The 72,089-nt window shown below is 36.9% G+C and overlaps 1 protein-coding gene across 2 annotated transcripts; it reads left to right on the top strand.

Annotated features, from left to right (window-relative positions):
- Positions 1 to 31,755: 31,755 nt before the first annotated feature.
- Positions 31,756 to 71,067, top strand: SLC35F5 (solute carrier family 35 member F5). 2 transcript variants are annotated; one of them, XM_033112596.1, is made up of 16 exons: positions 31,756 to 32,145; positions 32,960 to 33,050; positions 33,189 to 33,330; positions 36,935 to 37,078; positions 39,485 to 39,547; positions 41,513 to 41,594; positions 42,384 to 42,574; positions 47,920 to 48,001; positions 48,696 to 48,783; positions 50,700 to 50,764; positions 52,659 to 52,763; positions 55,947 to 56,106; positions 59,807 to 59,897; positions 63,904 to 64,058; positions 64,584 to 64,677; positions 69,830 to 71,067. In XM_033112596.1, the coding sequence occupies exons 1-15, from the start codon at positions 32,106 to 32,108 to the stop codon at positions 64,657 to 64,659; spliced, it is 1,575 nt and encodes a 524-aa protein (XP_032968487.1). In that variant the 5' UTR covers positions 31,756 to 32,105; the 3' UTR covers positions 64,660 to 64,677; positions 69,830 to 71,067. The 2 variants fall into 2 exon arrangements, with proteins under 2 accessions (XP_032968487.1, XP_032968488.1); XM_033112597.1 differs by lacking the exon at positions 39,485 to 39,547 and having other exon boundaries at positions 31,849 to 32,145.
- The last annotated feature ends 1,022 nt before the right edge of the window (positions 71,068 to 72,089 follow it).

Below are 72,089 nucleotides of genomic sequence, written 5' to 3'. Positions count from 1 at the left end.
AGTGACAGCAGAGGCTCAAACGTACACTGGCAAAGGCAGCTGAGAAGGTGGTAGCTACTTTTATGTGTCCTTACATGTTCTAGGATATTATTTCCCATGTCGGTACTGGTGAAGGTATTTAAGTTGAGTTGTCTGGACTCCCTAGTGCTGATGACTGACTTGCATTTGGGAAGAGGAGCTCAACGGCTGTTAACTCACGCCTGACAAGAACTTTCAGAGATGTTGGTGGAAAACAGCTGGCTGGATTATCTTATTTGGCATATGAACAAGTGTACTCCTTGTTGCAGGTCGCGTTCTCAGAGAAAACATTGGGAATCTGAGGTTGGCAAATAGGAAGTTTATGGCGGGGGTGGGGGGATGGAGTGGGGGGGGTGGGGAAGATGATGGGGGCTGGGGGGCAGGAGGGCGAGTACTCTTAATACCTTTGGGTGAGTGAGGGAAACAGGGATAAGCAGAGGTAAAAGGTGAATTGCTATCCAGTCACAACAAAGAACTCCACTGATTGCTTAAGGAGCTTTGGACCCATAGGTTGTTCTGATGGAGGCCAGAGTGCCTTCATTCCCATCATCCTCCCACTCCATCTTTAGATGAGGGCGGCCTCCAGGGCAGTGATCTTGGGTGAGGCAGCTCTCTAGTGATTCAGCTGAGGGCTTTCACTCCTCCCGGTAAGTAGTAACTGGAGGAACGAGTGCCTTATTCCTGAGAAGATAGTGTGTGTGTGTGTGTGTGTGTGTGTGTGTGTGTGTGTGTGTGTGGCGGGGGGTGCAGTGGGGGGGTGGAGCTAGAGATAGAACTTGTAGCACACAACCACAACTACCACAATCTTTTTTATGTTGGAAGGAACAGATAAGAGATGTTTATTTTAAATTTACAAAATTAGGCAACCCACGAATACTGGACGGATAAAGGGGTTCTATGGACAGTAACCTCACAGGGTGATCTGATCATAAATTCCTAACTGGGCAGGTTAGGAATGATAGTGATGCCCGAGGCACATAACTTTTTAGTAGTAAAAGGTTTATCTTTGCCTTAGGCAAGCCCTGTCCAATGTTTCTGTGCTTGTAGGTTACCCACCTTCGAAATAAACCACCCTCAAGAGAGCCCACAATCTGGTTAACTATCCTGTAATCCAATCCCCACTTTGCTTTCTCCCACCTCCATGTAACCCTCCATAAGTTCCCTCCTTAATTTCAAACGCATAAAAGAAACTGCAAAACTGTTATTCTCCGGGGCGTTTGAGATATTGCTCCCCAGCCTATATCAAAAATTTGGGTCAAATAAACTCATAACAATCCTCCACCTGTTTGGCCGTTTCTCAATTTGACAAGAAAAAGGAGACCTCCAGGCAGTCGATGTACTGACCACATGCAAAACTAATGTAAGTGTGAAATTCGGAAAATTAATAACTTATGTAGACTTACTTCAGTCACCTCAGAGCTTGCTATTCAGCTGTCTTCTCTTTGTTTTTCCCTTTCACTGCTTGATTTAGTAACTTTGCAGTGGTTTCTTTTCTTAAGACTATACAGATTTTATTGATCTAATTAATCAGCAGAGCACTAATCTGGAAAGAACAATTTCTCAATTCTCAGGCACCCAGGACACAGAGATCCATGGTTGCAACTCCTCTGCAGCTTTTGCTGATGATGCATGACCCACTCCAGCCACAGCTGCTGAGTTCGAGATAACCTTATGAAGCAGACGGGGGGCCACAGGAAGGCGATTTCTCAGACCAGGCCCTGGGACACAATTTCTTAACTGTCATCCGGAAACTTACATGACCAACCCCCACTTTTCTTTGTTGTACGCCCCTACCCACCTGACTATAAAGCTTCTTTTATTATTATTATTAGTTCTTTTTTTTTAATTCAGATATAATTGACATATAACATTGTATTATTTTCCGGTGTACAACATAATGATTGGATATAAGTGTGTATTTCAAGATGATCACAAGTCTAGTTAACATCCATCACCACGCATGGTTACAATTTTTTTCTTGTGATGAGAACTTTGAAGACATACTCTCATCAACTTTCAAATATACAATAAAGTATTATTAACTATAGTCACCATGCTGTACATCCGCAGGATTTATTTGTTTTATATTGAGTGTTTGTACCTTTTGACCACCTTCACCCATTTCTCTTACCCCCTGCCTCTGGTAGCCACCAATCTATTATCTGTATTTTTGTTGTTGTTTTTAATTCCACATATAGATGAGATCATTTGGTATTAGTCTTTGTCTGTCTGACTTGTCTTAGCATACTGCCTTCAAGGTTCAGCCGCATTTTTTTCCCTTTTTTTTAAAATTAGTTTCAGGTGTATGAAACAATGTAATAGTTAGACATTTACACCCCTCACAAAGTGATAACCCCACTCCCCCAAACTATTATCCCTCTGACATCGTGTATAGCTGTTACAATTCTGTTGACTCTAGTCCCTATGTTGTACTCCACATCCTGTGACCATATATATATATATATATATATATATATATATATATATATATATATACATATATATATATATGTATATATATATATATAAAGTTATAGTTGACATCCATTATTATTCAGCTTCGGCTTCAGGTGTACAGCACAGTGGTCAGGCATCTACACCGTCTATGAAGTGGTCTCCCTAATGAGACAAGTGCCCATTGGATACCCTACAAAATCTTTATAACATTATTGATTATATTCCCCAAACTGTCTTTCATATCCTCCTGGCAATCTTGTGGTTACAGATTTGTGCTTTCTAATCCCCTTTAAAACTTGATTATCCTCATTCTGGAAAGGTGGTTTTTTCTCTGGACATTAGTCTGCCAACTTCCCTAGCTGCCAGCATCTAGAATAAAGTATGATTTTCTCCTCACCAACCCTGTCACTCAAGTTTTTGGGCCACGGGTGACAAGCAGCAATGGACCTGAATTCGGTAATACTAACATCATTCAAGATTCAACAGTAATTGTGTTGCCAGTTAGCTTGTGGCCACCTCAGAAGCAGACACACTGCTCATAGTCTTGGGACTGCAACATAATTGCAATGTAGGTTTTCTCTGTGTATATGTCTCCCTGGACTAGGCCTCCATTTCAACTGTTCTCTTTTGCACTTCTTCCAACTGCTCTTTCTTTTGCATTCATATTTTCCTAAGAGAGAATTTACTTGGGTCCATTAGTTGCCCTCCAAAATAGATTATCCCAGCTGGATTGATTTAGGGTCAGGGCCACCTCAACCTATAAACTGGTTGCCTTTTGGTCAATGAACCAATTTTTGTTTTATTTCAGCTATAGACAAATGGCAAAGCGAGTCAAGATATATTCAAAGACCCTCCTAGAGTCACTCTGCTCAGAAGGAAGCAGGAGCCTGGCAGGTATTTAGAGTGTTTAGACCTTTTCTGTACAAGGGCTTCCAACTTCTCCCCTTGAGGGCAAGTTCAGGATAGCAAAATAGGAACAGGCACATCCTTGTATAAAATTAAGATGTTAAATTAATAAATGAATTGTTGATGATATTTGTGAAGATTATTAATAAATAGTAGGCCCTGTACATGGGTAAGATGAAATGGAAGCCCTGGAAATATCTGATGATATTACCGTAGAATAATAACTGTCCAAAAATATCTTTAAAAAATCAATTTAATATGTACACATGACTTGTTGAATGGTAGCAGAAGCAGCAAAAGGCTTAATGATTTCGAATTGCATAGAAATGCTATGTCCCTTAAGAAAAACAACAGGACTCTACCCCCACCTCACCACCTTCATTTTGTCATCTGTTAGCTGTTTCTTTTGTTTGTTACAGATCATACTGCCATTTCTTTATTTAATATTTTAGACATGTCTTGATTTTTATTATGGTATCTAAGGATTCAGTTCTCTTAGCCCTTCTTTTGATTGGGGAATTATATTATATTCAACCATCCTTAAAGAGTTTATTAACTCCCTGTTAGCCATTAATACTTTAATATAAATAAGCCCTTCTATTTTCCCACATTTGATAGCTAGCTGAGATCACTTTTGAAAGTTTTATACCCACACAGAAAAATACACCTGGCAGAGAAACACACAGTGAAGAGAGAGATGAGAGGAAAATGTGGTGATTTCTACTCCTTTATGTAATTGTCTTGGTGTTTACCTACAAAGCTCTAAATAATCTGTTACAATCTTGAACATAGTGACAAGATCATAACTACCTATAATGTGGGATGGGAAATACAGCCTTTTAGTTGGGCACATTGTCACTGAATAAAATCTTGGTTGTATTGGAATGAAAGAAAGAATGTATATTGACTAGGCGACCACTAGTCACTTTCACATCCATGTAATTCAAAATATTTTCTCTTACTTTAAAAAAATGATGGACTCTGATTTTCTAAAGAAAAATCATGAAGGATACTAAAGGGATTGGAAATGATGAAAATGTCTTTTTGAACTGTAGAAATTCAGAATGAGTCACCCCAAGATGTGCCTCTGTTGTAGGTAGATTGTACAATACATTACACATCAGTAATTTAAAGAAATTAAAATTTCTCCTTCAAATTCCAAACATCTGAGTTCCTATCCATAATGGTAATTTGTTTAGGCTCTCTCAATGTTTCATATGAGTAAAGATACATCAAATACATAGTACCATAGGTGGTTCTAGTGTTTTTTTCTTTCATACTACAAAGTTTTGGAAAAAAGAAAAAAAGCTTAACCTTTATCTTTTTAATAAGTTTCTTTTTATGGATAATTTCAAACATCTATGAAAATAGAATAATACAGTGAACTCCCAGGTGTGTATCATCCAGATTCAACAATGATTAACTTATGGCTTTTCCTGTTTCATCTAAACCCTTATTCTCTCCTTACCCCAATTATTTTGAAGTAAATCTCAGACATCATATTGTTCATCTGTAAATACTTTTATATACCTTGTTTTCCCCAAAATAAGACCTAGCCAGACCCATCAGCTCTAATGCATCTTTTGGAGCAAAAATTAATATAAGACCCAGTCTTATTTAAGTACCATATGAGACCAGGTATAATATAATATAATATAACATACTATAATATAATATAATACAATACTGGGTCTTATATTAATTTTTGCTTCAAAAGACACATTAGAGCTGATTGTCCAGCTAGGTCTTATTTTCGGGGAAACATGGCATCTCCTTTTAAATATATAACCACTATAGATTATAGATGACCCACATTTTTACCACTTTTTCCACTGAGAGGTGGTGTCTAATTCCCTTCACCTTGAGTCTTAGCCATATTGACTTGCTTGACCAGTAGAATGTGGCAGAAGTATCTTTCTGGCATTTCCAAGGTTAGATTTTAAGAAGCCTTGAAACTTCCGAATTTCTTGAGACACATTCTCTGAGAGCCCTGAACTGTCATGTGAAGTCTGACAACCCTGAAACTGCAACACTGAAGAGGCCACATGTAGGCGCTCTGGTCAAAAGTCTCAAATGAGTCCAGCTTTTCATTCTTCCTCTACAAGGCACCAGACATAAAAATCATCTTGGACCCTCTAGATTTGTCCATCAGCCAACTGAATACTACTGAGTGATTTCAGATGGTGCCACACAGGGTAGAAAAATCATACAACTGACCTGGCTCAAATTCCTGACCCATGAGGTTATAAGATGTAATAAAATGTTTGTTGTATTAAGGCACTACTAACCTTGGGGTTATTTACAACAGTGCAATAGAATAAAGTGGAACAACCACAAAACCATTGCCACTCCTAAAATAATTAGCAATAATTCCCTAAAATATCAAATATCCAGTGTTCCAATCACAAATAATCTTCATTGTTTCATAATATTTTTTAACATTTTGCTTCAACCTGTATCTAAGTAAGGTCCATATGTGGCAATCGAGTTTTATATCTCTAAAAATCTTTCAATCTATGGTTTCCTCTTTTTTTTCCCTTCCAAATTATTTGTTTGAGAAACTGGATTATTTGTCCTCAGATAATCCATTTCCTACAATCTGGATTTTAGTATTGTTTAATATGTTTCCCTAGCATCTGTGTTTTCTGCAAATTGGTAATTAGATCTAGAGACTTGATCAGTATCAGGTTTGAAGTGTGGCAAAGCTGTTTTATAGGTAGTGTATACTTCTAGCACAAGGTACATCATATCAGGTTGTCTCTTGTTTTGTGATGTCAGCAGCCATTGACAATCATTGCCTACATCCATTAATTAATTTGGGGTTGCAAAATGGAGGTTGTATCAGTTAGCTATTACTATATGAAAAAGGATCAAAGAATCTCAGTGGCATATAATAAAAAGTATTTATTTAGCTTATTTACCAACACTTGCCCCTCATCTTGTTGGCCAAAGCAAGTCACGTGGCCAAATCCAAAGTGAAGAGGTAGCAAAGTAGTCTTGCCTCCAGAGGGAGGTAAAGAGTCAGGCTCCAGGCCAAAATCCTACGTATGACTTTTCAGGAATGGCCATAGGCAATTACAAGGCTTTGCCTGGCAGACCTTATGGGAAGAAGCTGTCCTCCCCATGCCAGACTTAGCACCAGCTACGTGATAGTCTTTGGCAGTGCAGTTAAGGACTCATGCCGTCCCTGCCCCAACCAGCCGTATCTTACCCATGTCCACATTCCTGGGTTGCTCCATTCAGAGTTCTCTGTGCTGGGACCTCAGCTGAGGCACTTCCCATACACATCCTCCAAGGTCCCTTTACTGGGGCCTTGGCTGGGACATTTTTCTTCACTTTAACTCAGTACTTTCACACTCCAGCCCTTTTTTCTCTCTCTCCTCCCAGTCCCCGTGTCCAGGAGAAGGCAGGAGCCTTCTGTTCAGAGCTCCTCGGAAGGATGATGACTCTCCCCCTCGGCAGTGCATCTTCCTGACCCTAGTCCAGTGTTGTTCCCTGGGGAACACTGGCACGCTCGGGAGCTGGAGCCTTTCTCTTTTGCCTTTTGCCGGCATTGTTGTGGTAAGTGACTACGGCTTAATTATTGCTTTCAATTTGGCTGTTGTCCTAATTGACCACCTTGACACCCGATGGCTCAACTGGAGGGCATTGCAAAGTTACATAGAAAAGTGTGTGGATACTGGAAGGGGTGGAGAATTGGGTCAATACGGTAACACGATCTACCGGAATGATATTTCATTATTATTCTTCCTTTATTAATTGGCCTATACACTTCTATGAAAAGAACCATACTCGTCTTTCAAAATCGTTAGATCCTTATCATTTTCAAAAGATAACAAAGGAAGTAAAGGGGGTGAAATATATGGTGATGGAAGGAGAATGACTCTGGGTCGTGAGCACACAACATACAGATGATGTATAGATGATGCATTACAGAATTGTACACTTGAAACCTATGTAATTTCACTAACCATTGTCACCCCAATAAATTTAATTAAAAAATGATTTTTAAAAATTAACTTATGGGGGCCAGCCCAGTGGCTCCGGAGGTTGGAGCTCCGTGCTCCTAATGCCAAAGGCTGCCGGTTCGATTCCCACATGGGCCAGAGGGTTCTCAACCACAAGGTTGCCGATTCGACCAAAAAAAAAAAAATTAACTTATGGATTTCAAACATATTTGGTATTTTAAAATTTATTGCAATTACTATTCTGACTTTGCTCAAATTGTTCCATCTTTTGCTAGTAGAAACTTTTGATGTTGCTCCTGAATCTTTTTGACATGACCAGGTAATCTTTGATAGCTTCCTTGCTTCTAGTATGACAGGAAGCTCCAGACCTGAAATTAGGCATTCAACACTTAATTTTATAAAATATACACAGATCCAGTGAAGGAGGGTCAATTTAATTTTTAATATATCTGAAGAGTTTATTTTTAGTCATTGAACGATTAAGAAATTTTGTTACCAAGACAACTTATATATAAAATATGCTTTAAAAATTCAAATTGTTTAATATGGTCCTGTGATTGTTTTCACTGTATTTCTGAAGGAAAGCCAGGCCAAACTTGGTGAGAGCTGACTTCAGAGATAATAAGGGAGGAAGATCCCCATTAGGTCTCATGTCAGCTTCTTCCCATCTTCAGTCTAGAAACCGGAGCAGTGTGGTATCTTGCTATCAATGCCAAGAACTGGAATCCATCTTTGGCTTTATCCAAGCCTTATAGACAGCTGCTACATTTCTCGTGTTGTCAAATATATTTAATTCATGACTCATTTCGATTCAACATGTACTAAGTGAGCTTTAGCATTGTGCAAAAGCAACCACCTGGGTTCTGTGTGAAATATAGAAGAAATACATGAGAAAAATAAAATACACTCCTTGCTTATACAGTCAAGCTGGAGACACATGATAAATGCAGGAAGAAATAGATTATGATCCAGGATAATATGTAATGATCTGCTCAAACAAGTGGTACTAATACTTATTGCTGTAGGATTTCAGAGGAGAGATTAATTAGCTTAGCATGATCTGAGGTGGGTTTATGGAGTTGTGCGGTCGTTTCCATGGATTGAGAAGGAAGGGGCTGGAGGAGCACATGAACAGTTACAAAGATGACAGTAAAAATGACATGGACATGAGTGGGGCGGCTAGCCACCTTGCAATGGAGGGCTCAGGCTGGGAAGATGGGCAGACACATTTGGAACACATGCAGCAGAATCAGTCCCTTGGCAAGTTTGAATGTTAGCCTGAAGAGCTTAGATTTCAGAAAAGCATCTGTGCCCTTCAAATTAGCTGCCAAGGTCTTTGCTTTTAATCAGCAGCTAGCATATTTATTTCTGAAAAAAATCCAGGCATATGATTTAATTAGGGAAAGAACTATCAGAGTTTGAAGTGATAAAAAAAAAGACATGCAGAATAGAGACTTAAGTGAATGGCAAGAAAATGAAGCAGTAAGCGCAAAGAGGGGAACCTATTCATTTATTCATTTATTATATATATATATATACACACACATATATATACTATATATTATATAAACATAAAATATAGTATATATATGTATATATGCTGGGGGTGTATTCATCTTTTGTTATTGGTATATGTTGAGTATTACAATTTTAATATAGTTTTCCTTTCTTAAAATGTGTATATATATTTTTTGGCACTGCCAGGCACTGAGGATATGCCAGGCACTGAGGATAGAGAATAACATTATTCGTTAAGAATATTAATCATTATTAATGGCCTGAATAATTGAAGAAGAATCAATACCTTGATGTAGGTGACTTAATAATTTAATCCTGAAGAGTAGGATTTCAAGCTATGTCCAGTGGAGAAGGTATTTTTTGTCACAGTTGTTTTTCCTGTCATCTCAGATGATCCCATGTGTTTGAGCACCTACTTTACCACCAATGTGTAATGCCAAACCTGAAAAGCGAATGGATCTCCTTCAAACTGTTGATCTCATATTCTGCTTCTCATATTCCTGGCCTTTAAAAGCTCCCAGGAGGACAAGGGATCCGTAATAGCAAGAGTTCTGAAAAGCTGCGGACGATGGGTCCCACAACATTAACTGCAAGCTAGCTACTCTGGAGCAGGGTGCTTTTTAAAGAAAATTTGTCAGGGAGAATTTGTCATGCATTCATTCCATCAATGAATATTAATTGAGTTCCTTCTATACTGATCTAGATGCTGGGGAGGCAGCAGTGAACAGAACAGAAAAAGTTCCTGCATTCATGGAACTGATAGTCTGGTGGAAAACAAACAAACAAATAAACAAATAAATACTGTATTTTCAGTTAGTGGTAAGCAGTATGAAAAAAAGTATGTAGCAAGGGAGGAGAATGAAGCATGATAAGAGCATGTGTGTTGGAGGGAGGGGTAAATGGTAGGTCCGTTTACTGAGATGGTGAAAAGCTGGGAGAGGAGGAGGTTTGGCAATCATTAATTTCAGATTGGATGGATTGGACAAAATCTGTCTGAGGAGATGACTTAGAACACTTCAGGAATAATGGTCCAGGGGAAGGAAATGGCAAAGGCTTTAAGGCAGGAAGGGCTAGGGATGATGGAGGGACAGCAGGAAGGGGGTGTGGCTGAAATACTGTGCTAGGTGGTGAATGGTAGAAGAGGTATGTAGGAGCCAATATATGCAGGGCTTTGGAGGCCTCAATAAGAACTTTGGATTATTCAGTGTGATGGGGACTGTGGGATGGTTTTGAGAGTGGGAGTGATATGATCTGATTTGTATTTTTTAAAGATCATTCCAAATGCGTTTGGAGAATAGACTGTATAGGGCAAGAGCGGAAGCAGATTCATAAGGAGGCAGTTTTGGTACTCAAGGTGAGAAGTGGTGGTGGTTTAGCCTAAGGTATGGGGGTGGAGGTTGAGAGAAGTGTCTAGTCTCAAGAGGTATCTTGAAGTTGGAGCTGGCAGAGCTTGTTGATGTACTTGGGTGTAAAGAAAACAGGTGAATAAAGGGTAACACTGCCCATACCCTAGGGTGAATGATAGACCCATTTACTGAGACGGGGAAAGGCTGGGAGAGGAGGAAGTTTGGTACTCAAGTATTCCTTAAATGATCAAATGAATCAAACAATGAATGACGCTCCAAACTTGGGGTGATGGGGATGATGAGTAGTTGACTTCTTTGCTATTATGAGATGATAAGAATATACAGAGGGTGCCAAAAAATGTATACACATTTTAAGAAAGTAAAAAAAAACTATTAGAATTGTAATAATATATATTGATAATAAAAGATGAATACAAGTCATGTGTATACGTTTTTTTGGCACCCCCAGGTGGAATTATTCTAGATCATGATAGAGCTTTTAGAATTTCAGGTGTTGGGGATATAGAAACTTTTGAAGAAATACAGAATATTTAGGAATGCCATGGCAGAAAAGAATTAAACGAACAGTCTAAAAGCATTGAGGTGAGGGATGGATAAAAGAGAGAATTAGGCATTTTACTCCAAGGCCTCTGACTTTTATCTTGACTATGTTCTTCCATGGATCTACCGTTTTAGAGGTTCAAGGGAGAATGGAAAAGTAAATTTTCTCTTGACAGTATAGGAATAAGCAATTGGAACAGGAAGCCTTATAGTCTTTTATCCAAATGTATCTTGGGCATATGTCACCTAAAGAAAAACACAACACTTCCTTAATTGGCTTAATTCCATCTCATACATGAACCTTGCTGTGGCTACACAGGCAAATCATGTTTATAGCAGATGGCAAAGGTGTAATTTCCATTCTAGGAAACTATCTTTCACTTTTGTTTGCTGTATGTGTTCAAGCAACTGCCAAGCTAAAGTTAATTTTCCATACAATGTTTTATACATGTAATTTTTAAATTCTTTACTTTGAAAAATTTAAATGTATAGAACAATTGCCAAGAATAGTACAATGAACTGTCATACACTCTTCCTCTGGAGTCTCTAATTGTTAGCATTCTGTCATATTGCTTTATCACCACTCTTTATAGCTATACGTACACATAAATGCATGTATACATATATTATTATTATTAATATTATTATCATTGCTATTTGTGTTGGTGAACTGTTTAAGAGTAAGTTGCAGAACTATAACTTTCCTGATGTGTCTCCTGTGAACAAGGCCATTGACTTACGTAACCACAGAATAATAACCAAATACAGTAAATTTAAGTTTGATACCAAATTGCCATTTAATGTACAGTCTATATTCAAATTGCACCAATTGTTTCAATAATAGTTTATACAGCATTTTCCCCTTCCGATCCATTGTATTGTGTTTAGTTGTCATCTTACGACATATTTGATGCTCCCTCCTCTCTTCCTATGTCTATAGTCAGAGCCTTTGTTTACATTAAGATATGGGTCTTTCTGTCTCTTAAGTCACTAAATACCAATTATTTAGCACCTGTTAAATGGTTAGCATTATATTAGGTCAGGCGAGGACAAAAAAATAAGTAGAGATGAAATTTCCTCAAGTCATCTCTTGAGAAGACAATATTTACATTCATAAAATGACTAGATTATAAGCAAAGGAGGGAGGGAGGGAGGGAGGGAGGGAGGGAGGGAGGGAGGGAGGGAGGGAGGAAGGAAGGAAGGAAGGAAGGAAGGAAGGAAGGAAGGAAGGAAAGAAGGAAAGAAGGAAGGAAAGAAAGAAGGAAAGAAAGAAGGAAGGAATGAAAGAAGAAAAGAAAAAGAAAGAGGGAGGGAGAGGGAGAGAGTCAGAGAGAGAGAATGCTAGCAAGCACACTGTAGCCTGAGGGTTAGCCTCCAATGCTACTGGGCCTTGAATTTCTCTAATGGATACCAAAGTAGGGGTACAACCTAGTCACCCAAAGTTTTTAAAACTCCCCATGTGGTTCTACATTGGTTCCTAGGTTGAGAATCATCGTACTAGAATCTGCAAACATCACAGTAAGCAAAACCGGCTGCTCGTACTTGTTCACTCTTCTGATGTTGGTTGAACCTATTTCTGTTTGCAGCTTTGAGATGTCTACATTGACCTCAAACATTTCATTCTAAGTGAGGACAGAGTCCCAGAGAACAGTTTCCAGGCCCTCGGCCTCACGTGGAAAGGTGCTGGCTCGGTTATTAGATGGCCATCAGCTGTAATCAGATGGCCATCCGCTGTGGCTGGGTGGCCATCCGCTGTAACTGGTTAGCCATTAGCCACTAATAACAGCCGTGGTTATGCTAGGGGGTTGGTTGGTTGACAGACAAGTGGAGGGTGGATTGCGGCTAGCAAGTGCGGTTAGTAAGCAGATTGTGGATTGCGGACTGTGTTGATCCTACTTTCTGTGTCTTACCTGGCCGCCAGTGCGACTGGGGTGCAGGAAGACCCCTCGTTGGGGTACTGGTGGATGTTTGCTTTTGTGTCTCAACCGCCACCAGCGAGAATATGGTGGCATGACTCCCCTCTCTATGGCTCCATTGGTGTTCCTTTTTGGCCTCACTGTATTCTGCATTCACCTTCTGAGAGTGGGGCCAGAGACCCTGCATTACAAGATTCCCAGAAGTGAAATCCTCCATGAAGGATTTAGTTCACTGTTTAGTAAATCTGGGAGTGACATATTTCCATTCATTAAACAGAGGTATCATAACCTCACACTATAGACATTTTGGGCTGGGGCTACTTGGGGCACTATTGACATTTTTTGTTAGGGGACATCCTGTGTATTAAAGGTATCTAGCAGCATCCCTTGCCTGTACTCCCTAGATACCTCCTTGTGACAACCAAAAATGTCTTCAGATATTGCCAAATGTCCTTTCAGGGAGTAAAAGCAGCCCATTGAGAATGACCACCTCAAGCTGAGCTCCTTAGGCGTACGGGCCATTTCTGATTTATCTATTATGGTGTGGCTAACAGCATATCTGGCACAGAGTAGGTGTGTGTTGAAAAGCAAGCTAATGAATCAAAGCATTAGATTTCTGCTAATTTGCTCTGTATCCCTACTATGTTCATACTGAATTAGCTCAGATTTTCCCAGGGATTGAATGAGGAAGGGTTGGATTGACTCTATGTAATCTTTATAATGAAACTACATTTCAATCAAAGTTCAAGGCCCTACTTGACCAGTTATACAGTGCAGACAGATAAATCCAGCACCCTATGCAATCAGTTTCAGAAAATTTATTCTTTTTCATTTATTCAAGGAAAAAGATCATTGATAATTTAAGTCTGGCAGAGAACATGGTGGGAGGAAGGCAGCTGACACCTCTCCTGGAAATAAGAAAAGCCTGTATGGAGTATGCAGAGGACTGGTTTTAATGCTCCTGGGGGAGGGGTCAGTGAGGAAAATTAAGTGAGGAAATTTTGTCTGTGAGGAAAATTAAAGGGTTAATCATGCTAAACTGTGAGACTCCATCTTAGGGGCAACAAACACCCATTGTGAAAAACAATCCTTTGATTGGTTAATTTTTGTCAAATACCAGAGGCATGGAAAAATTGTGCGTATGTAAAATAATTACATTTAAAATACTATCTTAATCTGGTGTGGGATGTTGGTAGAGGGGGAGGCCATGGGTATTTGGTGGGGGGCAGGGAATGTAAGGGAACTCTATACTTTCTACTCAACTTTGCTCTGAACCTAAAACTGCTCTAAAAAACGGTCTACGGGGAAAAGAAATATTATCTTAACATTTGATAAGATGCTTAGTGGACTCTTAACTAAATTTCCAAAATTTCCTATTTCACATGTCCTTCTCATATTTAATGACCTCAAAAATCGTACTGTTCAGTGATAACAGCTGCTCCAAGGAGACATTAATGAGGAAAACTCCTGGCAGGGGGAGAAGCTAAAGTTAAGGTCATTCTAAAATGAGGATTTTCTGAGAGTTTTCGCTGCTTGATTTTCTCACCGCCCACTAATTCCTGATTTTGAAAGTCTCTAATTTTTATCTTCATTGAACTACAGTTCAAATCCATTGAAAGCACAATAAAGAGGACTTTGGAAGATGAAGCAGCACTCTAAGTATTTTCCATTTTGCAAGATTCTGCTTTTAAAATCTATCCTAACAGTATCCACATAGGCAATAGCTCACTGCTTATCTATACAGAGGGTGACACATTTTAAGAAAGGAAAAAACTGTATTAAAATTGTGATACTCAATATATACCGGTAACAAAGGATGAATACAAGTCACGTTGACTTCTGCGATTATAAGAGGTGCTCAAAGTGGTTACCATCAGGGTCCAGACATTTCTGATTACGGCGAACTACTGCTTGAGCAACGTTGACCAAAGTGTCCATTTGTATACATTTTTTGGCATCCCCAGTATATATATGTATACATATATATATACATATATATATTTACATATAAATGCATATATATGTATGTGTGTATATATATGTGTGTGTGTGTGTGTGTGTGTGTGTGTGTGTGTATATGTCTTTTAGGAAGCAAATTAAGAATATTTTCAGCAGGATTTATAGTCCTCTACCTCCTGCAAGGCAGTTTTTTGTTGCTATGCTCTATCATTAGTTGGTTCTCAAATCACCCCATTTCCCAGCACCAAGCAGCACTCCAGTTCACTCTGCCATCTGTTAATCCTATTCTATGTCTCACCTGTCCCCAACCTGGAATAGTTGACCACTAGTTTTATCTTTGGTATTCCCTAGCGGTTCTTCTAGATAACACACATAGTTCTGTAATAATACAGTACAGAATACTGTTATGTATTTATTCAGTTTCTACATTCCTCCATGCTCAATTAGTTTTATTCCTTAAACAGATATGTGCATGTTCCAGGTATTTTTTAGGCATGAAAGATATGCAGATTGTCTCTGCTGTAGGGACGATGTTTAATACTCTTCATGTCAATACCACATTCAATTTATCAGCAAATTCTATTTTCAAAATCTACTTCAAATCTGTTAATTTCTCTACATTTTCATGACTCTTTGTCAAATCTACGACACTCATCTCTGTTAGGACTCCCACAATTATCTTCTGATTTCTCCCTTTCCTCTTTATCCACCCTTCTATTTATTCTTCATATGGCAGCCAGAGTAACTTTTAAAAATCTATCACCCAAAATACTGTGTCTCCCCGAAAATAAGATCTAGCCGGACAATCAGCTCTAATGCGTCTTTTGGAGCAAAAAGTAGTGTAAGACCCGGTCTTATTTTGCTATAACATAAGAACGGATCTTATATAATGTAATATAATATAAGACCGAGTCTTATATTAATTTTTGCTCCAAAAGATGCATTAGAGCTGATTGTCTGGCTAGGTCTTATTTTCGGGGAAACAGGGTGTATATCACCCACTTCTTTGTTTAAAACTGATCAATAGCTTCGCATTGCACTAAGAAGGAATTTCAAACTTTTTACCAAGAGCCTCAGGACTCTGCATGTTGACTGTTTCTTACCTCTTCACTCCCATCTTATACTTCTTACCTACCTTGGATTTAGCCACATCTGGTCTTCTTTCTTAAGCCCACCTGTTGTTTCCTCCATTGGTTTGCTGTCCCCACAGCTGTTTACGTTACTGGCACAATCTCAGTCTTCGGAACAAAAATCTCCTCCTTAGAGAGGCCTTCCTTCCCTAACAGATCCATTGAAAAACTGGCCTTTCCTAGTTACTATCACACATCCAAGTTTATTTCTTTCAGAGCCTTGATCGCAATCTGTATTTACTTATTTATGTAATTGTTTGTTTATTTTTATTGTACCTCCCACCTCTAGAAAATAAGCTCCAGAATATAAGGGCCTTATTTGTTTTGTTTATTAACTATATCTCTAGTACCTTGCAGTTAAGGTCATTCTAAGATGGTCCACCGTCTTGAACAGATAATAGAACATAGTAGGCACTCAATAATTATTTGCAGAATCAATGACTATATTATCCACATTGTGTAGCTCTGGTCTTACAAGAGAACATAGATAAATACTTTTTGATCAATTGCAGTGCAAGGGTCTATGCAGGGAAACAATGCCTTTGCAGAGTTATAATATGCTTTGAGTTATAATCTCATAACATTTTGTTCTTCAGAGTTACTAGTAGGAATTACAGTGTTATAAACTTATTGTGTAAAATATTTAGTATAGTAAATAATATATATACACACATTAGTACAAATCTGTATTCCAACCCTTCCTAAATGATGTCCTGTGCATAAAAAGGCACAATTAAATATTTTAAAATGATCACATCATAAGTAAACTTCACTTGTTAACATGTCTTTTTGGTGATGTCCAGGCATAAAACCAGGCCCTTGAAGCCTTGCCTGAAACAAAGGTCTCAGAGTCATCCTAGGATTTCTCGGGAATGGCCACAGAAGCAAACCCCCTTAAATAGAGTTACTTCCTATAAAACACTCTCTCACTCAGTGAGGAGTGAGATAGAGAGCGGAGATGGTTGTTTCCTGTACCCACCAAACACTCTTGGGAATAAACCAGGCAAATGAAAGTGATGAGAGGTTAATGGAGAACTGCTAGCCATTAAAGAACAGGCTCAGTTATTTTGGTTACCAAGTATAAGAGTCTCCTTTTGCTTAGGATTCCTGTATTAGCAGGTTGACTGTTTTTATGAAGTAATTAATCTTACCAAAGGGGAAAGGGACTCTTTCATGACTGCAAAATGTAAACCTGCCATGACCTGAGAGATGGCTCTCAAAAGTTAAACGGGCACTGGACAGATTGAGCCTTTGTGACATGAACAATTAAGCATAGACAACTAGTAAGGACACTAACCTAGGTACCTTCTGTTATAACCTGAATTTGCCCAGGCCAGGCTTTCAAATGGATATAAGTTCATAATAGCTTATCTCTAGTTTCACTGGCATATACCTCCACCTGCAAACATACATAATGCTGGAGTTCATGCCCGGAAAAATCTCCTATCCTCCCTCCAGTGTTTTCTAGAGTCTCTACATTCTCCTCACATGTGCTCACAAATAAGCCTTCTCCCTCTTTCTCTCTCTGTTTTTAAAAATTATTTTTTATTACTTTATTTTTCAATTACAGTTGACATACAATATTACATTAGATTCAGGTGTACAGCATAGTGATTAGACATTTATATAACTTAAGAAAGTGATCACCCCGATATATCTAGTACTTAGCTGACACCATACATGGTTACTACAATATTGTTAACTGTATTCCTTATGCTATACTTTACATCCCCACTACTTTGTAACTACCAATTTATACTTCTTAATCCCTTTCCCATTTTCAACTACCCTCCAAACCACGTCCCAGCAGGCAACCATCAAAATGTTCTCTATATCTATGAGTTTTGTTTCTTTGTTGTTTTTTAGATTCCACATATAAGTAAAATCATATGGCATTTGTCGTTCTCTGTCTGACTTACTCCTCTCAGTATATTACCCCCTAGGTCCATCTATGTTTTTGCAGATGGCAAGATTTCACTCTTTTTTTATGGCATGACCAAATAATATTCCATTATATATATGTACCACCTCTTCCTTATCCATTCATACATTGATGGACACCCAGGTTTCCTCCATATCTTGGCTATTGTAAATAATGCTGCAATGAGCATATTGATGCACATGTCCTTTCAAAGTAGTGTTTTGGATTTACTTGGTTAAATACCTAGAAGTGGGATTACTGGGTCCTTCTTTTTCTCTTGTTGTAGCCTTTGTTTTAAGTCTATTTTGTCTGGTATAAGTATTGCTACCACAGCTTTTTTTATTTTTTTCATTTCCATTTTCATGAAATATCTTTTTCCATCCCTTTACTTTCAGTATATGTGTGTCTTTCAAGCTGAAGTGAGTCTCTTGTGGGCAGCATGTGTAAGGGTCTTGTTTTCTTCTCCATTCAACTCTCCTATGTCTTTTGATTGGAGCATTTAATCTATTTACATTGAAAGTAATTGTTGATAGATACGTAGCTGTTGCCATTTTATTATTTATATTGTTGTTGTTGTTTTCCTTCTTCCCTCTTCTCCCCCTTCTTCTTCTTCTAGAAGTTCCTTTAACATTTCTTGTAATACTGGTTTGGTGGTGATGGACTCCTTTAGCTTTTTCTTGTCTGGGAAGCTCTTTTATCTGACCTTTGATTCTAAATGATTGTTTTTCTGGGGAGAGTAATCTTGGTTGTAGGTCCTTGCTTTTTATCACTTTGAATATTTCGTGCCAGTGCCTTCTGACCTGCAAAGTTTCTGTTGAGAAATCAGCTGACAGTCTTATGGGAGCTCCCTTGTAGGTAACTAACTGCTTTCCTCTTGCTGCTTTTAAGATTCTCTCTTTGTCTTTAACTTCTGGCATTTTAATTATGATGTGTCTTGGTGTGGACCTCTTTGAGTTCATGTTGTATGGGACTCTCTGTGCTTCCTGGACTTACATGTCTATTTCCTTCACTAGGTTAGGGAAGATTTCTGTCATTATTTCTTCAAATAGGTTCTCAATTCCTTGCTCTCTGTCTTCTCCTTCTGGTACTTCAATGAGGTGAATGTTAATATACTTGATGTTGTCCCAGAGGCCCCTTAAACTCTCCTTCTTTTTCTCTTTCTGGTGTTCTGATTGGGTGTTTTCTGCTACCCTACCTTCTAAACCTCTGATTCAGTCTTCTGCTTCATCTAATCTACTGTTGATTCTCTACAAGGTATTCTTTATTTCAGTTATTGTTTTCTTCATTTCTGACTGGTTATTTTTTAATTTCTATCTCCGTTTTTATGTTTCCTATCTCTTTGTTAAAGTTCTCACTGAGTTCATCTAATTTTTTCCTAAAATCATTGAACATCCTTATAACCAGTGTTTTGGACTCTACATCTCGTAGATTGCTTGTGTCCATTTTGTTTAGTTCTTCTTGTGGAGCTTTGTTCTTCATTTGGGACATGTTTCTTTATCTCCTCATTTTGGCTGCCTCTCTGTGTTTGTTTCTATGTATTAGGTAGGGCTGCTATGTCTGTCGATCTTAGTAGAGTGGCCTTACATAGTAGGTGTTTTGTGGGGCCTAGTGGCACAATCTCATCTATTCCAGATGTGTCACTTTTGTGGGTTGTGTGTGCCCTCCATTGTAGTTGAGACTTGGTTGTTGTTTGCATGTCAAAGAGAGGGATTGACCCTCAGGATGATTGTTTGTGAGAACTGGCTGTGACTATAGTGGATGAGCTGTTGTTCAGAGGCTGATCCTATGGAACAGGATTCACTTTAGTAGGGCTCTGGTTCCCATGCAGTCTGCCCTTTGGGTGTGTGGAAGCTACCTGTGGAAGTAGCTGGCTGATGCTTCAGCTTGGTCTGAATCTGGCTACTGGGCATGCTGTCCCCCAGGACCTCCTGGGAGGGGCCCTACCACAGGCCAAGTTCATGCACTGCCTGTGCCCTGCCAGGGGCCCTTTGGTGTGAGCCACAAAAGCATCTGTAGATGGCTTCCACCTATGCTGGGCTTGGAGGTGTCTTAAGAGGCCACCTCAGGAACCGAGGCTGGGTTCCACCAATGCTAGATCCGGGATTGCTCAGCAAGAGGTACAGGGCATGCTGAGGTCAGATGTTGCTTGTCCAGGGTTTGTAAACTTTTGAGAGATTTTAGGAAAGTCCACATCATGAGCCAACAGGTGGTTTGTGAGGAAAAGCCACTGGAAGTGACTTGAACAGTCATTGGAAGTGCCTTGAGTGGTTCCACAAGTTGGGTGGGGTCTTAGGGAATCAGCAGGGTGGGATGAATGTTGGTAGCCAGGTTGTTGGAGACTCAGATATGGTGGCTGCCTTCATCTGCACACTGGGAAGGGAGTGGCTCAACAAAGAAACAATGGATTCTCCCAGCACTTCTGTCTGGAAGAAAGTGTGCCCTTCCAGCCCTTGACCTGATGCCAGACAATTCACTCTCCCCCCGATATGTTCCTGGCACCTTTTGAGCTGCTGCCCCAGTGATGGAGCCCTGAGCGAGTGAGTCTGTCAGCGATAAGTCCGTGTGCAGGCCCATTAAGTGGAACACCAGCAGCCCTCCTTCTCACTCAGCCACAATCTCCACTGGATTTTACAGCCAGAAGTTGTGGGGACTTCTCTTCTGTAGAGCTGAAACCCCTACCTCCTCTGGAGGTACCTCTGCAGCTGAGATATCCCTCTCAATTTTTAACTGCCACACACTGGTATGGAACCAATCTGTTTGTGTCTCCGCCCCTCTTACCAGTCTAGATGTGTTTTTTTCTGTATTTCCTTAGTTATAGGACTTCTGTTCAGCTAGACTTCAGGTGATTTCCAATGGTTGTTGTTCTGTATTTTAGTTGTAATTTTAATGTGGTTGTGAGAGGAGGCAAGCACAGCATTTACCTACTCTACCATCTTGACTGGAAATCGATCTTTAAAAGTCATTTTTAATGAAATATTTTTTATTGAGGTGAAATTCACATAATGTAAAATTAGCCATTTTAAGGTGAACAATTCACTAGCATTTAGGACATTCACATTATTGTGCCACCATCACCCTCCTAGTTCCAAAACATTTTCATCATTTCCAAAGGAAGCCCTGTACCCATTACCAGTTGCTCCCTATTTTCCCCCACCCCCCTATCCCTGGAAACCACCAATTTATGTTCTGTCTTTAGGGTCTTACCTATATTAAATATTTCATGTAAATGGAATCATATAGTCTGTGACCTTTCATATCTAGTTTCTTTCACTTAGTATGTTTTTGAGGTATATTCATATTGTAGTATGATTAGTACTTATTTTGTTGTATGGCTAAATAATATTACTTTGTATATATGTACCACTATTGTTTTTTATCCATTTATTTGTTGATGGACACTTGGGTTGTACAATGGTCTGAATGTCTGTGTCCTCCCAAAATGCATATGTTGAAATCCTAATGCCCAATATGATGGTGTTAGTAGGAAGGGCCTTCAGAAGTGCCTTCTTCTACCATGTGAGGATATAGCAAGATGGTGCTGGCTCTGAGCCAGGGAAAAGGTCCTCATCAAAATTGTGCCAGTGTCCTGATCTTGGGCTTCTGAGCCTCCATAACTGGGAGAAATAAATGTCTATTCTTTATAAGCCATCCAGTCTGTGGTATTTTGTTATAGCAGCCTGAATAGGCTACGATAGTTTGCTTTCCCTCTGGTGGTTGTGAATAGTGCTGCTATATGACTATGTGTGTGTATGTATATAAGGATTCTCTTGCCAGGTGAAGCCACTACATTCTGAGGCTCCACAAAGGACTTCCACCTCTCAGCATTTTTCTCACACTGCTGGATATCTCCACGGATGCCTTTGATGGCATCACTATTGTTGGATTCTTATTTTGTATTTTGTTCTTTTAGAATGCTACTTGTTCTCAATTTCTTATAGAAGTTTCAAAGGAAGGAGCTCTTTCTTTGTTACTTTCTCTCTTCCAGTCTTCAGTGAGGCTGAGATGGCTAGAAGTAAGACTAATAGAATGTTTTATTTAGAATTCCTCCTCCTTTCTGAGGACAAAGATTTTCTTATCAGGTTACGGTCTTGCTGCTTGATTATTTCTTTCTTGGGATGAGTCATTTTCCAGAAAAACTCATCTTCATATTTTATCAGGTGTCAGGTTGCCAGTGATTCCTAAATACTGCTGAATACTTAGACTCAAGCTATACCTCTTGTTACATATAGATAAAAAGATTCACGATCAAGCATCGAACAAATTCATAATTGGGTACATTTTGATTTGCAATAACTTGAATACAGCAAACACATGTATATTTTTTAATTCTGATATGTTTCTTGGTTGTGGTAGTATTAAAATATGTTCACAAATTTGACAATTCCTTCTACAAAAGGTAAAGTCTAATTCTCATCCCCACCACTGCACACATCCCTATTGTATATGGGCTAGAGTTAGTGACTTGTTTCTAGTGATTAGAATGTGATGAAAGTGACGGTATGACTTCCTAGGCTAGGTCACAGAAGACACTGTGGCTTCTTTCTTGCTCTCCCTCTTATACTGCTTGCTCTAGGGGAAGCCAGCAAGCCACCATGTCATGAAAACTCTTAAGGAGTCTGTGGAGAGGTCCAACTAGGGAGGAACTGAGGCCTACTACCAAAAGCCATGAGAGTGAGTCATCTTAGAAGCAGATCCTCTAGCCCCAGGAAAGCCCTCTGACACTGGCAGCCCAGCTAACATCTTAACTGCAACCTCATAAAGACACCTTAAGCTAGAACCACTGAGCTAAGCCACTCCTAAATTCCTGACTCACAGGAACTATGAAATACTAAAATTTTAAGTTGTTAAGTTTTAAAGTAATTTATTATATAACAATATATAATTCTATATTTGTTTACCAAATGAGCTAAATTTTGTAGGACACAAACAGAAAATAACATTATTCTTTCTTACCTTTTCTGCTATAAGCTTGTTTTCTATCTGTTTTTTTGCTGCCACAGGATGAAAGAGCAGGCATGTTGCTTAGCTTTTCCGGATATTTTCAATTATTAAAAAGTCCATTTTACTCTAATAGTCATTTAACTACTAACTGTCATCCAATTTAAGTTTCACCCCTCTGCCAGCCCAGGGCTATTTCAGGCCTGAAAGCCTGTGGTTGGGTGAGAAACTTGGCTGGTTTCTTTATTCCCCATCTTGTTTACTTCCTCTCTCCCACTCATTAGGCTGTGTGTGATGCCTCCATGGGTAGGGGATAGGGTAGAGGAAGGAAACCAGGTAAGTGACAGAAGAGATCTTACCTTGACTGGTTTGGGTGTAATATGTCATTTGTGCCTTCCAGGACTGGTACAGTGGTATGCTGCAATTTGCCCATACAAACTCATAAGAGATCATTGCTCAAATATCAGGAATTGTGGGTGGTTGTTAAATCCAGCTGTTATTAAAATTTAAATTATATATAAGCTTACAATTAAATAAATGCACTAAGTTAAAGATAATAAATACTCATCACCTCCTAAATATTTAACTACATTTTACTATTATCTATGTTCTAGAGTTTACTTATGTCTACTGTATCTGTTCCATAGTGGTGTCCTACTGTGCATCTTTTCCCAACTCCATGTTCAGTGATGGCAAGTTAGTAACCTGAAGTTGGTTGTGGTGGGAATCAGGAGCCGTGGAATCACACCATGGTAGCCAGAAACACTACAAATGGGGACTCTTTTCCCGGAAATCTAGCTTAACAAGTTTTGGCAGAACACTATTGGTATAGTATATTCCAAATGCAGACCTTCGTTTTACTGGAATACTTTTGTAGGAAATATGAGGTCTGACAATTAAGTTCGCAAACTTGTTGGCAATGATGTTGCTAACCTTTTTTGATATCAAAGGGATTGTTCATTATGAATTTGTAGCAACTGGACAAACAGTTAACCAAGTTTATTATTTGGAAGTGATGAAAAGGCTGCGTGAAAAAGTTAGATGACCTGAATTTTTCACCAACAATTCATGGCTCTTGCGTCACGACAATGCACCAGCTCAGACGGTACTGTCTGTGAGGGAGTTTTTAGTCAGTAAACAAATAACTGTATTGGAACACCCTCCCTACTCACCTGATCTGGCCCCCAGTGACTTCTTTCTTTACCTGAAGATAAAGGAAATATTGAAAGGAAGATATTTTTTTTTTTTTTTTTTATGTGTCAGGAGCTTGTATTAGGAAGAATGTATTAGGAAGAATGAGAAATATCTGTGAGTTTATACATCTGCTGCATTTGGCTTCAAAGCATGTTAATGATCTCAACAAAACAGATAAGTGACAGAACAATTCAGCATATTTTAGAGACATTTGGTTATGCCTTCCTGCTAAAGCAAATACTTTATAATTCATAAATATGAATTGGTAATAGATTTATGATATGTCAAATGTTAATTAGTAATTAAAGTTGAATTGCCAACTTTTATCTCTCACCCTCCTTCCCCACCCAATCTGTATTATTAGTTAACCGTATTATTGTTATTATTGTAACAATAATGTATGAATGAGACACTTGAAAGCATACAGTCATAATTGGTGAAGGCAATGAGTTAGTGAGGAGGTTCATTCAACCAGTAATGAAAATGCTTTTACACAATTTTTTAAATAGTCTAATTTCCTATGGGGGGGTTAGGAGCAAGTGTCCCCAGAGTGTGCCACCCTGGCATGCAGATTATTTTGAACTGAAATCAGTTAAAGCCCCAAAACAAGAAGAATTTTGTACTTCCCCTTTTCTCAAAGAGATTCAGATAGAAAAAGACCTTCAGGAAGGGAAGCTTGGCATGAGTCAGGAAGGCTCCAAGCGCCTTTACTAGATCACCTCGTGTCCCATTGTTTACAAGTTGCCCTGTAAGAATTTTCCTGCCATGTGTGTTCACTCTTCCTCAGCTGCCTGTCAATCGCCCATTCTCACTTCTGAAATCTAACAACCCTACTCCCCGGTTTTCTCCTTTGTCCAAAATGTCATATATATATATATATATATCCAATTTACCTCACTGTCTTTGGAATTTTCATGCTTATGTGAGTTCTCTGCATATGTATAAAACACTTGATTTTTTATACTGTTAATCTGTGGTATGCTATTTGAATTATCTGGCCAACCAGAAGAACTTAGACGGGTGAGGAGAACGTTTCTCCAGCCCCAACACCTATTAACCTACTTGGTTGAATTCATGGGTCAATTCAGTCAATCTTGTAACCGTACTAATAATCTACTGTTTAAAAACTGCTTATTTCGATCCAAATTGTGGAACAACTTGGGGTCCAATCAGAAGAGGAATCCTGCCAGCTGAGGAGCTTGTCCTGAAGTCTTCTATTCAGCTGGTTAGGCATCCTCGTAGGTGTTTTGTTGAGGGGCTTACACTCTTCAAAGAGAGGTGTCTTTAGTCTACACATAAAACAGTGTTCATCCCCAGTGGCATCTGATTGTTAAGAATCAAGTTACAATCATCCAACAGTGTGGTTATACTGAAAGTTTTCTCAGCTCCCGCTGCCGCTCCCTCTGCCTGCGCCCGCATCGCCCTGGAACCTGCCTCCCTTCCTGGCTCCTTCCGCCCCAAACACCGGCTCCGGCGCTAGGGCAGTTTGAAAATGGCGCGGAGAAACGATCCCAGCGGGCGCGAAGGAAGCGCCAGGGGTTGCCCAGGTGAAGGGAGCCGCGACTGATTCGCGGCGCGCGCCGGGGGCGCGCCGGGCAGCTCGAAAGGAAGATATTTTGATGACATTCAGGACATCAAGTGTAACATGATGACAACTCTGATGGCCAGTCCAGAAAACATGTTTCAAAGTTGCTTTGAAGGGTGGACTAGGCACTGGCGTCGGTGCATAGCTTCCCAAGGGGAGTACTTCGAAGGTGACCATAGTGATATTCAGCAATGAGGGATGTAGCACTTTTTCTCGGGTGAGTTCATGAACTTAATTGTCTGACCTCGTATGTTTCCTGCAGTTCCCTTGGCATAGTCCTGTCTCATCCACTTGACCACTTAAAAACTTCCCGTGTGTGCTTCTTTTTTAGGAATACCTCATCCCTCTAGGCAGCCCTCATGGATAGAGTCACTCTTAAGAAACCAAATATGGCTCCTTCTCATGGGATCCAATTCTGGCTTATGAGGAATTTATCTTCATTTGCCCCAGCTGGAAGTACAGGCCATTTCCATAACAGCACCCTTTTCTTATCCTGCTTCCAGAGCAGCTAGCCTCCCGTAGGCTCTAGCTGCATCTCTCACCCTCAGACTTGGGCACCAGCCCATGTGTTCCTTAAACTCAAGAGAACATGTGCCAAGACCTTGAAGTGCCTGTCTCCTCCCTTGCTTGGCTTGAAGCAGGAAGAAGCTCACCTCCCAAATCTCTATGGGGATGTTGATGAGGGAGGATAATCACATCAGTTGACAACTTTTCAAACAAATTCATACTTTGCCATCTTTCAACTCCTCTCATGGATTATTAGTCTGAATATATAACCTGGATAGCAGTGAAGTGCTGAGGGTAAAACTGAGCTAGGACAGCCCCTTTATATATCCCACAGACGTAGTCTAATATCTCACCTTAGAACATGATTGTCTTCGCTACCTACTGTTTGTTCTGTGTTTTAGGGCCGCTGCTCAAAGTGGGAGACAACAGGGTGAGTCCTAACCCATCTATTACACATATCAAGCCTGTTTTGTTTTTTCAAATTTTCTCACTGGGGAGTTGATGCCACTTGTGCCATTCATGGGCCACACACACTGAGGAAGGTTTAAGGAACTCTGAGGCTCAGGCGGGGCTGTTCACTTGGTGCCTCGCTGCAGATGAGAGCTCAGGTTTTGGTGTAAATGATAAGAGAGGGAAGCGCCAAGGTGTACTGGGTGAGTGGTATCTGGTATCAAGAATCAGGAGAAGCGCCTAGCTGAAGATGGGAGACGGGAGAGCAAGTTAGAAGCTGAGGAGATCAAGACGGTGTTGGCAAGTGGACGTGGCTGACAGTGAGCTCCTCGTGACCATGCTCTAGCCTGTTGCAGTGGCTACGCGGCTCACAGGGACCTGGTCAGCTGGTGGAAAGCATAGAGTCGTCGTGGACAGCGTCATTTCAAACTCCTCAGGATCCATTAGATGGGCCTTTTATGTTCTTATCTAGTTACTTGCCAATTATTACTTTAATTAATGCTCATTTTCCAAATGAGCATCAATGTCGTGTCGAGCATGGTACAGAGTACTCAGAGGATACTAGAGAAGTACATTTAGGTTCGGTGTCTTCTAGCTGAGCAAATAACTGCCCTAATTAGATAATCAGTTTTGTCTATACTGTGATTGCCTTGAAGGCAGGCCCTATTGTCTTCTGCTGTACCCCACAGTATGTACCACCACACTGGTAGACATCAAGTGGACACTGAATAATTTCTCTTTTACTAAAAGTGTTCCTCATTTGAAAGTTCTTAGGTTCTCCTCACACACAACTTGAAAGTCCAAACTCCCTAGTTTTCAGAGCATGCTGAAACCTCCCCAGAACTCACCTGTCTTATTTCTTATTGCTTCTCTACATACATGCTGTGTTCTGCCAAATCAGTTTTATAACTGGCCTCTGGACACACTTTTTTCTCTTGCTAATGTAGGGGACCAGAATACCCCATCCCAAAATATGCTACTTTGGCATAAGGATTATTTTGAGCTAGAGGCCATGAGAATTGATAGATGCAGAAAGATGTCTTCCTGGAGCTTCCTTTTTCTGAATAAAAGCAGAAACTTCTGAAAAAGAGGACTGCCATAAATCCCCCTTCCTGGGGAAGTTTTATGGCCATGAAGACAGAAAGCCAAGATGGACCTGCACAAACAAACCTTATTCTATTGGTTTCCTCCATTTATTTATCTTCCCAAGGTTTGCAACTTTTTTTCCTTTGTCACATCCCTACAAATTATTGTTGTTTGTTAAAATGCTATATATGCCCAAATTCTAACCACCCATTTGAGTTACTCTTCATTTAGGTTTCTCCAGAATGATGTGCACTGTATGTGCTAATAAACTGTTTTTCTCTTATTAATTTGTCTTTTGTCAGCCTAATTTTACAGGACAGACTGAGAACCTAGAAGTATAAAAGGAAAAAGAATGTTTTCACCCCTACACTCATACTCTTACTGTCTTAAAAAAATAATAATTCCTCTCCTCTGCCCCCATCAAAATCCTACCCATCATGAAAATTAAGCTCAGATCCACCTATTTTCTAACACTTTCTCTAACTATATTTACCTGGAGATCATGTCCTCAGAACGCTGGTCCATGCCCTCAAGGGCATGGCAATGAATGGCCATCGATCAAACACTGTCTTGGGATGACTGTTCTACGGATGTTTGGGACTTTCATTCAAATTTCTGTTGATATTTTTCTCCTCCAACCTGCCTGTAAAAATTTTAAAATCTAGGACTTGGTTGTACACAATAAACCCTTAGAACCTTCGGTATTTCAGAACCTCCTGAGATTATGGCTTCCATCATGGCATATGATTTACCTCGTAAAATGCAGTAATAGTCAAATTCAAAAGCAATCTTTTATATACAATATACATTTTTAATTGTGAACCTCAATCCATTAAACCATGTCTTACAAGCAAATCAAATCACATGTTTATTGAGGTATGTGTCCAGCATTCTGGTAGGGATTGCAGAGAAGGTGATGATCCACAGTAGATTCTTAAGGGAGACTAAATATACAAAGGGACAATGGCCAGAGCATATATAAAAATAGAACTCTGACCCACAACCTCTGCAGCAATCATTCCAGAAAGGCAACCACCTGTGTGGCAACTGACCCAAAATGGCCAGGACTTGATCAATAACCGCGAGCTTCCTTAATTTTTGTCCTATTTGCAACTTAGGACCAACAAGCAAAAGGCAAATATGCACCCCTAACCCACCACGCAGAGCACCTTGCTTCTGGTTAGCCTTACTCCAGCCTCCCCATGCCAACAACCTCCAATCAGGGCACACCTGAAGTCTTCCCTGTTTTCTACTCTAGAGCTTTTACACTCCTCTGCCTGCCTTTGAGTCACCAAGTGCAAGTGATGGTGGCTGACTACCTTGCCACAGCAAGCTCTGAATAAAAATTTTTTTGCTTGTTCTCATTTGGGTTTTCACACTTGGAATTTACAGAATTATTATAGGTGATTTCAATTATTATCTAGAAGCTCCAAAGACTCATGACATAGTCATTTGTAATTTTACTAGGGCTTCCATTTTCAATGTAGTCTTTGACACTGGTGTACAGGAGAGTTTGTTAGCTAGTGACTGCTCTGTATACACACTCAAACTTGCTTTTTTATTCATGTTGTGGCTTATGTACTTTACTGGGGAAATTATATTTCAGGGGATTTTGTGTGTGTGTGTGTGTGTGTGTGTGTGTGTGGTGTCAGACTTAATACCTGGTGAATTTTAAGGGTCTACTATTGAGAGATTTCAAAAGGACTTGAAGAGTGATTGACTTTGAAGAGTAAAAAGGAAATTAATCAAAATGAAAGATCAGCCTTTTAAGCCTGTGAGAGTAGGCAAATAATGTTACAGTCTGACAGAATGATGATGTGGGACAAAAATCCAGTTTTGAAAGGTCAAGAGACAACAGGATGTTCAAGTTCATTCATTCAACAAATATTGACTCCCAACTCTGTGCTAGGCACTATTCTAGATGCTAAGGATACAGTGGACAATAAAATAATACAGGCAAAAATCTTTGCTCTTGTGGAACTTGTATTTGTAGATGGTTGGGATTTGGTAGGGAGGAAAAGGTAAGGCTTATAAGACCTATAAGTTTATAAGACTTATTCACATGGAGATAAGAGTTAAAGTTATCAGATCAGAAAGCAGTTTTCAAAGACTTTGAAGTTTTTGAGGACTTAGCCTTGGGCAAATCCAAAACACTAATTCAAAAGAATATATGCAACCCTACATTAATTGCAGCATTATTTACAATTGTCAAGATATGGAAGCAAACTAAATGCCCATCAATAGATGACTGGAGAGTAGAAGTTGCGGTGCACATATACTGTGGAATATTACTCAGCCATAAAAGGAATGAAATCTTACCATTTGTGACAACATGAATGGACCTAGAGGATATTATGTTAAGTGAAGTTAGTCAGAGAAAGACAAATTCCCTATGATCTCACTTATACGTGGAATCTAAAGAACAAAATAAACAAACAGAAACAGATTCATAGATAGAGAGAATAAATTGATGGTTGCCAGATGGGAGGGAGTTGGGGGGGCTGCGTGAAAAAAATGAAGGGATTTAAAAGTACAAATTGGTAGTTACAAAATGGTCAAAGGAGTTGTAAAGTACAGCATATGGAATACAGTCAATCATATTGTAATAACTATGTATGGTGCCAACTGGATACTAGACTTATGGGCGGGGGAGGAAATCACTTCATAAATTATATAAATGTCTAACCACCATGCTGTACACCTGAAACTAATATAATATTGAATGTCAATCTAATTGAAAAATGAAACAAAAACAAACAACAAAAAAGATATGTGGGGACAAAAGAAAGAAATCCTTATGGTGTCACAGCACAGAAACCACACTAAGGTCTATTACCACAGAGTAGTCCAGTGGAATTTCCCTCAGAATGCTGGGAAAAAGTGTTAATGGAAAATAGACCTATTAGAGACTACCTGAAGACTGTCTAGCATTACCTTATCCATTACAAGAATGTCATAGCATTGTCCTTGAGTAGATGCTTAGGCAGTTTGTGGTAATAATGGTAATTTATATTTACATTCATTTACAAAGTACTATCATTTGTATGATTTAATTGAGAAACAGATAATAGTATCAACATATTTACAGATGGGGAATTGTACATAGTAGAGAGAATCATAATCCTCAAGATTACATAACAAATTGTGGTCGTTTAAGATTAAGAATTAGAACCCAGTGTTCCTGTTAGAGGCTGGGAGTTATTCATAATGCTATTATTTTTTCAGCCTATATACCATAAGTGTAGCAAAAAAAAAATTAAGCATCTTATGAGCCTGACACCTAAATAAATGAAAGAAAAGAATAAAGCAGGTGGTGGAATAATTTGATTAATGGCTGCAACCAAATTTTTCCAAGTAGTAATTTCAAGTAAATGATTAAGATTTTTCTACCCTGCATAATAAGTTTCTGAATGATTTATTAGAAGTGCTTCATGCTGACACTTTATTGGAAACTGACTGGATAAACACACACAAAAGTCCATTGGCATTGTTTTTGTCATTTGAATGTGTATTAAATTTCTTTCAAAACAGGAGATTTAGAAGGTAAGAAATGAACTACTGTGACTACAAATGTAAGAAAATTTAATTTCTTCGCACCATCTGATAAAGATGTTACAAATGCACTGGTGGTAGATAAACCCAGTAAAGTTAAAGAACCTTTTTGTCTCGTTTTTGTTTTCTAAATACAAATCTGAACGCTGGCGAAGCCTTTTTCTTATGGGATATTCAAAAGATGGTTAAGAAAGATCTAGTGTTCAATAATTACTAACATTTGTAGAGTTGTTGCTATGTGCCATGAATTATCAAACGCCTTCATATTTCTACTCATGTAGTCCTGGCATAAACACACAAAATAGATGAGGCAGGTACAGTATGCCCACTTCTCAGATGAGGAAACTGAGGGCCAGGGAGGTGAAGTAGCTTGCCTTAGGGACACAGCTTCCAACTCCAACAGCTGGGATCTGATTTACATACAAAAGTTTCCAGAAAGCAAAAGTTCTCCCAAGCCACTTTGCTTTTAAGACCTCTCCTCGAGAAAGGGATATCCAGAGTTTCGTGGCCGAACTTTGTAAGAAATGGGAGTCGCCAGCTCTTGTTCTAGTGCGGGGTCATCCGGAGGATCTGCTACTTCCCTCGTCCTTCGCTCCGCCCAACCACCCACGTCCACTTCCCCCTTTCTCCTTCCACTTCTTCCTGGCTCTTCGCTTCCCCGGCGTCACCGCCGTGTCTCCAGGCTCCGCGCCCTGCGCCGGGCACTACCCTTCTGGGAGCCACCGACTCATCCAGGAGACACACCCCGCGCGCCCCGGGGTCGCGCTGCCGTGACGTAACCCTTGCGCCGTCGCCGTCGGGCCGGGGGGCGGGACCGCGGGGCTGGCTGGCCGGCCGGGGGCGGGGCCGGGGCCAGGGTCCAGCTCCGGGCCTCTGCGGCCATCACTGCCTACGCGGTCTCTTCCGCTCGCCCGCTCCCCGCCCTCCCGGGCCGAGTGGGGCCGGCTGGCTTCGGCAGCCTCGCCCGGAGGGGCACCGCGGCTTCAGGGGCTGGACCTCCAGAGCAGCGCGATGTCAGGCGCCGTGACAGCTCTGTGAGTCCCAGGCCGCGGCCGTGGCGCTGGGTGGCGGCAGGGCCGGGCCGGGTCCGCTCATGGTGCCGCCACGACGCCATCGCGGGGCAGGAAGGCCAGGTAGGCAGGCGGGGGGAAGGGAGACCGAAATGACCCGGAGCCAAAACCGGGACCGAGCGCCCAAGAACAGTCCCACCAGCAGCCCTTGGTGGCAGCCGGAGTGGCTTGGCCAAAGTGGTGACGGTCTGTAGGGGCGGAGTGAGGGGGAGGCTGACAGGGGCGTGCGAGCCTGGCAGTCGGGGAGCTACCCGTGCCCCGCCGCTTCAGGGCTTGAACTCACTCCCTGGGGAGGCGTCACTGCCTTAACTTTGTTTTCCTCCAAAAGGGGGGATGGATTCCCTTTAACAGCTGTTTCCACACCACTCTCGTGAATTGCTATATCGATCTAAAATATCTAGATTAGAGTGACGGCTGGCTGGAGGAGGGTGTAGTGTCCTTTCCCTTTAACACGTGAGTGATTGGAAGCGTGCCCCCAAGACTCAGAACAAATCAAATAACTGAACTCCACTCAGGGACATACTAGACAGAAAAGACGCTTAGAAACAGGCGCGTGTCTAGACGTCCCCTAGACTGGATTTCTTTGGAGAGAGACGTGAGAGGCGAATGGAGTTGTGTATTTATGGAACTCGGAGAAGCTATTTTCCAGTAGTGAGCTAGTCTTACATATGCAGTTTGTTGAATATTGCTTCCCCTCCCCACCACGTACTTTTCTGAGTATAATTTGAAGTCTAGAGAATAGTGTCAATTATATTTAATACTCTGATGTTTTCCTTTCATTTGCGTTCATCTTAAAGATGAGTAGAAAAAAAATGGCCTGTTGTGTTCCAGAGCCTAATTTGATGAATCTTATTTAAAGTTCTTCACCTCCTTTTAGGTGCGCTGAGTTCTTCACCTCCGTTTAGACTCAGATCTGCCACGTTTTCCGGCATTGCTCTTGAAGATCTCAGAAAAGCCTTTAAAATAAGGTAAATTCCGCACCTTTTATTTACTTTGTGATTTTCAAACTGAAGATTAGCTAACAAATATCAGATGTTTCTGTGAATACTCGCATTTTTATATGATTATTTTTTTTTAAAATCCTCTGTGTATTTTCTAAAACACAGACTGCAAATGGTGTGTGTATTTATCATGAACCGAATGAATTCCCAGAGCAGTGGTTTCACTCAGCGCAAACGAATGGCTCTTGGGATTGTTATTCTCCTACTTGTTGATGTGATATGGGTCGCATCCTCAGAACTTACTTCGGTATGTAATTCTTGTCTTAGAATGATGTTGCATAATAATAATAATATTCTTGTTAATCTGTAGTATCTCTAATCATTACTATCTCTCGTGCTTACTTAAAACAGTGTTTTGAATATTGTTGAGTTATTTATGTTTTCTTTGATATTGAATTAGTGTAAATTCAAGTTGAAACTGAAAGGATACTGTTTGCTTTTTCATAGTTGTCTTGGATCATTTAGGGATGGTTATTTAGAAAGACACATATACGTATTCTCTTATTATTTGAAGGTGTTTCTGTTTAATCTTTTTTCCTAAATTCATTTCTTTCACGATAAATACTGTTTTCTAGGGGAACATCCATCTAAGATCCACAACTATTTGTCACCATTTAGTAGAAAATAAGAATACCTTTGGATAAATGAGTGAAAGTGATCAGAGTTTTCATGTATTGCACACTATTTTGCATATGCATGGGTGCATACACATTTATATCTGTTTGCTAATTCAAACACTGTAAAGTACAGTGCTTTTAGTTAAATTTTATTTTGTCTTTATTGATGACCTATTTAGTAATGTGGTACTTTGAGTTCACAAGCTAGTTTTTCTTTCTATTTGTATAGTTACTTTATTCTGTTTGATTAATGATCGCTACAAAAAGACAAGCAATTTTATTTTCAGAAATTACTGCATTTCCACTTAAATGTTGCAATCGTAAGGCTAATATACAAAAGGAAACTAGCATTTATAAAATGACCTTGAATGTCAAAAAAAGCGGTCTGATACTGCTGGTCATCTCATGTCATAGCTAAGTAAATAGTTGACACTTGACATATCCAATGAATAAATAACTTTTTAGCCTTTTTCAAATTAGGCTCTGGAACACAACAGGCCATTTTTTTTTTTAACTCTTCTATAACCTTTCACTCTTTAATTACTTTTAGATCAACATTCTGTAGTTTAAATACAAAGAAATCTCCTTAATGTTGATAGAGAACGAAGCCTATCTTTAAAATTTTATTTTAGTTTTAAATAAATAGTTTGGCTTTTATCTATCAGGAAATAAAATGTAGTACAAAAGAGCACCTGATTAAATTATAATTTAGCAATCCATATCTAAGCAGTAAATAAAAACATCCTATTTTTGAAGAAGTAAAATCTGTTCGTATGAGAATATTTTACAATTTCATTATTCAAGAGCATATGTAAGGTGTCTAATTCTTCAGTCAAGTGTGCTTATCAAACTTTTGAGGTAAATTGTATATTTCAAAAAGAAAATCAATCTTTTTATTATGGAAAATTTCTAACATATACGAAGTTGAGAGAATGTAATGAATAAGAGAGTATAATGAAATTTCATGTGCACATCACTTACCTTTAACAATTATCAAGTTTTGTCAATCTTATTAACTCCTTCCCAAACATTTTTTCAGTAAATTTTTATTTTTCAATTACAGTTGACATACAATATTATATTAGTTTCAGGTGTATAACATAGCTAAACATTTTTTCCTGCAGTATTTTAAAGCAAATTTCAGCGATTTGTCATTTCACCTAAAAATTATTTCATATTCATCTCAAACTGAAACAGACTTTTAATTTTTTAAAATACAATCACCATAAAATACAATATCTAACAAACTTAATTATAATTCCTTACAGTTATCAAATACCCAGTCCATACTTAAATTTCTCTAGTTGTGTCAAGGATATCTTTTTAGTTTAAGATCTAAACAAAAATCCCACATTGCATTTGTTATAACTTGTCACTTTTATTCCTTAACTGTTTACTCCCTTCCCCCGCTTCATTTATTATCATGTCATTGATTTGTTGGAAAATCTGGATCATTTTTCCTGTAGGATAATTCACACTTAGTCCTTTTTGAGTGCTATAACAGAGTTACCATAATCTGGGTGGCTCAAGCAACAAACATTTATTTCTTACAATTCTAGAAGCTAGAAAGTATAATCAGGGTGCTGGCAATTTCGCTATCTGGTGGAGAGCTGCTTCCTAGTTCTTAGATGGCAGTCTCCTGTGTCCTCACAGGCAGGAGGGGTGGGAGAGCTGTCTGGGGTCTCTTTAATATGGCACTAATCACATTCATGAGGGCTCCACTCTCATGACCTAGTCACCTGCCACAAGCCCCACCTCCTAATGCCTCCACATTAGGGCTTAGGATTTTAACATATGAATTTTGGGGGGACCCAGACATTTAGTCCATAACACACACATTCTGGATTTAGCTGATTGCTTCCTTGGCATGTCATTTAACGTGCTCCTCTTTCTCTCTTATTTCCTGTAAAATGGTATTTAGGTGTAAAGTCTGCTTGATTCATTTTCAGTTTTTATGAAAAAATACATTGGTGGTATGGGGTACTTCCTTTCACATCACAACATGAGGCACTTAATGCCTGCAGTTATTTGGGTGATGCCAATTTGAGCACTATACATTTCCTCCTCAACCTTTAGGTAAAGTTGAATATCTTTATGTTTATTGCCCAGATAGAGTATTTCATTAGGGCTTATAAAGTGGTGACTTTTCTAGGGCTCATTCCTTCTGCATTTATTAGGAGAAATTTTTGAAGGAGAATTTTTCCACAACTACTGTTTGGTTATCCTGAAACATGGTTCATATAGGAAAGATTGGATTAATCTTGATTCTTTTCCTTTATTCGTTTTAGAGTAATGTTGCCTAGAAACTTTCAGTAGCAATAATTAAGGGTTTTTTGAGTTGCATTGTACTTTCATGGATTTTTGTATATTTGACATATCAAACAATTGTAGTTTTTCATTTGGATGCTTACCCTGTCCTACCTTTGACCACTGGGAGCCCCTTCAAATTGGCTTAGTGTCCTTTTAATGTGACCCCATTAATCTTTAATATCCTATTTGCTTTCTGGCACAAGGTACCGCAGGCTCAGCTGGTACATTTTCTGCCCCATACTTGGACATAGCCATTTCTTCAACAACCCATGTTGTCTTTTAGTGCAGAATAGTTCAGATCACTATCTGGATTCTAGAGGTGTTCATTCTTTGAGGGGTGTCGTTTTTTTCTAGGCCTTTCATTGCACATAACTAGGAAATTCTTTTTTAGAAAAGAAAAACTGAGTTCATACTGGTATTTCCAATTTAAACGAAGATTACATGTTTTTGTATAACTTCCTAATAACATTAATTGCATGCAGTTTTCTTCATATACCATTCTGTTTCATTGTTTTTTACTCTGCTTGGGCTATTATTCACTTTTTCAGACAGGTCAAGAATAGCTGCTCCTAGGAAAGTTTCATAACCTTCAAAAACTTACTCTTCATATATATCTCTTCTCAGGAAACCTGTCTCATTTTTCCTTAGCCCCTAGCATAAATACTGTTGTACAGTAGGTTTTCTGTGAATGTTAAACAAAACTTTTTTTGCAAATTGTGCCTACTTTGTTTGGGTATATTACCCTTTTTATGCAAGGCAAGTACAATATTCAGAAATGAATCTAAAATATTTCTATTATCCCTTTTGCTCTTTCCCTTCCAATGAACTTCTAGAGTTAAAAATCATGTCATGGCCTTGTTTTATCAGAGATAAGTAATAAGGTTTAAAGTCATCTCATAGTTTGTTTAACTTTTTCCTTTACAGTATGTTTTTACTCAGTACAATAAACCGTTCTTCAGCACCTTTGCAAAAACATCTATGTTTGTTCTGTACCTTTTGGGCTTTATTATTTGGAAGCCATGGAGACAACAGTGTACAAGAGGATTTCGAGGAAAGCATGCTGCTTTTGTAAGTTTAAATTTTAAGTGTTTGTTGGAGAGGGGTTATCTTTTTTCAAAGTTTAAAGATGTATTAGTTTCTTGAATAGTCCAATTTTGAATTGTTCAATTGAGTAAAGATAGCATGCCATAAGAAAAACCTACTTTTGTCCAAAATTAAAATTTATTCTTCTAATCAATTTGGTATCATATCTTATGAGAAATTGAAGGTACATAACTACTTTCTCTCCCTTACCTCATGGCATCCTCTGAGATGTTAAAAATTTTTGAACTAGCCAATCTCCATCAATTAATGTGGAGAAGACGATGAGAGTAAGGAAGAAGACGACTACCGGGGATCTGACCATTTGCAGACTGGATGAGTATCATCTAATTGGTTGTAAAGTTGATTGTAGAAGCAAACAAATTTAAGGTTTTATATATTAAAATGAAAATAGCATATTTCAGGGCATGTTTCAGGTGTTTGGCTAATCAGTCAAATTATATTCTTTCAGTGATGTAACATAACGTGCTGATTCATAGAAGTAGAAACTGAATAGAAACTGAATTTTTGAGAATGAAGAATATAAAACTAACAATCTTTTTTCTTTTCATTCTCCCTTTCTTTCTTTTTAAAATTGTGGTAAAATATACGTAACATCAAATTTACCATTTCAACCTGTTTTTTCTTTTCCCCTTTTTGTTATGGTAAAATATACATAACAAAAAGTTTATCATTTTTACCATTTTTAAATGTACAGTTCTGTGGCATGACGTACATTCACTTTGCTGTGCAGCCATCATCACCATCCATGTCCAGAACTTTTTCATCATCCCAAACAGAAACACGATGCCTATTAAACAATAACTCCCCTCCCCTCCTCTCAGCCCGTGGTGACCACTGTTTTTCTTTCTATCTCTATTTTTTGTGGGTTAACATATTGTTATTCTCTTGTCTTTTCTCAAGAATGTACTCATTGGATTTTTGTCAGGGCTTTTCAGTAATGGTTTTTGAGGTAAAGCTTGGAAGTATACACTCATATGTGCACAAAAATTTAACTTGCGAAAAGTGTGTGTGTGTGTACACATGTATATATATTTTACTTTTCAAAAGTAATCGTATACGTTATAGAAATGCATATACATTGTAGTATTGCATGTAGGAATGTTATGTGTATATTAATACATGTACATTGTCAAAAGTTTAGAAAATGCAGAGTAACAAAAAGAAGTAAAAATTCTACCATTCAAGGAATGACCATTGACAGTATTTTGGCATATATCCTGCCATTCTTTTTCATGCGTGCATTTTTGTACAAAAAAGAAATTGTACTGTTGTGTTTTGTTTTATAACTTGCTTCTGTACTTACTAGGATATCATGAACAACTTTCTGTGTAATTAAGTATTACTAGAACATTTTTTAATGTCAAGTATTTTTTAATTGTAATGATAAATGTTCTTTTTTGAAAACAAATTATTGTAATAAGAATAGGAATAGTCTATCCATAATCTCACCATTTTAAGACCACTATAAATATTTGATACTATCTATAGCTATATATTTATGTGTATATATTTAAAAAAACTATAGCAGAAATAAGTTTAGTCTTATACCTAATTAAGTTTTAAAAAGTTTAGTCTCACAGTTATACCTAATTCATATCTCTGTTAGCAGTATATGAGATTGAACCCTTACCAACACCTCAACATTTGCCAATTTGATAGGTGAACAGTAGTATCTTGTTAAAATGCATGTTTTTGGTTACTTTTTCATATATTTGTTGCTCAGTAGAATTCAGTCTGATATCTGTTTCTTGTTCATTTTTCTACATTGAGTTTTTCATATTAATTTATAAGCATTCTTAAGAGCATGAGCTCTGGTGTTTGAGTCTTGTTCTGTCACTTGCTGATTGTGTGACGTTGGGCAAGTTTTTCAATCTCTGCATACTAGAAGCAGGGATAATGGTGAGGTAACTGTGGGTATGATACGGGCACGAGCACCGTGGTTCTGAAAGTTGGGTTCAGTCCCTGAGATCCATTTAGGGAATTCTTGAGATTAGCACTTATCATGATAATACTAAGATGTCATTTGTCTTTTTCACTAATCCACCCATCCTTTCCTTTCCCTGCAAATCTGAAATGTTACAATGGTGTTGTGAAAAGGGCCTAAGTTTTGGAGTTAGATAACTTGAATTTTCATCCTGACTCGGTTAGGGAGATGAAATCTCTCATCCTCAACTTCTTCTTCAATAAAATGAAGACGATAATGCCTGCCTTGTGTGGTTGAATACTTGGGCATTAGCTGCTATTATTATTCATAGTTATATTCTTACAGGTCTACTCTGGAGTTTTGATTCTAATCTTGTGAGCTGTGACTGATAATAGCCCTACTTTATAACATGAGTTTAATTGAGTTTTATGTCCTGTTATCTGTAGTTTGCAGATGCTGAAGGTTACTTTGCTGCTTGCACAACAGATACAACTATGAATAGTTCTTTGGTAAGTGCTGCTTTTCTTGTCAGGAATGGAGCAGTTGGAGTTGAGCCATGGTGGGAAGAACTGAAATAGCTTGGATAACAACTCAGCTATATTAGAATATGTATTATATTTATATATTATATGTATATGCTGTCTGTGAGAATTTCGGTTTGGTCTCTTAGTGATACCTGAGGCCTGAAAATAAGCAGTTCAGCCACCACGGGGGAAAGAGGAGAAGAGGAAAGTAGTTGAGTGAAAATAGTAGAGGACAGTCCTTTGTTTCTTCCCAACTTTGTCACTTCATTGTTTATTATTATCACCTAGAAACAAATGTGTTTGCTTGACACTGAGAATATATAAGCAAATTGTTCATTTGTTCCACAGATTTTTAAGAGCACTTAGTATGTGTTAAGCACTTGTTTTAGACTCTGGAAATATAGCTTCTGTTCTAGTGTGTGTTTGGGAAGGAGAAGGAGACAGATAATAAGCAAGCAAAATAATTAATATATTCACTTATTTTAGGCATTTATAATCTAGTTGGAGAGATAGTATGTAAGAATCTATTCTTTTTAGACATCACTAAGACATCTCTTTTTAACGTATAGTTTCAGATGTGGCATTCTATCTGAGAAAAAATTTAAAGTTACTCTAAACTTTAATACCAATTTATGAAGCACTAGCATGTTGACCTTATTGACAGTGCAGTTTTTTGTTTGTTTGTCTGGCTTATGGAGCTACATTCACGTGCAGGGTAGGTTACCTGGCACTGTAAAGAGTTTATGACACTTAGAGAAAATGTCATTTCTTTTCTCTGGGATCTTAATTATCAACAAGATTATCAGTTGTCTCTTTCGGTGTAGAAGGCAGAGCTGAGATGGCAGCCTACTCACCTAACTACTTCTGTACTAATTGTTGCTATTATCTGTAAGACGAATATGTCAAACGGTTGTAGGCCAAATGCTGTAATGAAAAGTTAATATAACAAAGAGGTTATGACTATGTCTATTTCCAGATCCTGTTGTCTCTTCATTTACTGAATATTTTTCATTGGTAGAGTTTTATACCAGGAGTTAAAAGAGAAATCAAAGATATAAAAAAAAAACCCAAAAAACGTTTTATGTTAATTTAAGAAACAGCCTAGTTGGAGAATTATGCTTTAAATATAGATCGTGTGGAGAATATTTGCAAAAACAGTTGAGAAATTTACAACCACTTAAAAATATAGAGCTTTAGAGCATGGTTTATACAAACCTGGCTTTAATTCTGTTATTTTATATCTTAGCTCCTAGAAAAGTTCCTTTAGAATACCATTTTATAAGGTTGCTGCAAGGACTAATGAGAAATGTATGTTGAACTGCTCTGAACTTGGTACCTATGCATAGTAAGAACTGATAAGTGGTAGCTATTTTTTTCTTATCTATTAATTCTATAAAAAGTTTTCAGGAAATTTTGGTTTTACTTGAATCTTAAGTAGCAAGAGGAAACAATTTGGCAAATATGTGTACATATTATATACACAATTATCTATTCATTGTCTGCCTCCCCTGTGGACTCCACGATCACGGAGGACAGTGACTTTGTCTTATTCACTCTTATATCCCCAGGACCTAGAACAGTACCTGACATAGTAAGAACTCAATATGTATTTGTTAAAAGAATGAATGAAACGGAATGGGAGATAATCTCTTAGCTGGGAGAGAGGTCTGTTTTTATGGCATTTAAATGTTAAATATAATGTATCAACGCTGTACTGTTACGTTTCTAAACTTTAAACTTATTCTTTTCTGTCATTTTACCTGTGTGGATCATTTGAGTCTTTTTAAGTCTTGAAAATGCATTTTGGGAAAATTATGCTATATAAACATGGTGGTGAATAGCTGTGTTTGGGTAGCATCTGTGTCTACATAGCATCCATTTAAATTTTAGCCAATATGTCAGCTATTATACTTGCTGATTATATTTGTTTCTGTTTCTGTTATATTCCAGAGTGAACCTCTGTATGTTCCTGTGAAATTTCATGATCTTCCAAGTGAAAAACCTGAGAACACAAACATTGATACTGAAAAAAGTAAGGAAAACTTAGAATTTCGTATCTTAGAAATGGATGGAAATTTTAGCTTCATTCAAGCCATACCCAAACTTAAAGATTGGGGATCGCCAGGCATTTCTTTTGTTCCATGTGGTGTTGGCTTGGCCTACAGTCTTTCAGAAGTTTGACTGGAAGTTTTTATTAATTCAACTGGAAATAGTTTCCAAATACCAGAGATCTCTATGATTTTGTTTATCTATCTATCTGTCTATCTGTCTATTTTAAAATGAATGGTATCCTCTTCAACCATGCCATCACAAACCTTGATAGCAAATTATAGGAGTTTTGCTGATTCTGTGAATTGAAGAAAGAATGCCAGCTTCAACATAAGGCACAGTATTTATGCATCATGTTCTCTTATAAGGAATGGATCTATAGAAGAATGTTCTGCATACTTGACCAGAAAAGTAATTCTCATTGAGTGTGAGGAAAAATCCAAACAAAGTTTTATGTAAATGCTAAAATGATCATATTATAATCCTGAACCAGGCTGTTGTCTATGTATACAGTTGCAGAAATCTTGTTGGAATATTGGTCTCATTTTAAAACCTTTAAAACGTTTTTATAAATGAAAATGTTTTTCCTGTTAACTATTTTGAGTGAGCAAAGATGCCCCAGGTCATGATATAACTCTGTTTTTCTTTGATTGTGCAAGACTGATTACAGATGGGTTAAATAATATGCATGTATCAGTAAATTAAAACTTGTGACTTTTGTTGGATTCAAGGGGGAACGTTTAATGATTTGTACTATACTTTTTCTTTCAAGCTCCCAAAAAGTCTCGTGTAAGGTTCAGTAATATCATGGAGATTCGACAGCTTCCGTCAAGCCACGCATTGGAAGCCAAGTTGTCTCGCATGTCATATCCTACTGTGAAAGAACAAGAATTCTTACTCAAAACTGTGGGGAAACTTACTGCAACTCAAGTAGCAAAAATTAGCTTTTTTTTTTGCTTTGTGGTAGGTCTTCTCTTTATTATATATTTGGAACTTGAATTTTAAGACAGTATTCATACCATTAATGTTGAAGTGTAAGAGTATTAGGTTGCTTAATCATGACTTTAAATTCTGCTATCTGGCATCATTGAAGAATTAGAGTATCAAACTTAATGCTTGTCATACATACCTCAAAGAATTTAATAAATACTATATGGCACAACTACACATACATATTCAGAATTTGGCATTTCCTCATGGTCAGAATAATAAATAGTTATTATACACTGTGATATATCCAGATAAAAGTTTACTGTATACACTTATTTCTTCAAATAAGTGTTTCTGCAGTTTTATATTAAATTCATGTAAATGTCAATATTTTAGTCGATAACAAAAAATTTTTACAGAATTCCTTGTAATATCGTTGATAGCTTCTCTGTATAGCACCTGAAATACATACTTAATATATCACAAAGAATAATCAGATAGCAAATCAAATGTTATTTGCAGTTAAGCTGGTATTAGAGACTTGTCTGAATTAGTGAAAAACTGAAGTTTATAAGTTAAAAAATTAATTTCAGTGCTCTTTGATGTCATTGGAAGAAGTCTCATTCATGGTTGTTTAGTATGAGCCTTTAAGATTTAAATTTATACTGAGCATTTTTCAACACTTGATAATGCAGTGCTAATGTCAGTAGTATTAGTTCGATTATAAAGTTTTTTTTATTTCACAATTTTGCCTCTCATATTACTACATTAGCCCATGTTTTTCCATCCTTTGCCTGAATAACCTCCATTGTAGTGATAGCTTGATGAATATATTCAGCAATACAAACAAATGAAAAAATGTTGGGGAGTTGTAATATGATCATTGCAAATGTAGTAAAATTAATTTAAAGGCTCATATTTGGATTATGCGATTCTGATTTGTTTGCTTGCTTTAAATAAGTGTAAGGCAAGACTAAGATTTATTAATTATATGCTACCTAATTTTCAAAGGAACTTGAGGAGGAGTGTAATAAAAGAATCTATGTAGTAAAAGTTTTTAAAAAGGGGAACAAGATAAGAGCCAGCTTGAACGGGGAATGTGTGGCGCTGGGGGAGGTGGTTGTGGAATGAGATGATTCTGTCAGGAACTTCGATTTAAGGGAAGAAAACTGTTTCAGTTGAGCACACAGCTCATCTCTAGGCAAATTGGCAGGAAGGCAGAAAGGAAAATCTCCTTAGTTACATAGCTTAGTGCCTATATATATATTATACACACACACACACACATACAGGAAGTATCTCTCTTCATTGGGTAAAGCAAACGTTTTCTTAACTCAGAACTCAGAGAATGTATTAAGGCACTATTCTGTATTGTAGATTTATAGATAGATATGGGCAGATAATAGCCTTTTTAAAAAATTGTGGTAAAATATACATATCATAACATTTATCATTTTAACCATTTTTAAGTGTACAAAGCAGTGGCATTAAGTACATTCACATTGTTACGCAGCCATCACCACCATCCAGAACTTTTTTCATCTCACAAAACTGAAACTCTGTACCCACTAAATGATAACTCCCTTCTCCCTCCCCAAGCTCCTGACAGCTACCATTCATTCTACTTCCTGTCTCTATGAATTTGACTGCTCTAAGTACCTCATATGAGTGGAATAATACAATATTTGTCCTTTTGTGACTGACTTCTTTCACTTAGCATAATGTCTTCCAGGCTCATCCTTGTAGCATGTGTCAGAATTTCCTTTTTAAGGATGACTAATAGTCCATTGTATGCATACACCACATTTTGTTTATCCATTCATCCGTTGCTGTAACTTGGGTTGCTTCCACCTTTAATAGTCTTTTATTTTTTAATAGACCTTAAATAAGTTACAAGAGCAGAGAATTATGTTAGTCTTTAGTAAAGGCATTTCTATAGAAAGTCAGAATAATATAGTACAGATCTGTAGAAGGTCAAGTGAGGTCTAGAGCAGTGCTGTTCAATGAAGATATAATGTGAGCCTCAAATGCAGGTCACATAAGTATTTTTAAATTGTCTACTAACCATGTTAAAAAGAAACAAAGAAAACTAAAGTTGATTTCAATACTACTATATTTTTATTTAAGCCATTATATATAAAATATTTCAACATATTATCAATATAAAAATTATTGATGAGGCAATTTATATTTTTTGTACCAAAGTCTTCTAAACATTTCAATTTTTAAACATTCCAATTTCTGTTTCATTCCAATTTCAATTTTCATTTCAATTTTTAAACATTTCAATTCACACTAGTCACATTTCAGTTGCTCAGAAGCCAATATGTGGCTAGTGGCTAGTGTACTGGACAGTGCAGGTCAAAAGGAGATAATGATGTTGTATTTGCCTGTCCTCTAATGTTGTTTTGTGTCATTAGGGTTTATGATGTTTTATTTTTTTTCTGTTAAATAAAATTTAGGTCATATAGGCTTTACCATTTTTTATTATAATTTAAAAAATGGATTACCATTCATGAAATAATTAGGTATTATATAAATTATTTGTATCAATTAATTATTAGTAAATGGTTTTTATGAACCCTGGCATAATAAAAGGAAAAATTGTAAAGGAAATTTTTATTGGTGGGTAATTGAGATGGGTCTTCTTTTGTGATGAGGGTACCTTGGGTTTGAGCCAGACAATGCAGTTTTGGGAAATGTGGAGAATAGGAAGGTCTTTCTGGAAAGAGTTCATAGCTAATGAAGAGTTGTTAGGATCTTTGAATGCCTGCTATACAAATGATCTGTTTTCATTTCTTTATCTTGTATTAACAGAGACCAGTGAAATTGTTTGGAAAATGAGTACAGTATTTTAGTATTAAAGTGGTTAGGAAAGTGGATCAAGAAAGCTACTTATCACTGAAAAGTATTATCTCTTCTTACAGAAAATCTCCAAAAGATAATTAAGGGCAGAATCTTCTACCTCTTTTCTAGCACTTCAACTACAAGCAGATCGTGGCTCCTATTATCATATATGTATGTTTGATATTGCCAATCTTACTGATAGCTGCATCATTTTGTCCTTTCGATAGTAAAGTGAAATTATCTAGGAAGTCAGAGGACTATGGGTGGAATCCCTTTGCCATAGTTTCACTCTGGCTTCAGCCTTGCGTACAATATAGATTGAATGGAGACTACTAGACTCTCAGCTGTCTGCTACCTTCTAGCAGCGTTCTAAGATCATGTGTCTATACTGTTGCTTTGAAATATAAATACTAATAATTACACTACTCACTTAGCTACAGGTTCTAAGAGAGATCGAGAGACAAGTCATTCTTCAGTGGAATATAGTTATCTAGTCAGTGTGTTTAAGTAACTGAGATGCCACAAACAGACAAGTAGTTAATTTACTTGGATTGACTCAGCAATCTGTTTCTTAGAATATATGTTAGTGACACTCATGCACAGATGCCCCAGCAGGCATACACTATATATAATATTTGTAGTAGCATTGTAAGAAGTAGTCAAAAAGTGTCTATCAACAGAAAGGTGGATGAGTTGTGGTAATATGCATTAGAATATCCGATATCAGTGAAAATAAATGAACTTTGGATACACACGCGTAAGACAGACACACAGAGACACGCATACGCATTGGGCTTCCTCAAAAGAGGTCGTAGCCTGTAAATCAAAATGGACACAGGATTGGGAATATAAGGATATCCTAGCCTAGATGAGCAAAAGGAAGAAGAAAAAAATCCGCATAGCTTGGAAACTTACTTTATTATATCCAAAGTTATGACGACTCTTTGTATTGTGTCACCAAACTGAGAATCAGAAACAATCACAATTAGCCAGTAAATTCACAATATTTTGAGACATTTTTATTTTCCAAAGTGAATATAGCCTTTTATTTGGTCAGTGTAGCTAGGCTAGCTAGCTAGTTCCATCCATCCCCATCAGCATCATCTTTTTCAATAGATTTTTTTCATCATGCTGCATTCATCTGTACATATTTTAATGTTTGAAAATTTTCTCCAACTTAAATTTGATTTAGATAAACTTAATAGAGTGCTAGCAGTAGTTGGATAAAGCACACTTTAAAGTTGATTTGATATTAAATTTTATCCTTATTTTAAGGCTTGAATGCTAACTTTTAACCAACTATGGTTAATTTCTTTTTTTTTTTGTACATATTTTTAGTTTTTATTTTAAAGTCCATTAATAGTTCATTGACCCTATAATATTCTATTTATAATTTATACCACTAATGCACATCTGATAATATCCAGTTCATGCTTTTCATAGGAAACCAGTTTTCTACAAATACTTTTTTCTAAAATAAACTTTGCTATTTAATTTTATCATACATCAAAGACACTAAGCATATCATAATTGTGCAGATTGATTATCAAGTAAATAGAATCACATAATTATTAATCAGATTACAAATAGAAGTTTCCAGCCCTCAGCAGCCCTGCTCTTCTTTATTCTCTTATTGCTTTTCCTCCCTTCTTATTCAACCACTGTCCTGACTTTTCATATGATGGGATGTCGGTTTGTTTTTGAACTTCATATAAATGGAATCATACAGTATACTTTTTTAATCACCCTGTCTTTTTCAATTCCATATAATAATTTTGTAATTTATCCATACTATTGTATTTTTCTGCACTTCATTCATATCTAATGCTGATTATATAAACGCAACATTTTAAAATCCATTCTCTCTGATGTCTCTGGATGGGGATGTGAGTCTCATGCCCTCAAGGATGAACAAGCTTCCTGGGTCCAGTTCTTTAGTCATAAGATCCCCTTTGCTGGTCCAATCCCCAAACCCCCTATCCTGGTGGGGGAAGGAGAAGCACTTCCTCTGGCTGCTTCTCTTAGCAGGTGTCTTGATGGATCACCGTGCACACCTGCCTGAGGAAGTTGCTGGACAGGATTCTCTCTCCAAAGCAGAGAAGGAATGTCTTCCTTGAGCCACCCCTATTGCTAGGTTGGGTGCTGGAAACAGCAGGCCTAGGTCACTTTCTTCTGTTGGGAGGGGATATGATTCTCTGTCACTCTGTTGTTCCCAATTCTGGGAACATTTCCCTTTTCTTCTTCCACCTTTCAGAGTTCTTCTTTACTTGTATCTTTCATTAGTTCTAAAATTTATAGTTTTTTATTTTTTATGGTTAATTTCTTAAGGGAAATTGGATAGCAAAGATCTTAAGTCTGATTATAATTGTTTGTCCTGTTTTGGGGCCTGTGCTTTTTCAACATAAAGCAGATTTTAAAACCTCTCATGATAGCAGTGTTTAGGGGAAGAAAAAAGGAGGGAACTATAAATTATAATGACAAATATAAACATGTCATTCATTAGATTTTTTCTTTGTTTTCTATTTCTTTAGTGGTTTTTGGCAAATTTCTCATATCAAGAAGCACTTTCAGACACACAAGTTGCTATAGTTAATATTTTGTCCTCAACTTCTGGTAAGAAATGTATCTTTAAAATCTGCATTATACATTGATATATTTTTGATATATACAGTATGTGTACATATATGCATATTTTTATCTTGTTATAACTTTTTTCTTCTGTTGTCATTGCATTAGTGTTTCATAACTACTTCTTAATCTTTATCATTTTATGCTATAGCCTTGTACTATTTATATTTCTTCCAATACTTTACAGTATTTTTTTATAACAATGAAGTTTTACAGGTTGGCTCTTTGTATTATAGCTGTTTTTATTTCACATATTCTTTCTAAAGATCTTTTTCTAGACCCTTTGGCTAAATGTAATTGCTTGTTTCAGAACTATAATTTGCCCTATGAAAGGTGTTTTATTTTAAAAATTGAATCACTTTCCAAATCTGGAAGATAAAAAAAATATTTTTTACTGTAAAAATAACTTTAGCACACATGCTTGATTATGTTGAAGTCAGAATGTTACTCTGAAGGCTCATTTAATTCTCTTATTAGTTGAAAATAAAAGGATTAGATCTTTATTGTTGAAATAAACATGGTTTAGTTTAGAGGCTGTTTTTGTATATGATCTTTCAATATTTCAGCCTCGGTAACTGCAGTCTTATTCTTAGTTACTTAAAAATGACAAAATTGGTAGTAAATAATTTTGATAGTATTTAAGCTAATGTATCTTTTCTTCATCCTTTTCTCTCCATAGGGCTTTTTACCTTAATCCTTGCTGCAGTGTTTCCAAGTAACAGTGGAGATAGATTTACTCTTTCTAAACTGTTAGCTGTAATTTTAAGGTAAGAGATAGTGTAATAGCTGGTTTACTCTGCTTAAAAATAACGATGTTTAAAATTTTTCTGGTAGTGATAGAGGATAATTTATAGTATAGTATACTGGATAGGCAACGATGAGGGTAGCAGAAGGTTTTCAATGGACTTTCGCTACTCAGTCCTGTGTCACAATCTTTAAAACTTCCTGGGGAGGGTAAATGGCGGGAAGGACCCCAAGGCAGTTTTGGTTTCCATTCATGTGACTGCACACTTACTAAGTATGTACTGACATGTGCATTTAAGTTAGTGTGGCAACCGGGTCCCATAACCCCCAAGTTTCTGTTTCCTTTTCCTAAAACAAGTGCCCCTTTTTGTTTTGGTTTTGGTTTTCACTTCTCGCACTCTAGGAATCTAACATGCAGTATTCACTGAGTGTCTTAGCCTTAGTTTTTCAGCCATTTTCTGTATAATTTGGCAGTTTTGTATTACTGTATAACCTCAGTATTGTCAATAACTATTTACATTTTTAGTTAACTTTGTGTACGTTTATCTTGTCTTCCCTACGAGATTGTATATACTCAAAGGCCGAAGCCTTGTTTTATATTTCTTTGTTTCACCAAGGCCTACCATAGGGCTTTGCTCACTGATGTGTTGGTTTGATAAAGTTACTGTTTTTGTGAGAGAAAATAAGAAATCAGAGTAGGTAGCAAATTAAGAGAAAAAAAAAATCTCTTAATTTAATGAAGAGATTAGTATTAGCTATCAGAGTTGGGTTTAAATCAGAACTCTGCTCTTTGTCCCTGGGCACTACTCTTATGAGGATTTCCTAGATAAGAAAAGGATCATACTATCCTCTACTTTGAAGCTTTGCTTTGAGGTTTGGATGGATATGTATAGAAAGTGATTATCATAGAGACCGGTACTTGGTAATCATAAGTGGTAGATCTTATTATTTATCATAAGACATAAAGGTAAAATAATCATGGTAGTTTCCATGGTTGACCCAACTTATTTACTGTTTAGACTTTATGACCACTAGGAACTTATTGTTATACATGATTGGCTAATGTTTTATTCAAAAACATTTTTGCATTAGGGAAATACAATATATTTATATTAGGGAAGTAAATGAGGTTTTATTTAGATTTAGTCAAAATTTATGCTAATTTCTAAGTTTTCTTTGCACTATCTTCTTTTTTTCCCCTTTGTACTATCTTGATAAAGGTAGATAGATGCATAGAAATAGAAAGGCAATATAAGATGCGTGAGGATAGGAACCACATCTCTTGTCTATTGCTATAACCCAGAGCTTAGCTCAATAAGTAACAATTGAATGAAGGAATGATCTCTGATTTTTCTACATACTTCCTTAAGTCTTATTTTTATGCATTAAAATAATGCGATTAGTTTAATTATTTAAATATTTAAGGATAGTTTTACTGTTAATTTAAATTTTACCAATAAGAAAGTGTTAGTGCCATTGCTAGGTTTATATGGGTTTAGTATATGTGTAGCTCCAAAAGAAAGATTGGAAAAAACATGATAAGTTGGCTAATTCTTTCCTAATTGAAAACAGTAGATAGTATAACACTGGATTCTGGAAGCAGACTGTCTGTGTTTCAATCCCAGCTGTGATTTTTGTCAGGTTACTTCCTCTCTTTGTGCATTAGTTTTTCTCCTGTGTAAAATGGGAATGGTAATAACAGTAATACCTTCCTAAAGGTAATATTGTGCATTTTGTGTGGATTAAATGCATTAATACAACTATAGCACTTACACTCTACTGATAATATTGTAAGGTAGTACTAGTTAAATCACTAATTCTTTGACAGTACCCAAGGTTGAGATTAGTCTTGATCATTTGTAAATAGTTTGTGTCTTTATGATTAGTCCTTTTAAGCAATGTATTGTTTTGCTCATCAGTAATGACTGTTATCTCATAGCATTGGAGGTGTTGTGCTGGTAAACCTGTCAGGATCTGAAAAATCTGCCGGAAGAAATACAATAGGTATGTTTCTGATGCTGCATTCTTTCTGTTAAGAGTATACAGTAAAGTTTTATACATATCATCCTCCTCCTCATCACACACACACACACACACACACAGGGTGGGCGCGAACAAGGTCTTTTTTTAAACTTTTCTTTTGAAAATAATGTTAAAAAATTCAAAAATGGTTCACAGAATTTTCATATAGCCTCCACCCAGATTCTCCGTTAACTGTGTCCATCACTGTAGTACAGTTATAAAAATCAGGAATTAACATTGATTACAATAACATCTAGTTTCTGTAGATCCCTTTCAAGCTTCCCCATTTTTTTCACTAATGTTCTTTTTCTGCTGCAGGATCACTTGTTACATTCAGTTGTCATGTCTCCTTAGTTTTCTTTAATCTGGAACTGTCCCTCAGTCTTTTTTGTCTTTCATAACCGTAACACTTTTGAAGGATATTATCCAGTTTTGTAGAATGTCCCTCAATTTGGGTTTGTCTGATATTTCCTTATGGTTAAATTTATGTTGTGCACTTTTGGTAAGAATACCATGGAAGTGACATTGTGTCCTGATCAGGACATTGTATCAGAAGGCACGTGATATTGATGTTACTAGTGACATTACTGTGATGATCATTTTAAGATGGAGCCTGCCAGGTTGCTCCAGTGTGAAACTACTAAGTTTTCCTTTTGTGAGGAAGAAACGTCTTACAGGGAAATACCGAGACTATACAAGTATCCTGTTTCTATCCTACTTGCACCCACTGATTTTGTCATTTCACTCTTATTTATTGCCCGAAACAGTACAACTATGGGGAACACTTAATTTTTGATCCACTGTTTATATTTAAGAGAAACAAAAGCAATCAGAACCCAGCTTAATGGATTCCCTCTGGATACTTTAGATATTTGAGTTTTATTGAATAGAACAATGCTTTCTAAACCATTCCTGGTTACTGCCCAGTGAACTGTGTCTAGAATTGTCTCACCTCTTTCCCATCTAGAGTAGCTTTGTGTGTGTAAAATAATAAATGCGTTTGTTGTGTGCGTGTGAGACTTTGTGGAGAGACTTCCCCTTTGCTTGATTTAATAAAACATTGGACTTTTAGATAAGTCATTAAAGTATTGAATATGGTCACTTGGCAGACAGCACCTTATTTAGCTGGTTTTAAACGCTTACTTAAATGTTTTTAAGAATGAGTTAATGCATTGAAGAACATCGATATATATTATGCATGTACTGTGAGCCCTGCATTGTGTTAGATCTTTTGGAACATTATAAAGCATAAATTATGTGTTTGCAGTTTTCAAGGAATTCTTGATTTTAATCAGTATGTGAGATTGACAAAATGAAGCCACTAGAGAATAAAATAATACCACATTTAACTACAGTGAAGTATTAAATTATCTAAAATAGAAGACAGGTAGATTGGAAATGTAACAGAATAGGAAGAGGATGCTTTGTGGCAGATGGGACTTCAACGGGGCCGTGCAGATGGTAGTGAAATATGTGAAAAGTGATGCATGGTGGCGGGGAGAACAGTACAAGCAACAGCTTAGAGAGGGAAAGAAGCCTTTGTGTCTGTCAGGTGGCGAAATTGTTTGTGTAAAGGAAAAATAGGAATTTTGCGTTTCAAAATTAAAAGAAAGCACTAATTATATGAGTTTTAGTATTATAACATGTATAAGTGGTTAGATCATTGACAGGAATGTTTTTGCAGTTTTTTGTCTATACTTTACATTCCTTCCTATACTCCTGGAGGACAAGGATGGAGGGGGGTGTACTTTCTCTGTTTTTCATATTTGTGTACTCGTTTCTTGAAATAGGAGCTGACACATTGTTAGATTTTAAATGTGTGAGTCAAATGAGTTAATGAACATGTGCTTTTAAATCATTGTATTGATTTTTACAGGTTCCATTTGGTCTCTTGTTGGAGCCATGCTCTATGCTGTCTATATTGTTATGATTAAAAGAAAGGTAGACAGAGAAGATAAGTTGGATATCCCAATGTTCTTTGGTAAGAATATGCTTAACTTGTTGAGACTATTTACTCTGACTGATTAACTTAGGGTTTTGTTTTTGTTTTTTGGGAGGTAATAGGGAAGCCTTTTCTCCCCCTTCCATGTGATTCTCTAAGACCATCAGATTTTAAAGATTACGAAGTCCAATCTCAATGTTTTTCTCTTGCCTTGTCCTGCACAATTATGCACCTATGAAGGAATGGCCATTCCTTCAGTGTGAGGTAAAAAAAAGAAATTCTTCCTAATGCCTTTTCTGCACTAATGTCTTCAGCCTGTGAGTCAGATGTTTTCCTCATTGATATGACAGAATCCTGCTGTTATAAGCACGTGAGAATATACCTGTTGTAGTATACATTTTGCTATTTTTGGATGGGGGAAGCTGCCTCAAAATGATATGTAAAATACTGTTCTAGTCTATGTACTTATTTTCATTAAAAATTGTGGGCCATTTAAAGGGCTTTGCATTTGCACTTTAAGACTCAGACTCTTTTATGACAAATTTTTCAAATTACCTAATTATAGTTCATAGCATCCATTCTTAATTTTGGTAAATAAAATACCTGATATGATTTATAAAGTCTCCTAAGCTCATTAAAAAACTTATTTTATCTGTAGGGTATCTGTGGATATCTCCCGAAAGATATCTGAATACCAATAGGTGAAGAAGCCTGGTGATGAGTGTTCAAAGTTCAGCTTACAGGGAATCTGTAGACCTGGAATATAGCTGTTATAACTTCATTTATCTCGTACTCATCTGAAAAATGAGGAAACTGGGCTATATCAGCAGCCTCCAAGCTGATTTACAGAAGTTCTGGAGAAGGTTGGGAAGACATGGAGTGGCATCCATGGGTCTGGTTCTCAGACTCCTTTGCTGCTTCAACTGGAACAGCTCTGCTTTGTCGTACTTTTTGCATTATAATTTAATTTGTAGAAAAAATTTTTATGCTAAAACAGTTTGAATATCTTCACCTAAAGTTTAGCAAAAATAAAACGTTTGAAAAGCCACAAACTGAAATGAGTGATCACTCAAGTTCCTTTTAGAGAATTCAATAAATATACCTTAAATATGAAGATCATTTTAATAATGTCTTATTTTAGAGTCATAGAAAATTCCATCCAGATGGAATGAAATGCTAATATTTTTGGAGCGTTCTTTTTTAAGATGAGTAACTTTGATGAAAAATTGCTTTATTTTCTAGTTAACACAGTACACAAACATGTAACTTGATTAGTCTTCTTCATATGTGGCGTGATATAGAAAGCAATTTGATTTGATTGGGCTTTAGGATAGGTAAGATTAGCAAAGAAGAAGTTATACTGGAATGTGGAGGGTTCTTTAGGCTGGAGAAATGAGCAGAGCAGGGCAGGGTGCAGATGTGTGTGACTGTACTGGGGTATTGTTCACTTTGGGGAAGAACAGGAAGGTAGGCAGGCCAGATTCTGAGGATCTGCGATTGGGACCTATGCCTGTGGATTGTAATTATGTGGGATTTTGTAGGATAATTCAGGGACTAGAAAATAGATTTGGTTCTTGATAATGCCAAACGTCGGCATTTTAATTACAACGTCTTAATGTTATACACGCCTTTTAGGTCATAAGTCCCTTCTGTATGTGTGTCATTTTGTTTGATTTTATTTTTAAAATAAAATCACTAGATATCTTAAATTGGGTTTCCTAGAGGCAGGATGTAAGGCAGGGATTTAGTGTGGGTGATTTATTGAGGGAGTGCTCTGCAGGAAAAACTGGCAAGGGAATGAGAGAAGCAGGGTAGAAAAGGGAAAGAACCACGTGGTCTCAGGTACCCTTGGGGTTTGGCTCAGTTCCTGCCAGGTAGGGGATAAGGGGTCGGGGATCGAAGAGGAGCAGGAGCAGGTAGTAGGTCTAGGCACTCCTCAGAGATGAGATGGCCCGGCCTTCTGTGAGCCATTAGGATTTCGACCACAAGGGCTGACTGTGGGTCCTCTATCAGGCAGTCATTGGCTGCAGAGGGCGTGGGGTGGGCAGGGGTGTGAGCTCCCTGGGAAAGGCAGACTTGTTTGCTCTCCCAGGACAGTTCCTCAGAGAAGGCTGGTGGCTGTGAGGCTTTAGCAGCGGGTAGAGAGTCGGTGCTCCGGTCCTGTTTCTCCAGGCAACCTGAATGCTACTTTCTTATTTAGCAGCAAATCTCAAGTATCTACCTACTGTAATTCAACTTGAAGAAAGCTCTGTAGTTACCTCATGGGTCTCATAGTGGATCTGTGATGTTAAACTGTACAGAAAGTGCAACAAAAGCTACTATGAAATTATAATAATGTTTCTTTACATTCACATGTATTTAGTCATAGATAAATTTACATTCCTGTAATAATAATAGCTAGCCTTTATTAACTGTTTACTTTTTGCCAGGTACTGTCCTATATTTTATGTGTTTTATCTAATCTTTCTTGTAACCTAATTAAATATTCTTGTACACTTATAGATTGGAAAACTGAGGCTTAACAGAGGTTCTGCGTCTTGGCTAATGTTCACACTGCTAGTGCGTGATGGAGCTCGGAACAGGGCACACACTGCAGAGCACACACTTTTAACCACTGAACGTTGCAGCCTTCCTTTATAAGCAGTCAGTCTGTGCTTAGTCCACACATTGACTATCTATTTGTATATGTATGTTATCTCACTAACTAATTAATGAGCTCTGGGACGGCAGGAACCAAGAATTTTATCTTTTTTTGGAACCTTGCTCCATTATTCCTAGTGTAGCACAGGTACTTTCAATCGTTAACTATGAATTGAATCAGAGCAAATCATACAATTCCTCGTAATTAATTTAGGCTGAATCTACAAACACACAAACACACAGTTTATTTTTTTAAGTTCTAGGACACTATATTCCAAGTAGCTAAAGTTTCAAACTCTTTTCTTTGAATTGTTTTAAGTGGTTTATTGTGCAGTGGTTGCTCCATGCAGTGTGGACAGTTAAACCTTGAAGACTCAGTGATCACCAGTTACTTGATGCAATTTTTTTCTGTTGTGGAGTTACCCACAGGACTGGCTTTGAAAACAAAGCAACAGGAATTCCAGTTAAGGAAACCTGGTGGAGACCTTTGTGCAAAATCTAATGTTTTCTAATTACTAGAGTTATAAGTTTAGAAAATTTAAATCACAGCTACTAACTTTTGTCTCTTTTATACATATTTAGGTTTTGTAGGTCTGTTTAATCTGCTGCTCTTATGGCCAGGTTTCTTTTTACTTCATTATACTGGCTTTGAGGACTTTGAGTTTCCCAATAAAGTGGTATTAATGTGCATTGTCATTAATGGCCTTATTGGAACAGTTCTCTCAGAGTTCCTGTGGTTGTGGTACGTACTATTTTATTGCCCTGTTTTATTAGTTATCAGTTATGGACTTGTGCATAGTTGAAGCATTTCATTCCTTTTGTCTTCCTATGGCTCTTCTGTGCACCTTCTCACCCCAGACACTTAATTTAATGCAATAACTACATTAGAGCAGGAGCTTTTATTTTTTATTTTTAACCTCTAATTACCCATTGTGTAGAGCAGTGTTTTATATATGAAAGGAGATCAATAAATATTGAATATTGAATGAATGAGTGATCTATATTTGTAAAAGTGTTTTTGGAAGTAGAGTATTATGTAAATGAAAGGTGTCATCTCATGAACATCCAAACTTACAAGATGTGTGAATAACGTGAGTTATTAAGTGAGAATCTGGGGGACTTTAAGAACCTTTGCTTATTTAAGAGACTTTGTTTGGTTATTCATAGACTTTTTTGTTTTGTTTCTTCTCAGGACTTTCCGTGTGGGTGATTCAGATGTGTAAACCCTAAACTCTGATTGGTCATGTTAACATACTTTGAAATGTTATAATATCAAATAAGTTAATGTGGGATAATAATCCTAAAATAGTTTGAAGACTAACATGTATAGAGTTTAAGAAACCTTCCAAATATAAAGCTTGATACTTAGTTCCGTTTCTACCTAATAGGAACTTAAAAAGAATCACAAGTTGTACTTAAAGCCCTAAATGAATTGTATTATATGCCAGTTAAGACTACTGACTAGTTTTCCATTGCAAAAACTGTAACAATAGTCGCCTTTTGTATAAAGTCTTCCTTAATGCTCTGCCTACACTTCTCCCTCTTCCACAGTTAAGAAAATATCTCAGTTTTCTTCATACCCTCCACACTCACTCCCTTTCATGTAGTATTTAAAGATTTACTTTGTATTCTAGTAATTTATGTACTTATCTTAAATTCCTTTGCTAATCTAAAACTTTCTGATATCAGAATCCATTTACTCATTTTTTTCATCTTTCATTACATGCATTTTCGGTGCTCACTTTTTTTAACCCAAAAGTTACACATATTATTTTGTATATTAATATATATCTTGTCGCTCTTGTTTTCTTATCTCATCATTTCTTTTGTTTTGTCATTTCTCTTACCTGTCTCCACTCTGTTCTGAGCAGGTAAAACTACTTACTGGTTGTGCTTTGATTGAACTTAGTTGAACCGTAAGGAATTCTTCATCTTCAACCATTTTTGACTGCAGTTTCATATGGTTCAACCCAGTGAACCATAAGCTTTAAATAATTATGCACTCTCTATATTTTAATATGAGGTCATATTCTCGAGTTTTCTAAGTTTAGTTTAAATTAGAAAATTTCAAAGCAAGGCATTTTTCCATATTTGAAAGAAATAATTAAATTTCTCTTTGGATGTTAGACTAAAGGGTTTAGTATGGTCCTTATTATTAATACATTGAAATTCATAGTAGAAATGAACTGTGCCACCTACAAATATTAAAATGCTCATTTTTTTATTAAGAGCTTTATTTTTAATGAATATATGCAATAGTTTTATTATTTGCAGCAGAATTTAATGTAGGCTTTGGGGACTATCGAATATGAGTGGCAACATGTAGTCTCTATTATGTGAAATTTTGGAGTTTGGTCCCTTGGAAAATTTTACATTTAACGAAGTAATAAATAACATGTTTTAGAATATTTTATTATTTTTTTATTTACCTTTTTTTAAAATTTAAGAGTAATACATGCAAAAGTGTACAAAAGGGTTCACGATGAAAAGGAAATCTTCCTTCTACCCCAAATTTCCATTCTTTTTTCCACAGAGGCAACCGCTATTAACTTCTAAACCTTCCATAATATTTACTATACATGCAGAAGTGTATATAAGTCTCTTCATTTACCACTGAATTTGTTTTATTTTGAACACATAAACAGGAGTATACTATGGATATTTTTCTGTAATTTACTTTTTTTCCACAAATTGTTTGTCTTATAAATCTTTACATGTTAGCACTTAAAGCCTGTATTAGCATTCTAGTGCATTATATTTCAATCCACTATGTAACATAATGGATAGAACATAATGTGTTTTACCAGTTCCTTATTGAGAGACATTTTACATTTCCAGTCTTTTGCTTTGTAAATAATATACTATTGAATATCCTCATATAAGACTTTGCATATATATGAAGCGTTCTATAGGATAAAAGCCTGTAAGTGGAAAAGACTGAGATACACACGTAGACTTTAGATTTTGATAATTGCAAAGTCATTTTCCACAGAAGGAACACAATTTATATTCCCAACTGTGTGTATATGAGTGTTTATTATTGAGTAGTTAAATTGCACACTGGAAGTCATATATTATGATCAAAGCTATGTTTATCCTTACCTGCAATGGATTTTTCCGAACCTTAAGGAGGTTTATTTTTCAGATATACTTCTACACTCAAGTGTTTAAGAGTATGATAACAACTCAGCAATTAAGTTAATAAGTAATGAAACAAACATATCCCTTAAACTCTAGGAGGTGTTGGTAATTCAAAACAACTATAACAAGTATATCAGACTTTTTGTAATTGCGTTTTGCATTATAAATTTCTTAGAACATATGCTGCATTAGTATATGTATCACATATATATCATATAATATATGATATATATGTGATATATGTTATATATACATATATATATTTTTCCCCCACAAACCTCATTTCATAGAGCAGCTCATGGGTAGTAGGAACCACTATACTTGAGTTCTCTACCGCGTTAGTAAGAACTAATTGTCCAGCCTCTGTTGACTACTTCAAGTGACACTTTATCAAGAGATAGCCCCTTTTATTGCAGTAGCATTATTAATCCTTACATATACTGGGCTAGAATTTACTTGCCTACAATTTCCATGAGTCTGTAATTCTAATTACATACATAATGTTTTTATTTTGGGTTATAATTCGCTTTCTTCTTATACATTCAAATTATTGGTCTTTATAAATGGCTTGTCTATTGGTATAATGCTTTCCTTCATTTTCTCCTTCAACTAAACAAAATCATGTACAGATTGATATTTCAGACTTTGATACCAATATTGATAGTTCAAGATGAAAATAAAATGAAGAGCTTAGTTTTTGGTTAGAAAAATTGCTAGGAAAATGGAAAATAACAAGGAAATATCCTTAAAAATACTTCGTTTTTTTCTTTCTTTTTGATGTTAAGCCAAACCAAAAGAGCAACACACGTCTAAAGTAGTGTTTCGATTTTAGTTCTCATGAGGGTGAGGTTTTTTGCTTTGATGACAGACTCACTTATTGGCTTACCACTTTCTTAAAAGTCTGTTATGAGGTATTCTGCAATTTTAATAAAGCTATCTCCTTTGTTAGCTAAATATCCTCACACAACTATAAGAACTGTTTCAACAGTTTTGTAAAAAATGTTCATGAAATATAAGCTAGACATCCAAAGTTGAATAATATCTGTAAGTAGATATTGAAAATAGCATAAAATACCTCGAAGTTTTTATACTGACATATTTGGATTTTTAATATTTGAAGATAAACTTTAAGAATTGTCTTAGTAACTTTATTATTTACTGTGTCTCAGTCCATCCTGAGCTTTTATTTTTGTTCCTGATCTCTCATATCTATATTGTAGAATAGTTTTTGATCATTGTTTTTCTTTGGTTCTTTTCCTTTTTTAATATGGGAATGTCTGTTTTCTGTTTTTGCTTTTTAGGGGCTGCTTTCTTACCTCATCCCTGATAGGCACACTTGCACTAAGCCTTACGATACCTCTGTCCATAATAGCTGACATGTGCATGCAAAAGGTAAGGCGAACTGCTTATTAGGTGTTTCATGTATTATTAAAACGGAGCTAATGAAAGTTAAGGGATGTGACTCAATTATAAAGGATACAACCATGAATAATACTTGCTATCTTCTCTCCCAAGATGCTTTCCTACATAGAGACATAAAAAGTACCAAACAAATGGATGATCTCTTGCATTTTTAGCTTTGCAATATTTATTTTCTTAATTTCTCAGTTAAGGGCAGTATCTTTCTATGTTGTTTTCTGGTTTTGGAGCTGATATGTTCCAAATGTTATCTGGTTGCCTGATCACTGCATTGTAACACCGGAAGCTGAAGATGAACAATAATGAATGTCAACTACAATTTTATATGTATAAATATAAACTATATATATATATATATATATATATATATATATATATTACAAGAAGCAGAGTACAGCATTAGGGATAGAGACAGTGGAAATGTAATGGCTGTGTGCGATGTCAGAGGGATAATGGATGGGGGAGGGAGGTTGTCACTGTGTGAGGGATATAAATGATAAACGTCTAACTATTATATTGTTTTGTGCACTTGAAACTAATAAAAAAATGTTAAAAAAATGTTGAGGATGGAAAGCTACTGAAAAAATTGTAGCTGGAGTTAACAATACTTACCATTTAATATCAAATTTATACATGTTTTTCTATGTTTCAGTATTTCCAAAATTTTCTATAATGAGGATGAGTTACTTTCATAATTTAAAAAGTCCATGTGCATTTTCTTAAGGGTAAAAATAAATGGAAGTGTAAAACTGAAAAACCAACAAACAAACAAACAAAAAAAACAAATGTTACCTGGTAAGTCAGTGGCATGGAGTAGGGGATATATTTTATCATATAAGTAGTAGTGTTTTGATTTCTAAGGTAAACTCCAAAGATTCCCTAATGCTATGATGATACTACTACAGAGGTGAGACACATGAACAGTGGTGCTTCTCAGTGATTGCTCATTTCTGTGTGGACTCAGCAGGGCAGCCTTCCCTCTTTTATAAAGTCCTGGTCTGGATGCTGGGATTCTTGAATAAGTGTGGGCAGTATTGCAAACATTGCAGGAAGGAGGATCCGTGTCCCTCCCAGTAGCCTGAAGGGAGAAGTTTTTTCTAGTGCTCTGAGGGGTAAGAGGGAGAGTAGATTGTGCCATTGGGTAATGCCAAAAGATGTAGTGTAGCTACGCATCACCTGGTTCAATATTTGTAAGCTTTTAACTCCAAGTATTAAGTAACAAAATTGTGTGTGTGTGCGCGCGCATGTGCGCACACACGCCGGTAGGGGGTGGGGAAGGAGGTTGGTTTCACATAACCTGAAGAGGAAATACTTGAAAGCCCAAAGGCTTATGCTGTGTAGATGTTATAATCAGATTTTTAAAACTATTTTTCTTTAGATCTTTGTGCAGTTTTTAGGATGAAAGGCACAATACTCTCAATGATATGTGTCTTCTTTATTTAAAAAAAAATTCTGTGCTGATATTTAACTTTGTTTTACGGTTCAGTAAATTCTTATTTGTCATGGTTAAAAATGGAGATCTCCTTAAGTGAGAATTATCTTATGTACCATGCATTTTCAAATAGTGTGACTATTATAGAATATGCATAATAGTAACACATATAAAATTCTTTTATAGATTTAAATAATATCCAAGTCCTTCTACATCTCAGGGTCGTGATCTTGAATATCAGTCAAAATTGTTCTAGTGAAACTGCTTGTTAGAGGATTTTGGTAGACCACTGTGTAAATGAACTTTACCATACTGATATTTTGAAAACATCAGCTTTTGTAGATTTGAGAAATAAAAATTGAAGGTTAATTTTAGGGAATTTAAAAAAAAAGAATTGTCACAGGAGATCTAGTTTATTAAATGATTGTGTACTTTGTTTAATCAAATATTTTAAGATGAAGGTAAAACACAAGAAAAAGGAAAATACGTGGATATGTAATAGATTACAGAAACATAACTAAACAGTATTTTCTTGATTGTCTTCATATCTATTAATATCATTAGGCAACCATTTAAATGAGTAGCCTGGGCCTTTGATGGGAATTGAGGGTAGGAATATACCTGCTGGGAAAAGTGGCAGGGTGTACCCCAGACGTCTACGAGAAACACTATAGGAGATACCTACTTTCACGTTTTGTTTTGTTTTTATTCTAATAGCCAACCATATTTATATAGTTTCTGAAATTTTAGAATTCATTAACATTTATTGTACTTATATTGATTATTTTAGCCTATTTATAGTTGATATTTTTGTATAACAGGAAGCGTTCCCAATCGTAATCAGATCTATATTCAGATATATTAAGGAATTAGACTTTTTTGTTTACATAGGGAATTTTCTTTTTTAATAAATGTTTTCATTTTAAAAAATTCCCTTGTTAGCTTCTTAAAAATCAAATTAGAAGTTTTTTATTATGTGGCAACACATAAATAACCGCATTGTTAAAAGTGAACTTTGCCTTTAAAAGTCATCTGGGGTTTTACTTACCTTTGTGAAGTTTGCTGTTCTTCAGTTATAAAATAGGGCTTTTTGTTGAATATTCATGAAATCATTCTGTCAACTAGATCTACATTTTAAACTCTCATTAGTTATAAACTTTTCATACTTTTTTGATCTTCCGTTACTTAAGTACATCATGGTTTTTTAAGATTATTAAGTATTTTTTAGATTATTAAGCAAGTATTCTAAGAATATGTTATGCCAATAATTGGATAACAACATGTAGGCTTTTTATTTTCTCTTATGGACTGCTCTTTCCTGGGCATTTTTAGGCTGACTCAGCCTGTGTATGTGTGTATCATATAAACAGGCCGTGCATGTTAAAAGTTGTCAGTCATTATTCATGTTTTACACATTGTGAGTCCCTCATAAAAAGCATTATGCTCACAGAACCTCTTCACTCTGACTAATGGTGTAATGAAATGACATAGTATATGTTTCCCACCAGAGGGAGTCTGCCTATGATTCTAAATCTTGTTTTTTTAACGCTTAAAGATGGCAAGCAGTTTTTCCTCCCTATTTGAAAGGTAGGAGTTACTATTTTTCTCATTATTTTGAAAGCAAACCACCAGTGTGTTGGAGCTAAGTCTCAGTAATTAATCAATGCAGGCTTCTTTGACAATTGTTTTGGATATTAGTTGAATCTAGGTGGTAAAGGTAAACTAGTGAAAGAAAAGAATGATTTTTTTTGGTAGCTTTATGATATCTCATTTTTTATTTTCTTGATAACCCTTATCAAATGATGGATTGATGAGTCAGACTTGGTGATGCCTGAGTCTGCACCTCAGAGGCTCTGCTTGCAGCTTGTCTTCTGCAGCTCACATTTCTTAGTGAAAGTATTCCTGTCTGTAGTCTTTATTTTACTTAGTCATGATTTCCTTTTGAATTTTTTCATTTGTTACTAGATAACTGAACTAGTTTGAAGTGTTAGGATTAGACTTTGTTGCAAATTGTTAGTAATAGGCTTGCATAAGTTGCAGTTAGAGAGTTTCATCTGTTTTCAGTAGTCTTAAGAGAAGAACTGTAGCATAACACTTCGCAACTAGAGCAGAACATAGTTTTTAAAAATGTGGGTTCCGATGATGACTTCAGAAACAAGGGAGGGATCAACTTGAGAAGAGGCAGTAATCAGTAAAGAAGAAATGGGCAAAGTGATGTGTAGGACAAAAGCTTCAAGTTTCATGATTCTGGTCTTAGATCTGTACTGTGCCTAATAAATGAAAAGCATGCTTTCCTGACTTTCCTTTAGGCTGTTTTCTAAGTGAAAAGTATTATTGTTGGTAATTTAAGAAAGTGGTTAGTACATCGAAGTCCTGAATCCTAATATTTAATAATAATGTACTTAGTAATGTATTGTCAATGCTTAGTGTTATTTTCTTGGTGTTTTAACTTATTCCTGCTACTTTTCATAAATGGAAAACTTCTGTTAATGGAGAAAATTGTCTTCATGATAATTGTGGGGTATTTTTCTTCTCTCTTATTTTTAGGTGCAGTTTTCTTGGTTATTTTTTGCAGGCGCTATCCCTGTATTTTTTTCATTTTTTATTGTAACTCTCCTATGCCATTATAATAATTGGGATCCTGTGATGGTGGGAATCAGAAGAATTTTTGCCTTTATATGCAGAAAACATCGAATGCAGAGGTAGGTTTAATTACAATGTAAGTAAAAAATAATGCTTGCTAAATAAACTAGGAATCATATCATGCTGGCCTAGGTTTTAGAGATTTTACGAAGAATTATTGAAAGATTGTAATTTATACATGTACTATGCCAGAGAAAATTAAAATAATTTATTCAGATCCTTTGGGTGATAAGATAGTTTTTTCACAACTACTTTAAAAAAATGTTTTGATTCACAGATAAAACCAAAGTACTTACTGTTCTGCTATAATGAATTTAAATGTGGAAAATTGTTACTGATTTTAACAAAAATTCATAATGAAATACAACATTGCCTCAAATTTGTTTTTTTTTTTTTTTTTTTTTTTTTTTTTTAAAAGAGAGAAACCTTTTTACAGTCTACCATAAAAAGAACTTGGAACAAAGTTGTTGGAAAATTTTGCCCTAGTCTTGGTTCTGATCTCACGGCTTCAGCCATGGAATAGATCATTTTTAAGGTTTTTTCCAGCTCTAAAGCTTTCCTTAACTATTGTCTTATTTTAAAAGGGTTCCAGAAGACAGTGAACAGTGTGAGAGTCTGATACCTATGCACAGTGTTTCTCAGGAGGATGGAGCTAGTTAGCTGTTGTCTGTAGTCCAGGTTTGTATGTTAGCTGATATAGTATTGAATACAGTTCTAATTCTTATGAAATCTGCGAATTAAGTTTGCGAACTCATCCTAGAAAAAGTGCTACATACCTCATTGCTGAATATCACTCTGGTCACCTTTGAACTACTCCCCTTGGGAAGCTATGCACCGATGCCAGCGCCTAGTCCACCCTTCAAAGCAATTTTGGAACTCTTTTGTTTGGAATGGCCATCAGAGCTGTCGTCGAGTTACCCTTGATGTCCTGAATGTCATCAAAATGTCTTCCTTTCAATATTTCCTTTATCTTCGGATAAAGAAAGAAGTCATTGGGGGCCAGATCAGGAGGGTAGGGAGGGTGTTCCAATACAGTTATTTGTTTACTGGTTAAAAACTCCGTCACAGGCAGTGCCGTGTGAGCTGGTGCATTGTCGTGATGCAAGAGCCGTGAATTGTTGATGAAAAGTTCAGATCGTTTTTGTGTAACTTTTTCACGCAGCCTTCTCAGCACTTCCAAATAGTAAACATGGTTAATTGTCCAGTTGGTACAAATTCATAATGAATAATCCCTCTGATATCAAAAAAGGTTAGCAGCATTGTTGGAACAAGTTCGCAACCTTAATTGTCAGACTTCATATGGATGCATGTGTTTTCAAATTAGTATTTTGGGTTTCTTTGGATAAATACCCAGAAGTGGGATTATTGGGTACTTCTCTGTCTCTTGTTACAGACTTTATTTTTAAAGTCTATTTTGTTTAGTGTAAGTATTGCTACTCCAGCTTCTACCCCAGCCCCCCCATTTTCATGAAATATCTTTTCCCCATCCCTTTACTTTCAGTCTGTATGTGTCTTTTAATCTAAAGTGGGCATGTGTAAGGGTCTTGTTTTCTTACCATTCAGCCACACCATGTCTTTTGATTGGAGCATTTAATCCATTTATATTTAAAGTAAGTGTTGATAAATATGTAGTTATTGCTACTTTATTTTCATATTTTTGATGTTTTTCCATCTTCTTCTTCTCCTCCTTCTTCTCCTCCTCCTCCGAAGTCCTTCTAACATTCCTTGTAACACTAGTTTGCTGGTGATGAATCCTTTAGCTTTTTCTTGTCTGGGAAGCTCTTTATCTGCCCTTCATTTCTAAATGATAGCTTTGCTGAGTAGAGTAATCTTGGTTGTAGGTCCTTGCTTTTCATTACTTTGAATTACATTCAAAGTATTCGTGCCAGTGCCTTCTGTCCTGCAAAGTTTCTGTCGAGAAATCAGCTGACAGTCTTATGGGCACCTTTGGAGGTAGCTAACTGCTTTTCTCTTGCTGTTTTTAAGATTCTCTATTTGTCTTTAATCTTTGGTCTTTCAATGACAATATAACTTGGTGTGGGCCTCTTTGGGTTCATCTTGTTTGGGACTCTCTTCACTTCCTGGGCTTATATATATATATATTTCCTTTGTCAGGTTAGGAAAGTTTTCTGTCATTATTTCTTCAAATAGGTTCTCAATTCCTTACTCTCTCTCTCCTCCTTCTGGTACCTCAATGATGCAAATATTGGTATGCTTGTCCATACCAATTGATGTCCCAGCGGTACATTAAACTATCTTCATTTTTTTTGGTTTCTTTTTTCTTCTTGCTGTTCTGGTTGGGTGGTTTTTACTACCTTAACTTCCAAATCTATGATTCAGTCCTCTGCTTCACCTTATCTACTATTGAATCCCTCTAATGTGTTCTTCATTTTAGTTATTGTATTCTTCATTTTTGAATGGTTCTGTTTTATGGTTATGGCTCCATTTTTCTTTGTTATCTCTCTGTTTGAAATTCTTGCTGAGATCATGGAGGATCCTTATAATCAGTGTTTTAAACTCTGCATTTGGTAGATTGGTTGTCTCCATTTTGTTTAGTTCTTTTCCTGGAGCTTTATTCTTTTCTTTAATTTGGGACATGTTTCTTTGTCTCCCCATTTTGACAGCCTCCCTGTGTTTATGTATTAGGTAGAACTGCTATGTCTCCCAGTGTTAGTGGAGTGGCCTTATGTGGTAAGTGTGTGGGGCCCTTTGGTGCAGTCTCCCTGGTCACCTGAGCCAGGTGCTGCTGCTGTGTCCCTTTTATGTGTAGTGTACACCTTCCTGTTGTAGTTGAGTCTTAATTGCTGTTGGTGCGTCAGTGGAAGGAATTGACCCTCGGGCTGATTGATCATGAGGACTGGTCATGACTACAGCTGAAGAGCTGTTGTGCAAGGGCTGACCCTACAGAGCAGGATTTGCTTTAGTGGGGCTCTGGTCCTTGCCCAGTCTGCCCTTTGGGTCTGCCATTTGTGGAGGTGGTTGGGTGGTGCTCTGTCATGGTCTGCAACTGGCTACTGGATGTGTTGGTTCTGGGGTGTCTTGGAAGGGGCTCTAGGGTAGGCCAAGGTCAGCTACTGCCTGTGCCCAGCCGACTGGACACTACAAAGTGATCTGCACGTGGTTGCCACTTGTGCTGGGCTTGGAGGTGCCAGTGAGAGGCTAAGCTGGGAACCGAGGCCAGCTGCCACTAGTACCTAGTTTGGGGCTGCTTACCAAGAGGTACTAGGCATGCTGATGCCAGATGCTGCTTGTTTGGAGTTTGTGAACCTTTGAGAGGTTTTACAAAAGTACTCAGCATGAGCCAAGACAGGCCATTTGTATGGAAAAGCCACTGGCTTGGGAGGGCCTGCAATTGGGGGGGCGGGGTCTCAGGGAATCACCAGGGCGGGGTGAATAGTGTTAGCCAGCTTGATGGAGACTCAGATATCATGTATGCCTGGGAGTGCAGGTGGTTTAGGGGAGGGCTCAACAAAGGAACAATGGCTTCTGCCAGCCCTTTTGTCTGGGAGAAAGCTGCCCCTCCACGGCTTGCTCTGAAGCCAGACATTTCAGTTCCTCCCTGCATGTCCCTTGCACTTTTTGAGCTGCTGCCCCAGTGCAGGAGCTCAGAGCGAGTGAGTTCGTCATCAAGTAAGTTCATATTCAGGCCCTTTAAGAAGAATGTGTGGGACTCCTGCAGCCCTTCGTCTCACTCAACCACAATCTCCACTGGTTTTCAAAGTCAGAAGTTGTGGCAGCTTATCTATTTGTCATTGGAAACCTTGGGATGGGGAGCCTGGTGTGGGGCTGGGACCCCTCACTCCTCATGGGGGGACCTCTGTAGCCGAGACACCCCTCTGATTTTTAACTGCCACACGTGGGTGTGAGAGCAACCTGTTCCACATCTGTGCCTCTCCTCCAGTCTCATACAGCTGCTTCTGTGTGTCCTTAGTTATAGGACTTCTGTTTGTCTGGACTTTAGGTGATTCTCAGTGATGGTTATTCTGTAGTTTAGTTGTAATTGTGATGTGGTCATGGGAGGAGGCGAGCCCAGCGTTTACCTATTCCACTATCTTGACCGGGGACTTCTCCATTTTTTTTTTAATTTTAAGAATTGTTATCTTTCATATTTCTTACATGACAGAAAAAGTACATGATATTTTATGTTTAACTGAATGAGTGCTTGAAATACATTTAACATGTGTTTTTGGTAGTTACAAAAGTGATTATGTATTTATTTAGAATGAGAGACCACAATAAATTACTGAAATTCTGGTAATCCAGGTCCTTTTTTTCTGAGATAACTTTAGGCAATTTAGATTGAAATGTTTCCTGATTTCAGCTGGGCTTCCCTTCCTCACCTGGAACATTGACCAACTCCTGTCAACTCCTTGCACTCACATTGGCCTTGAAACTTAAGTAAATTCTTCATGGTAAATTTGCATCTAGCCTGAAGCTAATCGCATTGGTTTTGGGTTTTTCTGTCATTGGTCCTTTTTTATTCTATTATAATGGTTATACATATAAAGAGTTAGAGTTCTATAAAACTTATTATACAAAGCAGCTGTCCTGCTCTGCACCATCTATCCTGCTTTCATTCTTTTCCCATTCTTAGGAATCACTTTAAACTTAGTCGATTCTTTTGATATTTTTCTACTTGTCTTTCTAAGTATCATGCTTATACGTCTATATCTTGATTTTTCAGTTTTAGGCATCTTCAGTTGATTTTTCCCACTATGGTAAATGAGGATAGATTACTTTCCAGTTTCCCCCGCCTCTGCTCCCACCCCACTTGACGTGCTACCCAACCTCCTATGTCATTCGTTCCTCCTCATCATACCAGTATGGTTATTACATAATTTTGGATAGATGTATAATCAGTATATTTACATTGTTATGACTGTATAAATGTTACTTTTACCTGAACCTTATCGTATTGTGCTTGGCATACTCCAATCCAGACCTTTTTAGAGAATAGGCCTCAAATCTCCTGGGAGAGACAATTGACACTTGCCCAACTGAAAAGAAAGGGGAGGGCATCTGAGTGTCTCACTGCTTTTTGTATAAAATTTGTACTAATCTGCCTGTTTTTAGTTGTTTCTTCACCTTACAGAGATATCTCTTCATAGTTTTCCATTGGTAGCTAAGAGTTAGTTGCTTTTTTCTTGTCCCTGCTCTTCTTTTGGTCCATGTGGTTTATTCCTTAAAAAAAAAAACACACAAAGAAACCCTTTATTGTCTTTTTACTGAGGTTTTAGGAACAGAGTGGGACTAAATATGTGTTTATTTGCCATCTTTAAATTTTCAAAAATACACATAGTTATTCTTTAAAGTTTTTTATTGATATAACTTATACATTTTCCATTCCTAGTAGGCTGTGTATTATTCCCATTATTCATACTCATATCCACCCACACACAGACAAAGTTTCAGTATTTTTGGAAGTGAGCTGGAGAGGGGAGATAGTGAGGACTAAAGCAAATGGACTACGATAAAGTAGAACAGGTTGGGTAGGAGTCTTTGTGTGAACATGGGTAATGGTGGAATACCCATGGTTAAACTGTTATTGCATGATCTTTAAGTAGTATTGGATGTCAGCTTTTGACATTGTTTTATAACTCCCTTTCATCAATTCCTAGTACTCATCTCAAGTTCAAGTATCCAGTTTTATATACATATAAAACACCATATACATATATATATATATATATATATATATATATATATATGTATATGGTGTTTGATACATATATTTCAATGTTAAGATAATTTGCTTTTTAAAAGCTATAGAAAAATTAAAGCTATGACAGTTGTGATCTAATGATGATTTTGTGTTTGTTTTTATTTTCAGCTTGACAATGGAACATTATACAGCGAAGAGATAAATCTTTGGCAAGTTTTTGTAGAAAAATGTTTCAGTGCCTAGTCTGAAAAATAACAGTTTCAGTTCTTTGGAACTCTAAAATATATTTTCCTCATATCGATTTTCTTCATTTTCATAATGAAGTACTTTGCTATGTAGCTGTGTGTATATTACTACAGTTAGAGGAAGTTTCAGTCCAAATCCATCTAAAGGACCAACCTGCCTTACACATCTCAAGGAATTCAGCTGGTGAAATAATCTGAACTAATCAAAGAATAAAATCTTAATGTTCTGGAGACTTTACACATATTATTTGTTACATGCTGGACTATATTATGAAAACGTTTTCAAGAAATCAGTTAAATATGTAGATCAGTGTTTGTTACAGGTAAAATGCTAAAATAAACTGCCTATAATAGGTATGGATTCTGTTTTTGAATTTTGTAGAATATTGCAGATTAATAATACAAGAAATGTTTGTGTAACAAGTATGTTCACGCAAATTTGGTGGGGATTGAGAAAATATTTGAGAAAAGACCTGGTTCACTTACATGCACTATATTCTTTCATAGCATTAGGTGCCTTGTGTTTTAAATCTGTGACAAACCATGACAAATTTTTAAAGGGGAAGTATTGTAAAATGAAGAGTTGTGTATTTCTAAAGGTTGTATTGATGTAAATTTAATTGATAAAGCTCTGATTCATTTAGAGTTTTGAAGAAATATTCTCTCTTCAATTAAGACATTTTCATAATGGAATGATTTAAATTGAAGTGACAGAGTATTATTAAAATAAAATGTTTATATATACTTATCTATTACAGATCTATCAGTTGTTTCTGATTTTTCTCACATGTAAATGTGCCAAATTACTATAGAACTGGATGCCTCTTCTTTAAATAATTCTAGTTTTTCTTTAAATACATTTTTAAAGGTCAAAATACCAAAGAAGGAAGGCAAAAAGAAATTCTACTTTAAAAATTGCATTTGAATTTTTCCCCTACCATGCTTAAATATAAACTACTCCTAATTTTAATCCTTAAACTTAGGTCTTTATATCCCTACTGTGGAACTGCTCCTGTCTGTTCCCTGTAGACATCAGCGGATAAACGTGCGTCTCAGGATTCCTCCGGGCTTTTGGTTAATCAGAACCAACTTCCTTTTCAAGTTCTGAAAAATAGTTTATTTCTCTTCAGAATTTCCTAACAAATTAAAATTTTAAAAATCCCCTTTGCAGTGTTTACTTTCAGTTTGCCTTCTTCATTCTTAAAATTGCTTTGGGGTTGTCATGAGTCTAAAGTGGAGTTTAGCCATCTTTGTGCTTGTCTTGAGAACTTTTATATTAATTTGAAAGATAGTTTATAATATTAAATTTAAAATATAGACAGCTGTTCTATTTGATGCCACCAATTATCTTATTAAGCTAAAAATAATGATTGATTTTGTTAGCTTGACACAGGGTAACAGCATATAAAGAATGTGGACTTCTAAGGAATTTTCTCCTAAAAAGAACTTCACGATGTAACATTTCAATTACTCGAAGACTAATTTTGGTTGAAATTTATTATCTAACCACCTCTACTTTTTTTGTTTTTGCTCTTTGATCGTTCAATACCTTATGCAATTTATGGGGTAAAATAGTTGAAACAGTGGAAGTGAAGTCAAATTTTAAGTTATTCTGTATATATGGTAGGAAAAGAGGTTGAACTTAGAAGTTTTTGGTTGTTCATGTGTCCTGTGTTCACATGTCATACAAATCATGTGTAGTCACTCAGGATTCTGGAAGTAGTAAGCCTTAGTTGACATGCTAAGTGGACCTTGAGGAGGGCCATCCTCCAGGCAGCTGCTTTTTATTGAAGAACAAACCTCTTTAGAAGGAAGCACCATTTAATTGATTAACTGAACTATGAATTACTGCTGCTTTGCTGGCCCACCTATTATCTTTTATTTATCTGAATGAGTTTTGTATTCGGATTCTGTAGCCATGGAGGGAGGAAGCAATTGAGCCCTTGTTTCTGCACCTTCGTAGTTGAGGTTCATCTTCTCAAGAAATAAAGTTGTAGATTACTTGCACTCTGTACTTTCCCAAAAATCAAGGTATCGTGGCCCTAGGATCACAGCGACCACACTGCAGGCCTTTGGAAATGTTGGGGAGAGATTACATTCAAGGAACTGCTAACGTCCGTCCTCTCTATTAGTGCCGTGTTGGCTCGTGGTTATATTTTTCTGAACCTAAAGACACAAATAGG

Source organism: Rhinolophus ferrumequinum, chromosome 8 (assembly GCF_004115265.2).
Source record: "Rhinolophus ferrumequinum isolate MPI-CBG mRhiFer1 chromosome 8, mRhiFer1_v1.p, whole genome shotgun sequence".
Taxonomy (NCBI): Eukaryota; Metazoa; Chordata; class Mammalia; order Chiroptera; family Rhinolophidae; genus Rhinolophus; species Rhinolophus ferrumequinum.
Note: the sequence above shows the minus strand (reverse complement) of the source record. Positions and strands in the feature narration are given on the sequence as shown.

What these genes read in the sequence shown, in the direction of transcription:
- SLC35F5 (XM_033112596.1), top strand. Translation starts at nt 32,106, where the DNA reads ATGGTGCCGCCACGACGCCATCGCGGGGCAGGAAGGCCAG. An exon ending in TATTTTGTCCTCAACTTCTG is followed by an intron (nt 48,002 to 48,695) that starts GTAAGAAATGTA and finishes TTCTCTCCATAG; the next exon opens with GGCTTTTTACCTTAATCCTT. An exon ending in TGCCGGAAGAAATACAATAG is followed by an intron (nt 50,765 to 52,658) that starts GTATGTTTCTGA and finishes TGATTTTTACAG; the next exon opens with GTTCCATTTGGTCTCTTGTT.